The sequence below is a fragment of the Triticum urartu genome, chromosome 2A (genome assembly GCF_056163025.1).
Source record: "Triticum urartu cultivar PI428250 chromosome 2A, HENAU_Tu73, whole genome shotgun sequence".
NCBI classification, from domain to species: domain Eukaryota; kingdom Viridiplantae; phylum Streptophyta; class Magnoliopsida; order Poales; family Poaceae; genus Triticum; species Triticum urartu.
In genome coordinates, this window is record NC_141874.1 from 121,428,726 (window position 1) to 121,500,814 (window position 72,089).

Consider the following 72,089-nt stretch of genomic DNA (forward strand, 5'->3'; position numbering starts at 1 on the left):
GTTAATTCTTTTTTCAGATGATTAATAGATAAATTCCTCACATCCAACAATTTATTTTAGAATTTTTGGCGTTCGAGATCTTGCGCTAGGTACAGATTACTACAGACTGTTCTGTTTTTGACAGATTCTGTTTTTTTGTGTGTTGTTTACTTATTTTGATGAATCTATGGCTAGTAGTTTATAATCCATAGAGAAGTTGGAATACAGTAGGTATAATACCAATATAAATAAAGAATAAGTTCATTACAGTACCTTTAAGTGGTCTTTTGTTTTCTTTCTCTAACGGAGCTCACGAGTTTTCTACTTTAGGTTTTGTGATGTGAAGTTTTCAAGTTTTGGGTAAAGATTTGATGGATTATGGAACATGGAGTGGCAAGAGCCTAAGATTGGGGATTCCCATGGCACCTCCAAGATAATATAAGGACACCTAAAAGCCAAAGCTTGGGGATGCCCCGAAAGGCATCCCCTTTTTCGTCCACTTCTATCGGTAACTTTACTTGGAGCTATATTTTTATTCACCACATGATATGTGTTATGCTTGGAGCGTCTTTTATGATCTGAGTCTTTGCTTATTAGTTTACCACAATCATCCTTGCTGTACACACCTTTTGAGAGAGCCATACATGATTTGGAATTTGATAGAATACTCTATGTGCTTCACTTATATCTTTTGAGCTTTATAATTTTGCTCTAGTGCTTCACTTATATCTTTTAGAGCACGGTGGTGGATTTGTTTTATAGAAACTATTGTTCTCTCATGCTTCACTTAGATTATTTTAAGAGTATTAATAGTATGGTAATTTGCTTAAAATTGTAATATGCTTGGTATGCAAGATTAATAATAAAACTTTCTTATGAGTGTGTTGAATACTAAGAAAAGTTTGATGCTTGATGATTGTTTTGAGATATGGAGGTAATAATATCAAAGTCATGCTAGTTGAGTAGTTGTGAAATTGAGAAATACTTGTGTTGAGGTTTTCAAGTCCCGTAGCATGCATGTATGGTAAACATTATGCAACAAATTTGAAACATGAGGTGTTATTTGATTGTCTTCCTTATGAGTGGCGGTCGGGGACGAGCGATGGTCTTTTCCTACCGATCTATCCCCCTAGGAGCATGCGCGTAGTGCCAAGGTTTTTGATGACTTGTAGATTTTTGCAATAAGTATGTGAGTTCTTTATGACTAATGTTGAGTCCATGGATTATACGCACTCTCACCCTTCTACCCTTGCTAGCCTCTTCGGTACCGTGCATTGCCCTTTCTCACATTGAGAGTTGGCGCAAACTTCGCCAGTGCATCCAAACCCCGTGATATGATACGCTCTTTCACACATAAACCTCCTTATATCTTACTCAAAACAGCCACCATACCTACCTAATATGGCATTTACATAGCCATTCCGAGATATATTGCCATGCAACTTTCCATCATTCCGTTCATCATGACACATTCATCATTGTCATATTTCTTAGCATGATCATGTAGTTGACATAGTATTTGTGGAAAAGCCACCGTTCATAATTCTTTCATACATGTCACTCTTGGTTCATTGCATATCCCGGTACACCACCAAAGGCATTCACATAGAGTCATCTTTGTTCTAGTATCGAGTTGTAATCATTGAGTTGTAAATAAATAGAAGTGTGATGATCATCATTATTAGAGCATTGTCCCAAGTGAGGAATAAATAAATAAAAAAGGCCATAAAAAAGAGAAGGCCCAAAAAAGGCCATAAAAAAGAGAGAAGGCCCAAAAAATGAGAGAAAAAGAGAGAAGGGACAATGTTACTATCCTTCTACCACATTTATGCTTCAAAGTAGCACCATGATCTTCATAGTAGAGAGTCTCTCATGTTATCACTTCCATATACTAGTGGGAATTTTTCATTATAGAACTTGGCTTGTATATTCCAACAATGGGCCTCCTCAAGTGTCCTAGGTCTTCGTGAGCAAGCAAGTTGGATGCACACCCACTAGTTTTTTTGACTATGTACTGCAAGGCAATAGCCTCACAGTCTTTTATTAAACCACAAAGCCAAAGTGTACAAAGTTACAATGTTAAGAGAGAGGAGGAGAGAGTAATACTTACAAAAGAAATGATTAGGGTAAGGAAGCTATCCAAGAGATTAGACAATTCCTATATTTACATTTGATTCTATGAGCTAAAATAGAAATGTCATGTAAAAAATGCCCTGAAAGAAGGTGATTCATTCCGGAAGATCTTCCCATTTCTTTGTGTCCAAATATTCCAAGTGGCAGTGAACACTATCTCAGAGAAAAAAGGATGTCCAAAATCCCTCCTAGCATCAGAAGCCATGTCATAAGTGGTCTGGTTTGGTTGAGGATTCCATGAAATTCCCAGGTAGTTCCAGATGCGCTGGCTAAAATTGCAAGCGAAGAAGAGAAGGGTTCTGTCCTCATGTGATGCCAAGTGGCATAGAACACAAGTGTCATCCTGGATAATCCAATGTCGCCGTTGCATCATGTCTCTAGTGTTTAGGCGATCCATCAAAAGGAGCCACCCAAAAACCTTAAACTTCAGAGTGCAAGAACATTTCCAAATCCACCTGAATATGGGATCAACCACTGTGTCCGAAAAGCATGACAAGTAATTGATCCTGGACTGGTAGTCCCCAAACTTGGAAGGCCATTTCCAGACATCATTTTGCCCATATTGAAGATTAACCATAGTAAGCAGCGCCTGAAGTTGATTAAACTCCTCAAAGGCCTGTGTAGATAGTGGCAGATGGAGATTGTTAGTTGGGTCCGATAGCTCTAGAATATCCTTGACTGTTAGAGTGTCGTCAATCACAAAGGAGTGGAGCCTCGGAAAATGATGTTGCATGCTAACTGTATTGTTGCCAAGTTGCCAACGGTCAAGCCAGAAGATCATCGTATCCCCCGATTGAACTAGTGGAACTGCCAACTTGCAATACTTATCATACAGCTTGAAAACATCTCTCCACCAGAAAGAACCGCAGCTTTGCGTGACTTGGGGGGGGGGGCGCAGAGGCATAATAAGTGTCCCAAATAAGAGATACCCATGGTACGTCCATCTTATTGAAGAACTTAAAAAGGTGTTTGATGAGCAATGCATCATTTTGAACGCTCAAGTCCATAACTCCCAAACCACCAAAAGATTTTGGACGACATACCAAGTCCCAAGCCGCCAAAGATTGCCGGGGCGTATCCGTGTTCCCTCTCCACAAGCATTGCCGCATGATCCGTTCAATTTGCTTCAAGATACCCTGTGGTAGCAAAAGGGTGCACAAGAAATATATCGGCATGGAACTAAGGACAGACTGTAATAGTTGGAGACGGCTTCCTTGATTCAAGAGACAAGAGGATGCAGATAATCGTCTCTCAATGCGATCCACCAAAGGCAACAGATCATAAATTGTTGGCCGGGAAGTACCCATTGGTAGGCCCAGGTAAGTGAATGGCATGGAACCAACATCACATCCAAGCAAGGCAGCAACACGCGTGCCCTCGTCATCAGTCATATTGATTGGTATCAAAGAGGACTTATTGAAATTCACCTTTAGTCCGGTTGATTTGGCAAAGACTTCAAGCATTTCTTTGAATGCAATAAGCTGGCTATCAATAGCAGGAAGAACGATTAGAGTATCCTCAGCATACTGTACAATCGGATAGTCCATCGATGTAGTTGGGATTGGCAAGGTGAGAATATTCCTGGAGCACATCTCACTTACGACCGACTGAAGTAAGCCCACCGCAATCACAAAGAGTAAGGGAGATAGCAGGTCACCTTGTCGAACACCTGATCGACAAACAAAGTGATTACTAGGCACTCCATTCAGAAGGACCGAAGAGGAGCCTGCGGATAGAATGTTGTCAATCCAACTTGTCCAACGATCGTCAAATCCCTTACATTTCAAAATCCTAAGAATCAGCTCATGCTCAATGGTGTCAAACGCCTTTATGAAGTCAAGTTTAAGAAGAATGATAGGCCTCTTGGAAGCTTTGCATTGGTGAATGTATTCAAAACACCACGCCAGACAGTCATGTATTGATCGACATCGTAGAAACCCATATTGGTTACGGTGGATACATTTCAGAATCACACCGTGGAGACGATTTGCCAAAAGCTTGGTTAAGAACTTTAAACAAGTATTAGTCAAAGATATGGGCCTAAAATCGCCAACATATTCAGGGCTTAGCTTCTTCGGAATGAGGGTGATAAGAGATGTATTGAGACACTCCAAATTACATTTTCCCTCGTAGAAATCTTGCACAAGTTTCATAAAGTCCTCCTTCAAAATCGGCCAACATTTCTTTAAGAAAAGCCCAGTAAATCCGTCTGGTCCGGGAGCACGATCAGTAGGCATATTCTTAATTACCGTATCCACCTCAGAATCAGTGAATGGTAAAGACAACTCCTCTAGCCCATCAATTCGGGTAATTAATGTGTCTAGATCAAAACCCATCTGAATGCCTTTTGATTGGCCCATTCGCTGATTAAAGTTAGCCCAGAACATTCCCGCCAACTGCTGATGGTCCGTGACCACATCCCCCTCCACAGACTTGATCGAAGAGATAGTGTTCCTACGGAATCTTTCCGTGGCCATTGCATGAAATTTTTTTGAATTCTCTTCTCCAACTTTTATGTTTCTGATCGTGCAACGCTGCTTCCAATATATGAATTGCCAATGTAAGATATCCTCAAGATGTAATTTAACAATTCTACGAAAGTTGAACTCCGGCCAACTCAAAGGCCTAATTTCCTCTAGATTGTCCAGGAAAATAATCACTTTATTACAATCAGCAATTAAAACTTTGACTGTGGACAGGTTTAAATGCCATTTCTTTAGAGCATATCGTAGGGACTTAAACTTAGCTGAAATTGTTAATGCAATCGATGATTTTACCACTGGCCTATTCCAAACTTCAGCAACACAGTTAGCAAACCGGGGAAAATCCACCCAATAATTCTCAAAGCGGAAAACCATTGCCTTGGGGATACAATTAGCAATCGAGACCACGCACGGCACATGGTCAGAGGCAGTGCGTGCTAGTGGAAATACCATTGTGTTGGGGTGGTCTGATGTCCAAGTAACCGAAGTGAAAAACCAATCTATCTGTTCTAGAAGAGGTGAGGTTTGCATATTCGATCATGTATATTGACGCCCCTTGATTGGCAACTCAACAAGTCCCAAATGACCAATTATCTCATTAAACAAAAAGATATCATTAACATCACCTCCCGGAAGATTGCGGTTATCCAACGATCTCATGAAGTTGAAATCACCCAAAAGCCGCTAGTTTTGACCAAACCGAATATCCAGGTTATATAACCATTGAACAAATTCATCACGGGCAGGGCCTTGACACGGGCCATAAACAGAGACAAGAGACCAAGTTTCTGAGGTGTGTTTGGATTTAAACTCCACAATTATCCCATAGGATTTGGCCTCAATTAAAGTACCTATGAAAAAGGACGAATTCCAAACGACCACCATCCTAGCCGACGCACCAGCCGAAGGTACGTAAACAAAATTATCAAAACGCCTCGGGCAAAACTTCCTAATGAATCGCTGATCCATTTGCATGCATTTAGTTTCCTGAAGACAGACAACAGAGCAACCACTTTCACCAATCTTCTGCCTAACTGCAAGCTGACGTGCTTCAGCATTGAGGCCACGAACATTCCAACATAGCACCTTCCACTCCTTAAATCTTGTCTGATTCATTACAAACCAAAAGTAAAAGCATAGTAAATAGGCCACGCAATGACCTATACCAACCCACACAGCAGACAAGCATAACATAGTTCTTAACAAGAAAAGAAAGATAAATAGCGACGGTTCGCCATAGACCAGAACCCTGCATGAAGTAACTAATCATCAGAACCCCGGCTGTTGCTGGACTTGGCCGGATCAGCAACAAGCTTATCCGTAGAGATCTTCTCAGGTGCAATGCGGAGACGGGCGCCAATGCGTTGGAGATCTGCAATAGCAGTTGGTGGTGGCACAGAAGCACTGTTTTCAGATTGGGAGTTGCTGGCCTTACGCTTCTTCAAAGTGTGAGACTTCTTGGGAGAAACTTTGCGGTAGCCATCACGGAGGGCGCTCAGACGTGCACTGCGCCGAACCTCAGTATCAACAATAATTTTTGAGGCTTGAGACTTCCTTGCTTGCTTCAGAGTCACCTCAGGCACAGCAGAAAATTCAAAGGTTTCAGAAACTGGGTCATCCAGATCACCAAAGCAGAGAGCTCGAGCAACTGGTCTTTTAACAGTAGTATTTGACACATCCGGAGCAAACTTGATCGAGGAGTCAGTTGCAGGCAGGAGATTAAGAATGGAAACAGGGCCACTGCAGAGAGCTTCACAGGATTGCTTGTTGAGCATAGCACCTATGTCAGACTTGAAAACAAACTGGGGAATGTTTGAAGACCATATAAACGGCAACATCTTCTCGAAAGAACGCTGCCACTGCATCACTGGTGGGAGAACTGGTCCATAGATGGTGAGAACTTGCCCAATCATAAGAGGAGGTTGCTGTGGTCCCATTGGGGGCTGGAAGAGAGCCACCTCAGCAGCATTGTCAACATTGTTAACTGAATCCTCTGAAGGTTGCAGAACAATGGACTCCTGTGACTGGATTTCCTGAACTTCCTGATGTTGCACATCTGCATGAACCACATCATTGTTTTGCTGCTCATTGACTGGCTGTGGCACATCGTTCCAACCCAGCTTAGGGAATTCTGGCATAACCCAATTGTGGTTCTCAAAGTGTAAATTGCCAGGCAGGGGGTGTGGATTGCCATTGAAGGGCATGGGGTCTTCATCTGCTGGTAGAACGTCTGCAAAATCCGCTGACAAGATGTACACAGGTGCAGACCAAGAGATCCTAGCACCGCCAAAGTCTGCATATTCTCTGTAAGTCACCGAGCGAGGAACCAGAGTCGGTGCAGGGAAAGACACATAAGCGAGCGAGCGGACAAGCATGGGATCATCTTGATGCCAATGATGAAATCTACCAAAGGTGCTAATTACATCCGCAAGGTGCTGTGTGTGCCTATAATCCAGTGGAACTCCGAGCAACATAACCCATCCACGGCGAAAACCCCGTGTTGCTCTGTAATTAACTCCCTCATCATGCGGGATGAACCTAACAAATCTATCATTTCCCAGATTGAAAGGTGGATGATCCACAAGAGCTTGACGAGCCAAAGCACTACGGAAACGAAAAAGCCCAACTCCTTGTATCCAAGGTTGGGCCTCCAGAACCGCTCTTCCCAGATCATTGACAACAAAATTACTGACCATGTTGCGAAAGATGGCAATTTCTTCGGCGTAGTCCTCATGCTGCCGATCTGGAGCCACCGCAGGTGCGAAGAAAGTACGGGGAAGGCGCAGCTCACCACCGTCGATGATGTCGAAGCCTTGCGGGACAAACTCCATGGGGTCCAACGCAAAGGTCGCCATTGCCGGTGCCGAAGAGGAGAAGCGCCGATCAGTGGCGAAATATGGAGGCGATGCAGTGTGCGATGGATGAGGCGGAGGAGGCGATGCAGACGGTGAGGAGGGAGGTTGAGGCGTTATGGGCGGTGGCTCTGCAGGTAGAGGTGGGATAGATGGGGTGGCAGGATCGACAGGACTGGGCAGAGACCTAGCGGGACTAGCTATGAAGGGAATCGAGGCGTTCAGCGTAGAAAACCCTGCTGACCGGCTGGAATCGCCCGATTTGATCCGCGGGACCCACTTGTAAGTTGGTGAGGGAGTAGAATCTGAACAGCCCATTGCCCTGTGCCCCAACCGAAAGCATCTACGCAACGGACCCTGCTAGTGCACGCTCTGGTTAAATGATCCATGGATAAGCAATTCTGACATTTCCACACATTGAGAACCATGTCATCAATAAACTCATTTAAATCAGCAGAATCTCCAGATAAATCTGTTGGTTGGAAATCAATATTCGCCTTGTTGCCAGAACCATATGGAGATATATCAGACAGATACATGTTTGATAGGGCTGGGGAAACAACCTGGGCCATGGGAATCACCGGGTCTGTTGATTGGGTCGGGGAAGCATCTTGGGCCAGAATCGGAGCTGGTTCAACCAGCTCATCCCCATGCACATGCAGATTGACATCGAGAGTGTTTAGCGCTGCCACAGAAAACCCTACCGAAGAAGTCTCAGGAACGTTAACTGTTCCGAAGGTGATGGGTGGCTCGGCCAGCATCCATCGGAGGTCAGTCACCGGCGGCGGAGGCAAAATTACCCGCTCACGAGGAAGAATAGTATACCCAGCATGAATAACATCATCAACCATACCAGGCGAGGCAGGATAACTATACCCCTTGCAAACATTGTATTGTTGAAAGTTGCAAACGAAATTTTCTTTTGAGATCGAGAACCCGAACGTAAAGCGGACTTAGATGGTGGTTTGTGCATCGCGATCAAACCAAGAGAAGCACGCCTCTTAGAGGGACTGATTAAGATCCACTCCGCATCACATTCCTTCTTCCAAATGAGGAACTCATGTTTCCAATTAGGGCCACCATTGCCCCAAAGATGGAAGAAAAATTTGAATTGCGGGCACGCAAAAGATCTCAAATGAAGAATAAGAAGGCCAACACGTTTACATGAGACAATAAATGAGAATACCTTGTCTTTAATGAGCCGAACAGACAAATCAATTGCAGATCCTCCAATTGCTGATTCCAAAGCCGCCTCCACTGAATCCTCATCAAGACGAAAACTGTGCCTGCTAAAAGACACGACCATAATAAAATGGCCCGTGTCATCCACGGGATGAATGCATTTCCCACAAGATCTGAAAACGTCCTCCGCAAAAGCCCTTCCTTTAGAAAAATCCAGATCCAAAGTTGATCCTCCATGATGACCCATGGGAGATGGGTATAGGGAGAGAGACCAGAGGACACCGGAGATGATGCGTGGAGAAGGACCAAGATTTACTGGTTGGAAAGGGAGATCACCGGAGAACCTAGGGCGCCAGTGGGAGGAGGGGTGGGAGGGGCCATAGGGGATGCTTAATGTATTTACCTTACTAGTTTCTTTTGTTGAGCTTTCATACATTTATATCTCTAGTGCATCCGTTGCATGGCAATCCCTACTCCTTGCATTAACATCAATCGGTGGGCATCTCCATAGCCCATTGATTAGCCTCATTGATGTGAGACTTTCTCCTTTTTTTGTCTTGTCCACATAACCCCCTTCTTTATATTCTATTCCAACCATAGTGCTATGTCCATGGCTCGCGCTCATATATTGCGTGAAAGTTTATAGGTTTGAGATTACTAAAGTATGAAATAATTGCTTGGCTTTGTCATCGGGGTTGTGCATGATGATAGCGTTCTTGTGTGACAAAAATGAAACATGACTAAACTATATGATTTTATAGGGATGAACTTTCTTTGGCCATGTTATTTTGAGAAGACATAATTGCTTAGTTAGTATGCTTGAAGTATTATCATTTTTATGTCAATATGAACTTTTGTCTTGAATCTTTCGGATCTGAATATTCATACCACAATTAAGAAGAATTACATTAAAATTATGCCAAGTAGCACTCCGCATCAAAAATTCTGTTTTTATCATTTACCTACTCGAGGACGAGTAGGAATTAAGCTTGGGGATGCTTGATACGTCTCCAACGTATCTATAATTTTTGATTGCTCCATGCTATATTATCTACTATTTTAGACATTATTGGGCTTTATTTTCCACTTTTATATTATATTTGGGACTACCCTATTAACCGGAGGCCCAGCCCAGAATTGTTGTTTTTGCCTGTTTTAGGGTTTTGAAGAAAAGGAATATCAAACGGAGTCCAAACAGAATGAAACCTTCGGAAACGTGATTTTCTCATCAGATAAGATCCAGGAGTCTTGGACCCTCCGTCAAGAAATCCACGAGGTGCTCACGAGGGTGGGCCCCTTGAAGCTCCATCGACGTATGTCTTCCTCCTATATATATCCACATACCCCCAAACGATCGGGGACGGAGCCAAAAACCTAATTCCACCGCCGCAACTTTCTGTATCCACGAGATCCCATCTTGGGGCCTGTTCTGGAGCTCCGCCGGAGGGCGCATCGATCACGGAGGGCTTCTACCTCATCATCCAAGCCCTCCGATGAAGTGTGAGTAGTTTACTTCAGACCTACGGGTCCATAGCTAGTAGCTAGATGGCTTCTTCTCTCTTTTTGGCTCTCAATACAATGTTCTCCCCCTCTCTCGTGGAGATCTATTCGATGTAATCTTCTTTTTGTGGTGTGTTTGTTGAGATCGATGAATTGTGGGTTTATGATCAAGTCTATCTATGAATAATATTTGAATCATCTCTGAATTCTTTTATGTATGATTGGTTATCTTTGCAAGTCTCTTCAAATTATTAGTTTGGTTTGGCCTACTAGATTGGTTGTGCTTGCCATGGGAGAAGTGCTTAGCTTTGGGTTCAATCTTGCGGTGTCCTTTCCCAGTGACAGAAGGGGCAGCAAGGCACGTATTGTATTGTTGCCATCAAGGATAACAAGATGGGGTTTTTATCATATTGCATGAAATTATCCCTCTACATCATGTCATCTTGCTTAAGGCGTTACTCTGTTTTTAACTTAATACTCTAGATGCATGCTGGATAGCTGTCGATGAGTGGAGTAATAGTTGTAGATGCAGAATCGTTTCGGTCTACTTGTCTCGGACGTGATGCCTATATACATGATCATACCTAGATATTCTCATAACTATACTAAATTCTGTCAGTTGCTCAACAGTAATTTGTTCACCCACCGTAGAATACTTATGCTCTTGAGAGAAGCCACTAGTGAAACCTATGGCCCCCGGGTCTCTTTCTCACCATATCAATCTCATCACTTTATTATTGCTTTGCTTTTACTGTGCTTTTACTTTATTTACTTTGCATCTTTATACCAAAAATACCAAAAAAATATTATTTATTATCTCTATCAGATCTCACTTTCGTAAGTGACCGTGAAGGGATTGACAACCCCTAAGTGCATTGGTTGCGTTGAGCTATTGTTTTTCTGTAGGTACGAGGGACTCGAGTGTAGCCTCCTACTGGACTGATACCTTGGTTCTCAAAAACTGAGGGAAATACTTATGCTACTTTTCTGCATCATCCCTTCCTCTTCGGGTAAATCCAACGCAGTGCTCAAGAGGTAGCAGTTCCTAGAGAAAACCAAGCTGAAAGACGATGTTAGAAACTATACGGACTGGGTCCGTAGCTTGAGGATCATCCTCATAGTTGCCAAGAAAAGCGTATGTCCTTGAAGCACCGCTAGGTGAAGCACCTGTTTTCCCAGCAACTCAAGACGTTATGAACGCCTGGCAGTCGTGTAGTGATGATTACTCCCTGGTTCAGTGCGGCATGCTTTACAGCTTAGAACCGGGGCTCGAAAAGCGTTTTGAGCAACACAGAGCATATGAGATGTTCCAAGAGCTGAAAATGGTTTTCCAAGCTCATGCCCGAGTCGAGAGATATGAAGTCTCCAACAAGTTCTACAATTGTAAGATGGAGGAGAATAGTTCTATCAGCGAGCACATACTCAAAATGTCTGGGCTGCACAACCGCTTGTCTTAGCTGGGAGTTAACTCCCGGATGACGCGGTCGTTGACAGAATCCTTCAGTAGCTCCCACCTAGCTACAAGAGCTTTGTGAATTTCAATATGCAGGGGATGGAGAAAACCATTCCTGAGGTATATTCAATGCTGAAATCAGTGGAGGTGGAGATCAAAAAGGAACATCAAGTGTTGATGGTCAATAAAACCACTAGTTTCAAGAAAGGCAAGGGTAAGAAGAACTTCAAGAAGGACGGCAAGGATGTTGTCGCGCCCGGTAAGCCAGTTGCCGGGAAGAAGCCAAAGCATGGACCCAAGCCTAAGATTGAGTGCTTTTATTGCAAGGGAAACGGTCACTGGAAGCAGAACTGCCCCCAGTACTTAGCGGATAAGAAGGCCGACAATACAAAAGGTATATATGATATATATGTCATTGTTGTGTACCTTACCAGAACTCGTAGTAGCTCCTGGGTATTTAATACCAGTGCAGTTGCTCATATTTGTAACGCAAAACAGGAATTGCGGAATAAGCGGAGACTGGCGAAGGACGAGGTGACGATGCGCGTCGGGAATGGTTCCAAGGTCGATGTGATCGCCGTCGGCATGCTACCTCTATATCTACCTTCGGGATTAGTTTTAAACCTCAATAATTGTTATTTAGTGCCATCTTTGAGCATGAACATTTTATCTGGATCTCGTTTAATGCGAGATGGCTACTCATTTAAATATGAGAATAATGGTTATATGAGAGATATGTTTTATGGTCATGCCCCGCTGGTCAATGGTTTATTCTTATTGAATCTCGAACGTGATGTTACACATATTCATAGTGTGAATGCCAAAATATGTAAGGTTGATAATGATAGTCCCACATACTTTTGGCACTGCCACCTTGGTCACATTGGTGTCAAACAGATGAAGAAACTCCATGCAGATGAACTTTTGGAGTCTCTTGATTATGAATCATTTGACACGTGCGAACCATGCCTCATGGGAAAAATGACCAAGACTCTGTTCTATGGAACAATGGAGCGACCAACCAACTTATTGGAAATCATACATACTGATGTGTGCGGTCCAATGAGTGTTGAGTCTCGCGGTGGTTATCATTATGTTCTCACCCTCACTGATAACTTAAGTAGATATGGGTATGTCTACTTAATGAAACACAAGTCCGAGACCTTTGAAAAGTTCAAGGAATTTCAGAGTGAGGTAGAGAATCAACATGACAGGAAAATAAAGTTCTTACGGTCAGGTCGTGGGGGAGAATATTTGAGTCACGAATTTGGCACACACTTAAGGAAATGTGGAATTGTTTCACAACTCACACCGCCTGGAACACCTCAGCGTAATGGTGTGTCCGAACGTCGTAATCGCACTCTATTGGATATGGTGCGATCTATGATGTCTCTTACCGATCTACCACTATCATTTTGGGGTTATTCTTTAGAGACTGCCGCATTCACTTTAAATAGGGCCCCGTCGAAATCCGTTGAGACGACACCGTATGAATTATGGTTTGGGAAGAAACCTAAGCTGTCATTTCTGAAAGTTTGGGGATGCGATGCTTATGTCAAGAAACTTCAACCTAAAAAGCTCGAACCCAAGTCGGAAAAATGCGTCTTCGTAGGATACCCTAAGGTAACTATTGGGTATACCTTCTACCTCAGATCCGAAGGCAGGATCTTTGTTGCCAAGAATGGATCCTTTCTGGAGAAAGAGTTTCTCTCAAAAGAAGTAAGTGGGCGGAAAGTAGAATTGATGAGGTACTGCATCTCGAACCAGAGAGTAGCGCAACTCAGGAAGATGTTTCTATGGTGCTTGCACCGACTAGAGAGGAAGTTAATGATGATGATCATGGAACTTCGGATCAAGTTGCTACTGAACTTCGTAGGTCCACAAGGAAACGTTCCGCACCAGAGTGGTACGGCAACCCTTTCCTGGATATCATGTTGTTAGACAACGGTGAACCTTCGAACTATGAAGAAGCGATGGCGGGCCCGGATTCCAACAAATGGCTTGAGGCCATGAAATCCGAGATAGGATCCATGTATGAAAACGAAGTATGGACTTCGATAGACTTGCCTGATGATCGGCAAGCCATAGAGAATAAATGGATCTTTAAGAAGAAGACTGACGCGGATGGTAATGTGACCATCTATAAGGCTCGACTTGTCACTAAGGGTTATTGACAAGTTCAAGGGGTTGACTACGATGAGACCTTCTCACCCGTAGCGAAGCTGAAGTCCGTCCGAATCATGTTAGCAATTGCCGCATTCTATGATTATGAGATATGGCAAATGGACGTCAAAACGGCATTCCTTAATGGGTTCCTTAAGGAAGAATTGTATATGATGCAGCCGGAAGGTTTTGTCGATCCTAAGAATGCTGACAAGGTATGCAAGCTCCAGCGCTCCACCTATGGGCTGGTGCAAGCATCTCGGAGTTGGAACATTCGCTTTGATGAAATGATCAAAGCGTTTGGGTTTATGCAGACTTATGGAGAAGCTTGTGTTTACAAGAAAGTGAGTGGGAGCTTTGTAGCATTTCTCATATTATATGTGGATGACATACTATTGACGGGAAATGATATAGAACTTTTTGAAAGCATAAAGGCCTACTTGAATAAGTGTTTTTCAATGAAGGACCTTGGAGAAGCTGCTTACATATTAGGCATCAAGATCTATAGAGATAGATCGAGACGCCTCATTGGTCTTTCGCAAAGCATGTACCTTGACAAGATATTGAAGAAGTTCAATATTGATCAGTCCAAGAAGGGGTTCTTGCCTGTATTGCAAGGTGTGAGATTGAGCACGGCTCAATTCCCGACCTCGGCAAAAGATAGTGAAAAGATGAGTGTCATCCCCTATGCCTCAGCCATAGGCTCTATTATGTATGCCATGTTGTGTACCAGACCTGATGTGAACCTTGCCATAAGTTTGGTAGGGAGGTACCAAAGTGATCCCGGTATGGAACACTGGACGGCAGTCAAGAATATCCTAAAGTACCTGAAAAGGACTAAGGATGTGTTTCTCGTTTATGGAGGTGACGAAGAGCTCGTCGTGCAGGGTTACGTCGATGCTAGCTTCGACACAGATCTAGATGACTCCAAGTCACAAACCGGATACGTGTACATTTTGAATGGTCACTACAAAAAAATACACTTCCGTGATGATACGTGTTTGTCACAGTAGGTCGCTTTTTTGTCATGCATGTACATCCATGACAAATTTATGACAGAATCAAGATAGTCATACCTGTGCTGTCGTAGAAGTGTTCCATGACATTACCAAAATTATCATCACGGAAGTGTCCAATTCCATGACGATAAATCGTGCGTCACAGAAGTGCTTTCGTCAAGGGTGACTGACACGTGGCATCCACCGTAACGGAATGCCGTTAAGCTATCGGGTCAGGTTTTGGATCCGATAACCCGTTAACAGCCCCGACCAATGGGGATTTTCCACGTGTAAAATCATCATTGGCTGGAGGAAACACGTGTCGGCTCATCGTTGGGACAGATGTCAACCACTCATTGGACAGAAGGCGCCTATGATACGTCGACATGTGGCATGGCCCAACAGAGGCCCATTCCTGTGAAAAGGCCGGCCCATTTGACTTGGTTAAAAGCTGGCAGGCCGGCCCATGGAAAGCCTGTTAACGGCCTGTTCGAATATAGCCCATTTATAGCCCGCTAACCCAAGGCCCGTTACGCCCTATCCGAATTAGGCCCAGTAGCGTCATCTGGGCCATCCAATATGATTCCAGCCCGTTTTCACTTCTGGCCCATGTATGGCCCATGACGTCTTTCGGCCCATATGAGGCCCTATGTAACTCTTGGCCTACTAATGGCCCGTGGTGAAACTGGCCCGTAATGAACAGTGTATCACTTTACACCCATTAACGGCCCGTGGTGAAACTGGCCCGTAATGAACAGTGTATCACTTTATACCCATTAACGGCATGTTATTCCGTTGGGCCGTTTCCAGCCCATGTTATCTTTCGGCCTTCTCAGAGCCCATTTATTCTTGGGTTAATTTCCAGCATTCGTTTACTTACGTCCCGTTACTGTCATTTTCTGCTTGTGGGCCAAATTCAGCCCGTGGTTACAGTCGGCCCGTTTGTGGTCCGTTAACTCGTTGGGCCATTTTCATAGCGTCATCAAATACGGCCTATTAACGATGGCCCGTTATGGTCGGCCCATGAACGGACGATTCCAACTCTAGCCCGTTTATGGCCATAATGAGGCATGTTATAGGCCCATGTTTGGCCAATCGATCATACGGCCCGTATAAGGCCCATTGATGATACGGCCCGTAGAAGGCCCATTGTTTCTACGGCCCGTAGAAGGCCCATTGTTTCTACAGCCCGTAGAAGGCCTACTGTTTCTACAGCCCGTAGAAGGCCCAATGTTTCTACGGCCCGTAGGAGGCCCAGTGTCACTACAGTAAATATTAGCCCATGGTTATTGTGGCCTAGTTTTAAAAAATAGGTTATTGCAGCCACTAGCAAACCGAGAAAAAAGAACTGCAGTGACTACAAGAAAACAAATAAACAAAACAAGGAAATAAATAAGCGAGCAACTTATGCTAGGCTATCACGGCTGAGGGAGTCCTGGATTAGGGGGTGTTCGGATAGCCGAACTATACCTTTAGCCGGACTCCTGGACTATGAAGATACAATATTGAAGACTCCGTCCCGTGTCCGGAAGGGACTTTCCTTGGCGTGGAAGGCAAGCTTGGCGATACGGATGTTCAGATCTCCTACCATTGTAACTGACTTTATGTAACCCTAACCCTCTCCGATGTCTATATAAACCGGAGGGTTTTAGTCCGTAGGACAAGATACACATCAACAATCATACCATAGGCTAGCTTCTAGGGTTTAGCCTCTCTGATCTCGTGGTAGATCAACTCTTGTGATACCCATATCATCAATATTAATCAAGCAGGACGTAGGGTTTTACCTCCATCAAGAGGGCCCGAACCTAGGTAAAACTTCGTGTCCCCTGCCTCCTGTTACCATCCGGCCTAGACGCACAGTTCGGGACCCCCTACCCGAGATCCGCCGGTTTTGACACCGACATTGGTGCTTTAATTGAGAGTTCCTCTGTGTCGTCGCCATCAGGCCCGATGGCTCCTATGATCATCAATGGCGATGCAGTCCAGGGTGAGACCTTCCTCCCTGGACAGATCTTCGTCTTTGGCGGCTTCGCACTGCGGGCCAATTCACTTGGCCATCTAGAGCAGATCGAAAGCTACGCCCCTGGCCGTCAGGTCAGATTCGGAAGTTTAAACTACACGGCCGACACCCGCGGGGACTTGATCCCTGACGGATTCGAACCACTGCCGAGCGCGCCGCACTGTCACGACGAGCATGATCTAGCTCTGCCACCGAATAGTGCCCTGGAGGCCGCACCCGCATCGTCTCCGACCCCTAGTTCGGAGCCGACCGCGCCGATCGAGGATAGGCGGTTGGACGCCACCTCAGGGGCTGCGATCCCAACGGCGGTTGAGCCGAACACCAGCCCCGTACTCTGCAAGACTCGTGACTCCATGGAGCCGGATTCTTCTCCGGGCTCCGAACCCTCCGCACCCCTGCCGAGCGAACCCGATTGGGCGCCGATCATGGAGTTCATGGCCGCGGACGTCTTTCAGCACTCGCCTTTCGGCGATATCCTGAAGTCACTGAAGTCTCTCTCTTTATCGGGAGAGCCCTGGCTGGACTACGGTCAGTAAGGTTTGGGTTCGGACGATGAAGAAATTCAAAGCCCACCCACCACCCACTTGGTAGCCACTGTCGACGATCTAACCGACATGCTCGACTTCAACTCCGATGACATTGACGGTATGGACGCCGATGAAGGAGACGATGAAGAACCAGCGCCTATCGAGCCCTGGAACGCCACCTCGTCATATGACGTATACATGGTGGACGCACCCAAAGATGACGACGAGGAGCGGAAGGAAACACTGAAGGATTATTCCCTCGAAAAGCAGTCAAAGCGGCGACGCAAGCGCCGCCCCAAATCCCGCCTCGACAGAAATAGCGATCACACTGATCCAGCGCTGGAGCAGGGCGAACCGCTGCCAGACAATGGCAATCCGGATAATCAAACCAAACAAACAAATCCTATCAATGATAATGGTCCGGACGACATAACGCCGGACAGGCACTCAGAGCAGCAGAATGCCCGTAAAAGGCTCGTTGCCACCGCAAGGAGCCTCAAAAAGCAGAAGCGGAGGCTCAAGGCCGCGCAAAACACGCTCCAATTCAGATGGAGCAAAATACTCAACACTGTAGCAAGGTACGGCGACAATCGCCCCTCCAAGAGCTACCCAAAGCGGAAGCTGCTACTCGAATTCGGTGAGGAGGCCTGAGACCCCCCACAACCAAATATCAAAGCAGCCACCTGGTTAGATAGACGACCCCTCTACCAGCACAGAACGGCATTCAACGCCGCTCACAATACAACACGCGACCCATGCGAGGGCTCGCACCCAAAGGACGGTGCAACAAGATCCATCTATGGACCACGCAAGCGCGCCCCAGCATACAATGCAACACAACAAACATCCAAACAATGCGGCACACCCAACTACAGGGGTGCCGCACACCCCCTATGTTTCACCGATGAGGTGCTGGACCATGAATTTCCAGAGGGATTCAAGCCCGTAAACATAGAGGCATACGACAGAACAACAGACCCTGGGGTCTGGATTGAGGACTATATCCTTCATATCCATATGGCTCGAGGGGATGATCTCCATGCCATCAAGTACTTACCTCTAAAACTCAAAGGGCCAGCTCATCACTGGCTCAAAGGCCTCCCCGAAAGCTCCATTGGAAGTTGGGAAGAGCTCGAAGATGCCTTTCGGGAAAACTTTCATGGGACTTATGTCCGACCTCCGGATGCGGACGACTTGAGTCACATAACTCAACAACCCGGAGAGTCAGCCCGAAAGCTTTGGAATAGGTTTCTTACTAAAAAGAACCAAATTGTCGACTGTCCGGACGCCGAAGCCTTAGCGGCTTTCAAGCATAGCATCCGCGACGAATGGCTCGCCAGACACCTCGGCCAAAATAAGCCGAGAACTATGGCCGCATTAACAAACCTCATGACCCGCTTTTGCGCGGGTGAGGACAGCTGGCTAGCCAGATGCAGCACCAGCGACCCCAGTACATCTGAAGTTAGAGATGGAAACAGGAAATCACGGCGCAAGAGCAATAACAAACGTCGGAATAAAGAAGACAACACGAAGGATATGGCTGTAAACGCCAGATTCAAAGTCCCTCGGCCAAATCAAAAGCCACCCCCCAAAGGCACCAGGGATGAACTGTCCAGCCTCAGCAAAATTCTGCACCAAGTATGTCAGATCCATAGTACCCCTGGCAAACCTGCTAATCATACCCACAGAGAATGTTGGGTCTTCAAGCAGTCCGGCAAGCTTAACGCCGTACACAAGGGGGAGGATACACCAAGTGAATACGAGGACGAACCTCCCACGCAAGACAAGGGGGAACAAAAGAAATTTCCACCCGAAGTCAAAACAGTAAACGTGTTACACATGATCAAGAGAAAGAAAAACACGGCACTCCCAGAAAAATATACCAAAATACCTGTCCCCACGAAGTCCCGCCACTGGTCGTCTCAACCAATCACCTTCGACCATCGCGATTACTCCTCAAGTATCCGGCACGCAGGATGGGCTACCCTGGTATTAGACCCAGTAATTGGCGGATATCACTTCACACGAGTCTTGATGGATGGCGGCAGTAGCCTAAACCTAATATATCAGGATACAATCCGCGGGATGGGGTTAGACCCAACACAATTTCTCCATAGCAATACTACCTTTAAAGGAGTAACGCCAGGCCCAGGGGCTCGTTGTACGGGCTCCCTCCTACTACAAGTTATATTCGGCTCGCTCGATAACTTCCGTCGAGAGCTTTTAACTTTCCACATCGCTCCATTTCAAAGTGGCTATCAAGCACTATTCGGACGCGAAGCTTTCACTCGCTTTAATGCAATACCACACTACGCCTCCCTACCACTCAAGATGCCCGGTCCACGTGGCATCATTTCAGTGCACGGAAGTATCAAGCGATCTCTGCGCATCGAAGAGAGTGAGGCTGCCTTGGCAACCGCACACTAAAGGCGCCTGGACCATCAAGAGCATCCAATAGGTCGTCAAGACCTCAGACACAACTAATCAAGTCCGGCACCACTACTCACATCGAATAAACGGTCACACCCCTATCTTTCAAAAGTACAAGGGGCTCAACGCGCGCAGACGAGTGGCGATTTCTTCTTATCTTGAATTATACGTGGTTTCTTTAGAAAACTATCCTTTTGCACGACAACCTTTTTACCTAAATTCCTCTCTTTTACAGATGATCATCGTGCTACACCCGTCCAGGATACGACACAACGGAGACACAGGCGCAGACGTGCAGCGGGGACCCGCCCCAAGGATTCTTTTTAGATTAAGACCCTGCGTAAACCTTTTTTACTGTCTCTTGTTGATACATATCCACCGTTGAGAAGGATGCTGATGTCTTGGCATGTGGCCACGCCAGAACAATGCACGTACCTGGACACAAGGGGCTTCTTACAAAGGCCATTCTTCAGGCCCGGTTTATACCACAAAGACCGAATACCTTAGGGAGTGTTCGACGTCGCGAGTTTGGCCCTATATGCATCAGCTCCGAATCATTGTCTTTGGTCAAATGTTGGGTTTGCCCGGCTCCTGTGTTTTGGTGCCTTATGTTCTGCTTTACCGGCTAAGGTAGCACTAGGAGAACTACTGCAATTGTGCCCTGGTTCATCCGGACGAGCACCTCAGTAGAGAAAGCCGAAAACTGGCTGTCATGATCTAGCGTGAGACTGGTCAACCACTCGATGACCCATGGGAATGTTAGAATTCCTCCGCCTTAACGAAGGGCCGCTTTCCGGCTAGGCATATACGCACCCCGGGATCAGGAGAGTGCGGAGCCACCAGGGGCTATCTAGTAGCCCCACTGTCAAACTCCTATGGCTAAGTGAAAGTGTTAAAGCATTATAGTCCGGTTGCCTCGCTTGCTCCACTATCACCTCCTTAATAGGACCAAGACGTTGGGTTAAGTGTGAACACGTGTTTCTGCGAACACCTCCGCATTATATGCGTGGGGGTTGAAGCCGACGACTGCAATCTTTCAGGTTATACACATGTATACATAAACGGCCGCCCAGGAGGCATCACATTACTTTCAGGCGAAAGTATAAAAGTAGCCTTATAAAAATTTATAAAAGCATTTCGCTTACAATAAGATTACATGTCACTCAAACATAATATTTTTTGAGCACTGGGTCTCTATCAAACGAGCACCCTCAATTACTTCCTCAAAGTAGTGCTCAGCAGCCTTTCGACCTATGGCCGAATCCTGCGCTGCAACAGTGGTAGCATCCATCTCTGCCCAGTATGCTTTAGCACGGGCAAAGGCCATCCATGCGCCTTCTATGCACGCCGACCTCTTCATCGCATTTATGCGCGGCACCACATCAAGGACCTGCTGCACCAAGCTGAAATAGCTGCTCGGTTTTGACCTACCCGGCCATAGCTGATCCACAACAGACCTCATGGAGAGTCCGGACAACCTATTTAGTTCGACCCATTCGGCTAATTGGTCCGTCAACAAAAGAGGACGCTCGGGAGAAAGGAACTGCTTCCAAAATAGCTGGTCTACTTCATGGTCCTTCTAACTCTGGAAGTACTTGGCCGCATCGGCAACGCTCGCCGCCAAATCCATATACGCATCCTCCGAACTCCACACCCGATCCAGAGGGGCATACCGTGGATCTCCGTACTTCCTCTGCAGCATAAAGGACTTCCCGGCTACAATATCCCCGGCTTCCCGCAGCTCCTCCTTCTTTGCCCTCATAGCAGAGCGGAGGTCTTTTCCCGTTGCAGCAGCCTTCTCAAGGTCCGATGCCTTCTCCTGGTTTTCCTTTTCAAGAGCCCGGCAACGGTCTACGACGGCTTTTAATTCTACGGCCATATTGGCCATCTTATCCCGGCTCTCGCCATGTGCGGCCTTCTCGGCTCGCAACTCTTCGGCTGCCTTCAAAGCAGCCGCATTACCCAATCTTGCTTGTTCCTTGGCTCGGGCAAGTTCCGCCCGCAAGGCTTCAACAGTGGCAGCTCCATCTGCAGTCATAACATGTTAAAAACACTGGCATCATACTCCTCCTATGAGGCGTTTACCACACAAGGATACTTACCCCGCGCCTCGTCAAGCCTTTTGTTAACACGCTCGATGTCGGCATCTGCCGCATCCAACTGCTGTTCTAAACGGGCAAACTGGCTAGTCCGGCTGGACACCGGAGCTTCCATCTCCTGCACATAGAGGCAGTATGGTTATTACCTGGGAATATGATCCTCCATTCGTCATCGTTTCCGACGACAAGCAGAGTCTCAGGGGCTACTATCTACACAGGGCACACCTAGCATGTGCAGGACTATTACACATTCCTTTTATGTACCTCAAAGCCTGTCAGTAGACTCATAAAAGCTTCATGCAATCCGCTTTCGGCGGACGATATCCTCTCCATCACCATATTCATCAGCACACGGTGATCATCTGAGGTGGCCGCTCGCCCCACCAACTCCCTCAGAACGTCCGATCGCACACTAGACGGTGCCGGACTCTTTTGTCTGCTCTCTTCGGGAGCCGGACACTGGGAGCCTCGGGGGTCAATAGGATTACCTTCTGGCCTCACCGGACTCGGAGAGGCCCTCCGCGACAACACTTCAGGGTCGCCCGCTTCCGGAGCGGAGGAGTCCGAAGGAGGCGTCTCGCTCTCCATCATCTCTAGAAGAAGATCCCCCGAAGATGAGCTCATTTGAGAGGGGCTAAGGCCCGAACTGCACAAATGTATGCGGTGGTTATTTTCTCAGAAGAAAAGGATGGCATATCTGTACTGTTAAAGGTTTTAGGGCACTTACGACTCCCGGGAGAATTGATCCCCCCGCGGACTTTGTGCGGCAGCAACGCCCCCCAAGGTAGGGCCCCCGGTGGAAGATTTCTTCTGCCGTTTGGGAGCTTCGGCTTATGAATTCCCGGGCGCAGTCCTTTTCCTCTTCCGGTCGTCTTACTTCACGGAGATGCTCGCTCCCTCGGTTAGAATAGGCAGCGTTGGGGGCCGTGTCTGCCCGCATTATCCTCCACAGTATCTTCCTTCAAGGGATCTGGGCAAGGTGTGGTCTGGAGCATCTTTTCCAATACCGGATTCTCCAAACCCTCAGGGAGGGGGGCCAAACACCGAATCAACTTCGCCTTTGTTAGTCAGTCCTGGTCAAAAAAACAAACTCTCAAAAATAACTTTGTAATGAAGGAAAGATAATATGTTCGGCCAGAAGATCCCTTACCTGTTCAGCGGCGTGGTTACTACTCAGGCCCACGTCCTCGGTGATTTCCGGACACTCTACTTGAGGTCCGAAGAATGACTTATACATATTCTCGTGCGTCAGGCCGAGAAAATTTTGAATGACACGCGGACCCTCGGGATTGAACTCCCACAAGCGAAGGGGCCGACGTTTGCAAGGCTGGATTTGGCGAACCAGCATAACTTGTATTACCGCGACCAAACTAAGACCTTCGTTGAAGAGATCTCGAATGCGGCTTTGCAGTAAAGGCACGTCCTTGGCTGGACCCCAGCTCAGTCCTCTGCTGATCCATGACATCAGTCGTGGTGGAGGGCCCGAGCGAAAAACGGGGGCGGCCGCCCACTAGGCACTTCTAGGAGTCGTGATGTAGAACCACTCCTGTTGCCACAATGCAGACACCTCTGGGATGGAACCTTTGGGCCACGGAGCTCCCGTCATCTTGTGTATTGAGGCGCCTCCACACTCTGCATGTTGCCCTTCGATCATCTTCGGCTTTACTTCAAAGGTCTTGAGCTATAAGCCAAAGTGGGGGGTAACCTGGAGGAAGGCCTCGCATACGACAACAAAAGTCATGATATGTAGGAAGGAGTCCAGAGCTAGATCATGGAAATCTAGCCCGTAATAAAACATCAAGCCCCTGACGAAAGGATCTAGAGCAAAACCTAGACCTCAGAGGAAGTGGGAGACAAACTCGACGCTCTCGTTGGGTTTGGGAGAGGGGACGGCCTGCCCCGGGGAGGCAGCCGATGTGACATCTCGGCGGTCAGATACCTGGCCTCCCTCAACTTTTTAATGTCTTCTTCCGTGACGGAGGAGGGCATCCATCGGCCTTGAAGGCTGGATCCGGACATGACTAAAGGTTCGGAGCACTTGACCTGAGCTTTGGGCGTTCGAGCTTGAGGCGGGGGGAGGATTCGATTGAGCACGGGAGGGAAAATTAAAAGCTTTGTCCCTTTATAAAGAGGGTGGATATCAAGCGTCCTGCCCATGTCCGTTTGAACTTTCCTATGATCTAGGAGTCCTAGAAGCGGTTGGGTTACCACACCCGTATTGATGAGGATCCCGTAATAAGGGGACACGATCTCTGCTTTAACAGGACGTGCCAAGGAAACCACCTCGCATAACACGCTGAGGTGGGTAATTAAACGACTCGAATAAACGCTTGGCCGCGGTGTGTCGCACCACAGAATACGTCAGCAGATTAGATTGATGTAAATATTATTCTCTCTATGGCAATATGTGGAAACTTATTTTGCAGAGCCGGACACTATCTTTGTGTTCACGATCTTCTATGAAGTACTTGGAGGTGGAACCCGCCTTGCAATGCCGAAGACAATTTGCGCGCCGGACCCGTCGTCATTGAAGCCTGGTTCAGGGGCTACTGAGGAAGTCCTGGATTAGGGGGTGTTCGGATAGCCAAACTATACCTTCACCCGGACTCCTGGACTATGAAGATACAAGATTGAAGACTCCGTCCTATGTCCGGAAGGGACTTTCCTTGGCGTGGAAGGCAAGCTTGGTGATACGGATGTTCAGATCTCCTACCATTGTAACCGACTTTATGTAACCCTAACCCTCTCCGGTGCCTATATAAACCGGAGGGTTTTAGTCCATAGGACAAGATACACATCAACAATCATACCATAGGCTAGCTTCTAGGGTTTAGCCTCTCTGATCTCGTGGTAGATCAACTCTTGTGATACCCATATCATCAATATTAATCAAGCAGGACGTAGGGTTTTACCTCCATCGAGAGGGCCCGAACCTAGGTAAAACTTCGTGTCCCCTGCCTCCTGTTACCATCCGGCCTAGACGCACAGTTCGGGACCCCCTACACGAGATCCACCGGTTTTGACACCGACAACGGCTATTACACATATTACATCCATTGGGCATCAAAGTTCGCCACCAGTGCAAATATAGGGAACACACCAGCATATAAACGCCGCAGCAAAACAAGTCCAGAACTGAAACCACTTCAGAAGAGCTCAAGAAACAATATCCTGGGTACCCATAATGCTGGCAAGATGCTTAGCAAGCTTATTAACTTTCTCTTGTTTGGCGCTTAAATCCTCCAGCGCTTGCTATTGCACAAGAAAGTACGCATCTGAATTCTGCAGGGACTTCCTCAGTCCTTCGGCTTCTTGCCACAGTATAGCTGACTGATGCCTTTCAGCTTGTAGCTGAGACTGAAGAAGCCGAAGTGATTCAGGCAGCGAGTTGGAAGAGCTTGTGCCAGCGGTACTGGCCAGTAACTCGAACACTACATCAACGCAGGACTGTGGGGTTTTCTCACTGTCTACAAGATCGTTTTTATCACCTTTCTTGGAGACTAACAGGGTTGTCTCACTATCTTGAACCTTATCTGCATTACTTTCTCTACATTGCATAGCGGGGTGCTCTTCTCCAATATTCTGTTTGCATACTACAAGAGAAACAAGCAGACACATCACAGGTTTAGCTTGTAGTATACGAAACTCATTTTGGTAAACCAGTTCAGTAGTAAGGTGGACAGGATAACAGCATGAAACAAACATATATCTATGTACTATGGTCACTGTATTGTCCATATCATTCTAGTTTATGTTCCGTAATCAAGATAGAGACACAGTTCAACTAATATATTTTTAAGACACAGCAGCATAGACAGAATATAAGTGTGAGAAACTACATAGCATTGGCAGCACTTGTAATGTGCATCACATGAGAACATAACTGTTTATGCAACTTAAACTGAAATCAACATAGAGCAAGAAGTTAGAACAACAATCCAGTTAAAGAAATAGGTTTAAAACATACCTGTTGCGCCATTGGAGATTCAATTGGATCCTTCAAATTTGAAAGTAGTTGGTATGAGTAAATACAGTGATGCAACAGCAAAGGAGTATGGACCATAGCTACGGAATCTGACCTGAGAACAGTTGCTCTTCTGCTTTAAACGTGGAGTTTGGGTTAGCTGTGGTGGTCTTCGTGCTTTGGGCACTGCAGTAGCTTTACAAACTGCTCGTGTGGGGGTACTCTGTGGTGTACATGGTGCTTTGTCAACTATAAGTGGGTTACTATCTGCTGGGGTTGCGGTTAGATGGGTTGTAGCTGGTTCTCTGCCCAACGGTGTAAGTGTGCAATCTGGAAGAGCCTCGATTATGTGTGGTGGGGCTAGTTTGTGGGCCAGTAAAACCATGGTTCTATCTGCATCAACGGGTAGCACTGTCTTTTGTGAAGAATGGGTTTTTGCTCCCTTAGATACTGCCATCACCCCCTCCAATTCAAATGGCTGATAAATAAGAAAAGAAATTGAACGTACAGACATTGTATGATAGACAGATGTGGTAATTCACATGTATGTTGTCTAACCAAACAGGACAGCCTGACACAATTTCACATATATGATGCCTAACTAAACAGGATAGCATGACACAGTTTCAGATATATGATGGATAACTTAACAGGATATAATGGCATAATTCAACATATGATGAGTACCTAAACAGGATGACATGACAAAACTATATGATGTGTTTCTAAAATAGGTTGGGATGAAATAATTCACATACATGTTGTCTAAGTATACAGGATGGCATGATATAATTGACATAATTGATTCATATACTAAGCAACTGGCACTCGCATGTATGATCTCTAAACTAAGCAGATAGAATTCAATAGTGTGCATATGATGTCTAAACTAAGCAATGCAAGACACCATATGCATCATATGAGAAATATAAATATTGCAACTTAGAGCATACACCTCAGGTGGGATATAGGACTGGTCATCTGTCTGTGAATCCTCCTCTGAGGAGCTCCGTGTAACCATCGAGATATATCCTTCAACAGGTACCATTGCCTACTCTGAAGACCTTGTTTTCACACCAGATTTTTTCATAACCGTCTCAAATGGCTAATACACATGAAGAGTAGTTCAATATACACAGATTGTCGATAAATGGAATACGTAATGAAAAAAAAGATGGCATGAGATAATTCACATATATGATGCCTGACTCCATGGCGGTGCATAATTCACATATATGATAACTGGCTGAAAAACATGGCATTGCATAATTCACATATCTGATATAGAAAGCAAACAGGAGGCATTCACACAAAGCATGTCTAATCTAAGCAGATGGCATGGCAATGCAAGATATGCAAGATATGAGCAATATAACCCACCCAAGTTAGAGCATGCACCTCGGGGGGGAATACGACTGGTCATCTCTCTCTGAATCCTCCTCCGAGGAGCTATCTGTAACCAGCAAGAAATCTGCATCGACAGGTAGCACTGACTACTCAGAAGACCTTGTTTTCACTCCAGATTTTCCAATGACCGACTCAAATGGCTGATGCACAGGAAGAGTAGATGAATGTATAAACATTGTTGACAAATGGAATACATTATGGAAAAAATATGGCACGATACAATTCAGATATACGATGACTGGCTAAACAGGATGGCATTGCATGATTCACGTATATGATGCCTGGCTAAAGAAGATGGCATTGCATAATTCCCATATACTCCCTCCGTTCCTAAATAATTGTCTTTTTAGAGATTTCAAATGGACTACCACATACGGATGTATAAAGACATATTTTAGAGTGTAGATTCACTCATTTTGTTCCGTATGTAGTCACTTGTTGAAATCTCTAAAAAGACAAATATTTAGGAATGGTGGGAATATGATATAGAAACCAAACAGGTGGCATTCACACAAAGCAAATCTAAACTAAGCTGATGACATATAAGATGTATAATGTAAGCAATGCAAGGCGCCATATGCATGATATGACCAACATCAGCATGCCAGGTTAGAGCAAACACCTCAGGTGGTAAACAGGCGTGGTCGGCTCCTTCTGAATCTCCATCTGAACAGTTATCTTCCTCTAGAATACAATCTGGAAATGCAGGAGGAGGGGGGCACTTCGCCCACCATGGAGCGGCGTCTGCATGACATTATATTCGCACGCAACAGTCTTCTGTTTTTCTCTACATGTTCAGTACGATTGTGTTCAATATCTGACATGCATAATAAAAAAGAGTTAGATTTTGTAAGGCCTAAGGGGTGCATGGAAAAATCAAGACTGATGGTAGCAAACAAGTGGAGGGATCCAAAAATAATGATACCAGGTAGATTATAGCTTCAGTTTAAAAAGATAGACAATGGATCATCTATTGTTTGTTGCCCACCCAACATGAACCACATAGAAGACCCCAGATGAACCAGATAGTAGAAAGATACTATTCGTTGCTGGCTCGATATGAGACCCATGGGCAATTCAAAACTCAAGATTGAACGATAAAGTAGCAGGTAATAATAACCGATGTATAACGTAAGCAAACACGAAAGACTGGGACCTCTCTTCTGGAACTGTGTAGTCCTCAGGTTCATCTGCTCACTCGGTGATGGTAATGCGGTTGGCATGGCTGCCGGCAACAGGGAATATGATCTGAGGCAGCGAAAGGAAGTCTGCAGGGGGATCTCTGCTGCAGTGAACGCTTCTGTCAATGGTGCACCTCAGGTGGGGTGGATGACGGCACGGCAGGAGCAGGACATAACACACAGAGTTTTCTTTGACACCTATCTGAAAATGAAGTAAATCTGTAAGGGCTCCTTAGAATTGGATGATTCTATAAACGCAGGGACAGGAAAAACACAGGAATAGGATAGGAATGCACGTGCAAAACAGAGCATTTGGAAACATAGGATTTCAGTCAACCTGTGTGTTTGGCTCACATGAATTGGAAGAACAGAGGAATGGAGAAACAAAGTGATGCGACGAGTGTACAACCTCTTTGGCATAGCCTTGTGGACCTCAGCATCATTGGGTTGGACATGGAGGATGGTGATGATGCTGGTGTGACTGTCGGAGGCGGGGAAGAAGATCCGAGGCCTCTGGAAATGGCGCCGAGGGTACTGCTCCGCTGTGATGGATGGTTCCGTCGTTGGAGCAGCTCCGCTAAGGTGTACGACGACGAGGCTGAAGCATGACAAGACAGACAACGTTAATCTAAAGTGGGACCCTAATATCATCTACAATAGATGATGTAAAACACATCACGAAAAAGTGCTAGATGTAAAACGCATCAGTCGCGCCACGGCCGCTCTGACAGATGGTGTAAGTACTGTTCAGTCTGAACTTAACTGAAGAAAATGAACTTCACAGTCAAAACTGAATTTTACTGTCGAAACTGATTGAACTAGTAACAGAGCATTGCAATAGATGTTTAGGGCGTTCGAGAACTAGTAGTAGAGAAGCAGTGATCTAAATCAGCAGACACTCGAGCAGGGAACGCACTAGCAGAGAGCAAGTCGTGCAGTAGCACCGCGAGCGAGTGCTAAAGCAGCAACTCCTGTAGCTGCCGGAGGTCGTGCAGCAGCAGCACAAGCGAGAGCAAGAGCAGAGAAGTGGCACGAACGAAAGTAGGAGCAGTGCAGCAGCGTGATCGACAGTAAGAACAGAGCCGCAGGGCGAGCGAGAGCCAGAGCAGCTGCAGCTAGTGCTCTTGTGGAAGTCGCCACCGAGGAAGCTACAACATGGGGGAGAGACACCGTGGATGATGTGGCCGGCGACGGCGCCGTCGATGGAGACACGCCATGTCTGCTCGGTATCGAGCACCGGTGGCCCCGTGAGATCGAATAAAAGATAAAATGCAGCGGTGAGTGCAGAACCTCCTTGGTTGTGCCGAGTTGGCCTCGGCTTCATCGGAGGAATTGGTGAGGGTGTTGCGGTTCCAGTGGGGCAGGTCAAAACGGCGCTGTGGGGATTGAGGTGGCGTGATAGACGAGGCGAACGTCGGGGCAGCTCCTTGGAGGTGGAGGACGGGGCAACTGATCCAGCGGGACGACGAGATCGACAACGGATCATCGTCCGGTGCGGTGGATGAGGGACAGCGAGCTGTTGCGGTGGACGACATAGTCGGGGAAGAGTCTCCGGCTGGGCGGCGGTCGGGAGGCCGACGGAGGAGCGTGGGGTTTCGCGGGTTTTGGCGGCCTCGGTGTATGAATGGGGGGCGAAGGGGGAGGGGGAGCCAAGCTTAGGGACGCGCTTGTCCGAAATGTAGGGTAAGTTACCAGCGTACCCCCACTGGTTTTGACACCGTGACGTGGAGCTTCATTTCCGGCTAAGGGGTAGAAGGGGGATTTTGTGTGTCTAGGCTGTGGGAGCGATTTCGGATGAGGAGGGAGTTCTCGCGTGCGTCCAAATTTCGGGATAACAAGGCGCAGCGCGGGTTGAAGATGCGGGAGTTTCAAAGCAGGTGAGACAAAAGATACTCTAGCTTGAAAATTTTGGGATAACAAGGTGCGGATTCCTTGTTCGGCAGAACAAACTTAACGTGTAAAAAACAATTCATACAAGACACAAGAGAGTCATGTCCCCTTTTACTATATTGCTATAGATGCCATTGAAAAAACTACAAGAAAAATGTAAGAAAAATCGGGAGAACAAGATTACCCTGCACAGTACCAAATCGATTCGCACTTTCCTCAACAAGAACAAAAAACAAATCAATTTCCACCAAAGAAAGAGTAATGTCCCTTTTTATATGATTACAGATGCCATGATCTCAAATTTCAATTTTTAAATCCACGTTATGTTGAATTCGAATATATCGTTAGGTGACCTTGTGGTTTATAATTGATGTAGTCGTACATTTTGATCTTCCAACATATATATTGTCGTATAACATATGGACTAAATTTGAATCAATTTTCCTTATTTGAATACGATTGTTGTCAAGTTATACAATAATTTAAATATTATCTTGATAACAAAAAACATACATATAGCAGTAATCATATTTCACTATGAACTACATGTACCATACGCTCTCCAATTCAAATAGTTGTATCCATTTTATGTTGAATTCAAATCATAGTACATTATTGGTCTAGGTAGCGAGATGTTTGGGATAATCTAAACCCTGTTTTCATACATATAATTTTTGGCTGAATTGGGACAAGTTTTCGTATAAGCCTCTTGGAAAACCGGAGATTCTCTCAACAAGCCTCGTGGTTCCGAGAGGGAACGTGTCACCTTTGTGTGCGAAACGATATACGCTGCCTCCCCCTGATTTTATTTACAGAGGCAACATAGAACTATATGAGCGGCCTATTAAATTTTGGAATTATTTCGGGTTCATTTGGCATTTTTATACATTAATTGAGTTTCTGGACTTTTAATGTGCATAATCTAAATATGAATTGCATGCACATGCTCCCGTGCAACAAAGTGGGTTGAAAAATCACATGTGTGTCCTTGGTTGAATTTCTAGGTCCCATGGAAGAAATGAGAATGAAATTCAAACATCTGGGCGTCATGACTCGGCTGAGAACATCGAGAAACTTTGATTTTAAATTCATGTAAATCCAAAACTCGCCTGGAAATCATGAAACTTGGCATGGTGTCATGTCATGGAACTAACATGTTGTGGTAAACAATTGGGCCGATTTGGAAGCTCGTGGTTCTAAGAGGGAACGTGCCACCTTTGAGTGTGAAACAATATACGCTGCCCCCCCCTTTGAGTTTAACAAAGGCAACATAGAACTACATTAGTGCCCTGTTAAATTTTGGAATTATTCCGGGTTCGTTTGTCATTTTTTATACATTAATTGAGTTTCTGGTCATTTAATGTGCATAGGTCAAATTTGAACTTTGAGCACATGCTCTCATGCACCAAAGTTGGTTGAAAAATCACATTTGTGTCCTCGAGTGAATTTCTAGGTCCCATGCAAGAAATGAGTGTTGGAAATATGCCCTAGAGGCAATAATAAATTGGTTATTATTATATTTCCTTGTTCATGATAATCGTTTATTATCCATGCTAGAATTGTATTGATAGGAAACTCAGATACATGTGTGGATACATAGACAACACCATGTCCCTAGTAAGCCTCTAGTTGACTAGCTCGTTGATCAATAGATGGTTACGGTTTCCTGACCATGGACATTGGATGTCGTTGATAACGGGATCACATCATTAGGAGAATGATGTGATGGACAAGACCCAATCCTAAGCCTAGCACAAAGATCGTGTAGTTCGTATGCTAAAGCTTTTGTAATGTCAAGTATCATTTCCTTAGACCATGAGATTGTGCAACTCTCGGATACCGTAGGAGTGCTTTGGGTGTGCCAAATGTCACAACGTAACTGGGTGGCTATAAAGGTACACTACAGGTATCTCCGAAAGTGTCTGTTGGGTTGGCACGAATCGAGACTGGGATTTGTCACTCCGTGTAAACGGAGAGGTATCTCTGGGCCCACTTGGTAGGACATCATCATAATGTGCACAATGTGACCAAGGAGTTGATCACGGGATGATGTGTTACGGAACGAGTAAAGAGACTTGCCGGTAACGAGATAGAACAAGGTATCGGGATACCGACGATCAAATCTCGGGCAAGTATCGTACCGATGGACAAAGGGAATTGCATACGGGATTGATTGAATCCTTGACATCGTGGTTCATATGATGAGATCATCGTGGAACATGTGGGAGCCAACATGGGTATCCAGATCCCACTGTTGGTTATTGACCGGAGAGTTATCTCGGTCATGTCTGCATGGTTCCCAAACCCGTTGGGTCTACACACTTAAGGTTCGATGACGCTAGGGTTATAGGGAATAGATATACGTGGTTACCGAATGTTGTTCGGAGTCCCGGATGAGATCCCGGACGTCACGAGGAGTTCCGAAATGGTCCAGAGGTAAAAATTTATATATGGGAAGTCATGTTTTGGTCGTCGGAAAAGTTTCGGGTTTTATCGGTAATGTACCGGGACCACCGGGAGGGTCCCGGTGGTCCACCAAGTGGGGCCACCAGCCCCGGAGGGCTGCATGGGCCAAGTGTGGGAGGGGACCAGCCCCAGGTGGGCTGGTGCGTCCCCCCACCAAGGCCCAAGGCGCAAGGGAGAGTGGAAGGGAGCAAACCCTAGGCTCAGATGGGCCTAAGGCCCACCTAGTGGTGCGCCCCCCTCTCTCCCCCCTTGGCCGCCCCCCTAGATGGGATCTAGGGCTGGCCGCCACCCCTAGGGGTGGAAACCTAGGTGGGGGTGCAGCCCCTCCCCTCCCCCTATATATACTTGAGGTTTTGGGAAGCCCAACACACGGTTCAATCTCCCTGTTGGCGCAGCCCTACCCCTCTCCCTCCTCGTCTCTTGTAGTGCTTGGCGAAGCCCTGCTGGAGTCCCGCGCTCCTCCACCACCACCACGCCGTCGTGCTGCTGCTGGATGGAGTCTTCCCCAACCTCTCCTTCTCCCCTTGCTGGATCAAGGCGTAGGAGACGTCACCGGGCTGTACGTGTGTTGAACACGGAGGTGCCGTCCGTTCGGCACTAGGATCATCGGTGATTTGGATCACGACGAGTACGACTCCATCATCCCGTTCACTTGAACGCTTCCACTTAGCGATCTACAAGGGTATGTAGATGCACTATCCTTCCCCTCGTTGCTAGATTACTCCATAGATTGATCTTGGTGATGCGTAGAAAATTTTGAATTTCTGCTACGTTCCCCAACAGTGGCATCATGAGCTAGGTCTATGCGTAGTTACTATGCACGAGTAGAACACAAAGTAGTTGTGGGCGTTGATTTTATCAATTTACTTGCCGTTACTAGTCTTATCTTGATTCGGCGGCATCGTGGGATGAAGCGGCCCGGACCGACCTTACACGTACTCTTATGTGAGACTGGTTCCACCGACTAACATGCACTAGTTGCATAAGGTGGCTAGCGGGTGTCTGTCTCTCCCACTTTAGTCGGATCGGATTCGATGAACAGGGTCCTTATGAAGGGTAAATAGAAATTGGAAATTCAGGTTGTGGTTTTCGCGTAGGTAAGAAACGTTCTTGCTAGAAACCTATAGCAGCCACGTAAAAAACTTGCAAAAAAAATTAGAGGACGTCTAACTTGTTTTTGTAGCAAGTGTTTTGTGATGTGATATGGCCAAAGGATGTGATGAATGATGTATGAGATGATCATGTTCTTGTAATAGGAATCACGACTTGCATGTCGATGAGTATGACAACCAGCAGGAGCCATAGGAGTTGTCTTTATTTATTTATCACCTGCGTGTCAACATAAATGTCTTGTAATTACTTTACTTTATTGCTAAAGCGTTAGCCATAGTAGTAGAAGTAATAGATGACGTGACAACTTCAAGAAGACACGATGATGGAGATCATGATGATGGAGATCATGGTGTCATGCCGGTGACAACGATGATCATGGAGCCCCGAAGATGGAGATCAAAAGGAGCAAAATGATATTGGCCATATCATGTCACTATTTGATTGCATGTGATGTTTATCATGTTTTACATGTTATTTGCTTAGAACGACGGTAGCTTAAATAAGATGATCCCTCGTAATAATTTCAAGAAATGTTCCCCCTAACTGTGCACCGTTGCGAAGGTTCGTTGTTTCGAAGCACCATGTGATGATCGGGTGTGATAGACTCTAATGTTCGAATACAATGGGTGTAAGCCAGATTTACACAGCAAAAACACTTAGGTTGACTTGACGAGCCTAGCATGTATAGACATGGCCTCGGAACACGGAAGACCGAAAGGTCGAGCATGAGTCGTATAGAAGATACGATCAACATGAAGATGTTCACCGATGTTGACTAGTCCGTCTCACGTGATGATCGGACACGGCCTAGTTGACTCGGATCATGTTTCACTTAGATGACTAGAGGGATGTCTATCTGAGTTGGAGTTCATTAAATATTTTGATTAAATGAACTTAATTATCATGAACATAGTCTAAATTGTCTTCGCAAATATGTTGTAGATAAATAGCTCACATTGTAGCTCCCTGTTTCAATACGTTCCTAGAGAAAGATTAAGTTGAAAGATATTTTAAGCAATGATGCGGACTAGGTCCGTAGTCCGAGGAGTGTCCTCACTGCTACACATAAGGCTTACGTCTTTGATGCACCGCTCGATGTACAAACCCCTACAACGTCGTCTGTGGATGTTGTGAACACCTGCAGACACATCCTGATGACTACATGATAGTTTAGTGCACCATACTTTACGGCTTAGAATCGGGATTCCAATGACGTTTTGAACGCCATAGAACATATGTGATGTTCCAAGAGCTGAAATTGGGATTTCAGGCTCATGCCCGTGTTGAGAGGTATGAGACCTCTGACAAGTTCTTTTGCCAACAAGATGGAGGAGAATAGCTCAGCTAGTCAGCATGTGCTCAGAATGTCTGGGTGCTACAATCACTTAAATCAAGTGGGAGTTAAACTTCCAGATAAGATAGTGATTGATGGAGTTCTCTAGCCACTATCAATAAGCTACTAGATCTTCGTGATGAACTATGACATGCAAGGGATGGAGTTGATCTCGGAGCTGTTCGCGGTGTTTAAGACTACAAAAGGTAGAAACCAAAGAAGGAGCATCAAATGTTGATGGTTTAACAAGACCACTGGTTTCAAGAAGGGCAAGGGCTAGAAGGGAAACTTCATGGATGGCAAACCAGTTGCCGCTCCAGTGAAGGAACCCAAGGTTGAACCCAAACCCGAGACTGAGTGCTTCTATTGTAAGGGGAATGGTCACTGGTAGCGGAATTACCCCAAATACATGGTAGATAAGAAGGCTGGCAACTTCAACAAAGTATATATGTGTTATTAATGTGTACCTCACTAGTAATCCTGGTAGCACCTGGGTATTGGATACCGGTTCAGTTGCTATTATTGGTGACTTGAAGCAAAGCTACGGACTAAATGGAGACTGGCTAAGGGCGAGGTGACGATGTGTGTTGGAAGTGTTTCCAAAGTTGATGAGATCACCATCGCGCGCTCCATCTGCCTTCGGGATTAGTATTGAACCTAGATAAATGTTATCAGGTGTCTGCGTTGAGCATGAATATGATTAGATCATGTTCATTGCAATACGGTCATTCATTTAAGTTAGAGAATAATGGTTATTCTGTTTACATGAATGATACCTTTCATGGTCATGCACCCTATGTGAATGGTTCATTGAATCTCGGTCGTGGTAATACACATGTTCACGCCAAAAGATGTAGAGTTAATAATGATAGTACCACTTTCTTGTGGCACTGCCGCTTAGGTCATATTGGCGTAAGATGCATGAAGAAACTCCATATCGATGGATTTTTGGAGTCACTTGATTTTGAATCGCTTGAAACATGCGAGCCATGCCTCATGGGCAGGATGACTAAGACCCCGTTTTCAGGTACAATGAAATGGGCAAGTGACTTGTTGGAAATCATGCATGCTGATGTGTGTGATCCAATGAGAATTGAAGCGTGCTGTGGATATCGCTATTTTCTCATCTTCACTGATGATTTGAGTAGATGTAGGTATATTTACTTAATGAAGCACAAGTCTGAAACGTTTGAAAAGTTCAAGCGATTTCAGAGTGAAGTTAAGAATCATCATAACAATAAGATCATGTTCCTACGATCTGATCAAAAGGGGATTTTCTAAGTTATGAGTTTGGCAATCACTTAAGACATTGTGAAATTGTTTCACAGTTGAAGCCACCTGGAACACCACAAGGTAATGGTGTGTCCGGACGTCGTAATCGAACCCTATGAGATATGGTGCGATCTATGATGTCTCGTACCAATCTAGCGTTTTCATTTTGAGGTTATGCGTTAGAGACAGCTGCATTCACTTTAGATAGGACACCATCTAAGTCCATTGAGACAACGTCATATGAACATTGGTTTGGCAAGAAACCAAAGTTGTCGTTTCTTAATGTTTGGGGCTGCGATGCTTAAGGCTTCAGCCGGAGAAGCTCGAACCCAAAGCGGACAAACACATCTTCATAGGATACCCAAAGGTGACAGTAGGGTATACCTTCTATCTCAGATCCGAGGGCAAATTGTTTGTCGCTAAGAACGGGTCCTTTCTCGAGAAGGAGTTTCTCTCGAAAGAATTGAGTGGGAGGAAGATAGAACTTGATGAGGTTGTCGAACCTTTACTTCAACCAGAGAGTGATGCAACACAGAAAGATGTTTTCTATGGAGCCTACGTCTGTTGAATAGGAAGTTAATGATAGTGATCATGAAACTTCGGATCAAGTTGCTATCGGACCTCGTAGGTCGACAAGGATATGTACTACTCCTAAGTGGTACAGTAATCATGTCTTAGATATCATGTTGTTAGACAACAATGAACCTACGAGCTATGGAGAAGCGATGGTGGGCCTGTATTCCGACAAATGGTTAGAAGCCATGAAATCCGAGATAGGATCCATATATTAGAACAAAGTATGGACTTTGGTGGACTTTCCCGATGATCGGCAAGCCATTGAGATAAATGGATCTTTAAAGAAGAAGACGGACGTGGGCGGTAATGTTACCGTCTATGAAGCTCGACTTGTGGGAAAGAGTCTTTTCACAAGTTCAAGGAGTTGACTACGATGAGAATTTCTCACCCGTAGCGATGCTTAAGTCCGTCGGAATCATGTTAGCACTAGCTGTACTTTTCGATTATGAAATCTTACAGATGGATGTCAAAACAAGTTTTCGTAAGAAAAAGTTGTATGTGATACAATAAAAGGTTTTGTCGATCCTAAGGATGCTAAAAGGTATGCTGGCTCCAGCAATCCTTCTATGGACTAGAGCAAGCATCTCGGAATCGGAATATATGTTTTGATGGAGTGATCAAAGCTTTTAGGTTTATACAATGTTTGCTAGAAACTTGTATTTATAAGAAAGTGAGTGCGAGCACTACAACATTTCTGATAAGTATATGTGGATGACATATTGTTGATCCGAAATGATGTAGAATTTCTGGAAAGCATAAACGCTTGTTTGAAGAGTGTTTTTCAAAGGAAGACCTGGATAAAGCCGCTTACATATTGGGCATCAAGATCTATATAGATAGATCAAGACGCCTGATGATACTTTCAAAGAACGCACACCTTGACATGTTTTTGAAGGAGTTCAAAATAGATCAGTCAAAGAAGGGGTTCTTACCTGAATTGTAAGGTGTGAAGTTGAGTAATACTCGAAGATTGACCACGGCAGAAGAAAGAGGAAGGACGAAGGTCATCCCCTATGCTTTTGTCATAGGCTCTATACGGTATGCCATGCTGAGTACCGCACCAGATGTGTGCCTTGCCACATGTCTGGCTAGAGGGTACAAAGGTGATCTAGGAGTAGATCACCAGATAGTGGTCAAAATTATCCTTAAGAGGAATAAGGAAATGTTTCTCGGTTATGGAGGTGATAAAGAATTCGACATAAAGAGTTACGTCGATGCAAGCTTAACACCTATCCGGATAGCTCTGAGTAGAGATACCGGATACGTATAATGGAGCAATAATTTGGAATAGCTCCAAGTGGAACGTGGTAGCAGCATCTACGATATAAAGTTTTGCGAAATACATAGGGATCTGAATATGGCAAGACCCGTTGACTATGACCTCTCTCACAAGCATAACATGATCAAACCTAGAACTCTTTGAGTGTTTATCACATAGTGATGTGAACTAGATCACTGAGTCTAGTAGACTCTTGGATGTTGGTCACATGGCGATGTGACCTGTGAGTGTTAATCACATGGAGATGTGAACTAGATTATTGACTCTAGTGCAAGTGGGAGACTGTTGGAAATATGCCCTAGAGGCAATAATAAATTGGTTATTATTATATTTCCTTGTTCATGATAATCGTTTATTATCCATGCTAGAATTGTATTTGATAGGAAACTCAGATACATGTGTGGATACATAGACAACACCATGTCCCTAGTAAGCCTCTAGTTGACTAGCTCGTTGATCAATAGATGGTTACGGTTTCCTGACCATGGACATTGGATGTCGTTGATAACGGGATCACATCATTAGGAGAATGATGTGATGGACAAGACCCAATCCTAAGCCTAGCACAAAGATCGTGTAGTTCGTATGCTAAAGCTTTTGTAATGTCAAGTATCATTTCCTTAGACCATGAGATTGTGCAACTCCCGGATACCGTAGGAGTGCTTTGGGTGTGCCAAATGTCACAACGTAACTGGGTGGCTATAAAGGTACACTACAGGTATCTCCGAAAGTGTCTGTTGGGTTGGCACGAATCGAGACTGGGATTTGTCACTCCGTGTAAACGGAGAGGTATCTCTGGGCCCACTCGGTAGGACATCATCATAATGTGCACAATGTGACAAAGCAGTTGATCATGGGACGATGTGTTACGGAAAAATTAAAGAGACTTGCCGGTAACGAGATAGAACAAGGTATCGGGATACCGACGATCGAATCTCGGGCAAGTATCGTACCGATGGACAAAGGGAATTGCATACGGGATTGATTGAATCCTTGACATCGTGGTTCATCTGATGAGATCATCGTGGAACATGTGGGAGCCAACATGGGTATCCAGATCCCGCTGTTGGTTATTGACCGGAGAGTTATCTCGGTCATGTCTGCATGGTTCCCGAACCCGTAGGGTCTACACACTTAAGGTTCGATGACGCTAGGGTTATAGGGAATAGATATACGTGGTTACCGAATGTTGTTCGGAGTCCCGGATGAGATCCCGGACGTCACGAGGAGTTCCGGAATGGTCCGGAGGTAAAAATTTATATATGGGAAGTCCTGTTTTGGTCGCCGGAAAAGTTTCGGGTTTTATCGGTAATGTACCGGGACCACTGGGAGGGTCCCGGTGGTCCACCAAGTGGGGCCACCAGCCCCGGAGGGCTGCATGGGCCAAGTGTGGGAGGGGACCGGCCCCAGGTGGGCTCGTGCGCACCCCCACCAAGGCCCAAGGCGCAAGGGAGAGTGGAAGGGGGCAAACCCTAGGCTCAGATGGGCCTAAGGCCCACCTAGTGGTGCGCCCCCCTCTCTCCCCCCTTGGCCGCCCCCCTAGATGGGATCTAGGGCTGGCCGCCACCCCTAGGGGTGGAAACCTAGGTGGGGGCGCAGCCCCTCCCCTCCCCCTATATATACTTGAGGTTTTGGGCAGCCCAACACATGATTCAATCTCCCTGTTGGCGCAGCCCTACCCCTCTCCCTCCTCGTCTCTTGTAGTGCTTGGCGAAGCCCTGCTGGAGTCCCGCGCTCCTCCACCACCACCACGCCGTCGTGCTGCTGCTGGATGGAGTCTTCCCCAACCTCTCCTTCTCCCCTTGCTGGATCAAGGCGTAGGAGACGTCACCGGGCTGTACGTGTGTTGAACACGGAGGTGCCGTCCGTTCGGCACTAGGATCATCGGTGATTTGGATCACGACGAGTACGACTCCATCATCCCGTTCACTTGAACGCTTCCACTTAGCGATCTACAAGGGTATGTAGATGCACTCTCCTTCCCCTCGTTGCTAGATTACTCCATAGATTGATCTTGGTGATGCGTAGAAAATTTTGAATTTCTGCTACGTTCCCCAACAGTGGCATCATGAGCTAGGTCTATGCGTAGTTACTATGCATGAGTAGAACACAAAGTAGTTATGGGCGTTGATTTTGTCAATTTACTTGCCGTTACTAGTCTTATCTTGATTCGGCGGCATCGTGGGATGAAGCGGCCCGGACCGACCTTACACGTACTCTTATGTGAGACTGGTTCCACCGACTGACATGCACTAGTTGCATAAGGTGGCTAGCGGGTGTCTGTCTCTCCCACTTTAGTCGGATCGGATTCGATGAACAGGGTCCTTATGAAGGGTAAATAGAAATTGGAAATTCACGTTGTGGTTTTCGCGTAGGTAAGAAACGTTCTTGCTAGAAACCTATAGCAGCCACGTAAAAAACTTGCAACAAAAATTAGAGGACGTCTAACTTGTTTTTGCAGCAAGTGTTTTGTGATGTGATATGGCCAAAGGATGTGATGAATGATATATGTGATGTATGAGATGATCAAGTTCTTGTAATAGGAATCACGACTTGCATGTCGATGAGTATGACAACCGGCAGGAGCCATAGGAGTTGTCTTTATTTATTTATCACCTGCGTGTCAACATAAATGTCTTGTAATTACTTTACTTTATTGCTAAAGCGTTAGCCATAGTAGTAGAAGTAATAGATGACGTGACAACTTCAAGAAGACACGATGATGGAGATCATGATGATGGAGATCATGGTGTCATGCCGGTGACAACGATGATCATGGAGCCCCGAAGATGGAGATCAAAAGGAGCAAAATGATATTGGCCATATCATGTCACTATTTGATTGCATGTGATGTTTATCATGTTTTACATGTTATTTGCTTAGAACGACGGTAGCTTAAATAAGATGATCCCTCGTAATAATTTCAAGAAAGTGTTCCCCTTAACTGTGCACCGTTGCGAAGGTTCGTTGTTTCGAAGCACCACGTGATGATCGGGTGTGATAGACTCTAATGTTCGAATACAATGGGTGTAAGCCCAACACACGATTGAATCTCCCTGTTGGCGCAGCCCTACCCCTCTCCCTCCTCGTCTCTTGTAGTGCTTGGGGAAGCCCTGCTGGAGTCCCGCGCTCCTCCACCACCACCACGCCGTCGTGCTGCTGCTGGATGGAGTCTTCCCCAACCTCTCCTTCTCCCCTTGCTGGATCAAGGCGTAGGAGACGTCACCGGGCTGTACGTGTGTTGAACACGGTAGTGCCGTCCGTTCGGCACTAGGATCATCGGTGATTTGGATCACGATGAGTACGACTCCATCATCCCGTTCACTTGAACGCTTCCGCTTAGCGATCTACAAGGGTATGTAGATGCACTCTCCTTCCCCTCGTTGCTAGATTACTCCATAGATTGATCTTGGTGTTGCGTAGAAAATTTTGAATTTCTGCTACGTTCCCCAACAATGAGAATTGAATTCAAACATCTGGGCATCGTTGCTCGACCGAGAACATTGAGAAACTTGGTTTTAAAATTCTTGTAAATCCAAAACACGTCTGAAAATCATGAAACTTGGCGTGGATGTCATGTCATGGTACTACCATGTTGTGGTAAAACAATTGGCCGAATAGGAACATATTTTGGTATAAGCTTCTTGCAAACCCAAGCTTCTCTCAAGAAGGCTCGTGGTTCTGAGAGGGAACATGCCACCTTTGAGTGCGAAATGATATACGTTGTCCCGCTTGAGTTTATTTACAAAGGCAACATAGAACTACATGAGTGCCCTGTTAAATTTTGGAATTATTCCGGCTTCGTTTGGCCTTATTTACACATTAATTGAGTTTTTGGTCATTTAATGTGCATAATTCAAATTTGAACTACAAGCACATGCTCCCGTGCACCAAAGTTTGTTGAAAAATCACATTTGTGTCCTCGGGTGAATTTCTAGGTCGCATGCAAAAAATGAGAATCAAATTCAAACATCTGGGCATCGTGGCTCGGTCGAGAACATTGAGAAACTTGGTTTTAAAATCATGAAACTTGGCATGGTGTCATGTGATGGTAGTACCATGCCGTGGTAAAAAAATTGGCCGAATAGGAACAAATTTTGGTATAAGCTTCTTGCAAATCGGAGCTTCTCTCAAGAAGGCTCGTGGTTCTGGGAGGGAACGTGTCACCTTTGTGTGCATAATTCAAATTTGAAATACAAGCACATGTTCCAGTGCACCAAAGTTGGTTGAAAAATCACATGTGTGTCCTCGGGTAAATTTCTAGGTTACATGCAAGAAATGGGAATGAAATTCAAAATTCTGGGCGTCGTGGCTAGGTTGGAAACATTGAGAAACTAGTTTTTTAATTCCTGTAAATCCAAAACACGCATGAAAATAATGAAACTTGGCTTGGTGCCATGACATGGCACCAACATGCTGTGGTAAATTTGCAGTCCGATTTGCGAAGGCGCACACATTAATAATCAACAAAGTCATTTTGGAACAAGTGCTGTCACGTTACAATCGGAAACACAAGTATTGTTGAAACCGTGGGCGTTCTACTTACTAGTACCATTTACGTGCCGCCACGCGTCCCCATTTTTTATTAGCTAGGAGGCGCCGTGCAGGGTAGCTATTTGAGTAGTACGAGAGGCGTGCGATCAGACCCCTGCGCGTGCTTATTGGGAGGAGAGCCCTTTGACCTTCATCCGCCGTCCACCTCTCTCCCAAGGTCTCCATTAATGGCGCCCGAGCCTCTGTTTAATGGCGTGGCTATGTCTCACTCGACTGAGATTTAAGAGAGAAAAAAGAAAATCTGAAAGCACGGATCTTGATGTAAGATCTGACGGACCTATATAGCATCTACTGCGACTTATAGCAAGACTGATGAATATATAAGGATGATTAATTTTTTTATCAAAGAAGGGCTTGTCCCTTCCGATTTTCATTACTGAAAACCACCACAATTCACAAGAAGTTCAGCACAACTCCAGCCTAACACGAAGGACTAAAAGCTACCAGATTGAAATCGCAACATCCCAAGAGGCCAACAAAGGCCAAACATCCGCGCTAGAACCCAACATTACAACCGATGACACAATCCACATCCTAAACCGATTATTACATCAAAAGAAACCAGGAAACTGAAGGAAGCCCAGCAGCAACTAGAAGAACAGCAACGCCAGGGTCGCCACAGCAAGAGTTTTCTTCATCCCAGCCTCGCAACATTGATCTTCCATAGAAAGATAAGGATGATTAATTGTCTTATATAATTAGAAAGATAATTAAAAAAGCCACATGCGGCTATGCCCGAAATACACAAGGGAAAAAGAAGAAGGAAGACAAGGATCTGGCTCGCTGATCTCTACTTTCTTGATGCATTGCTGCAGGCCGCGGGAACTAGTCTCCGCGGCGAGCAGCGATGAGCTCTTTCATGTCCTCAAGACACTGCTTGAGAACATCCACGGATTCCTCCACCAGCCTTTGGCGCTCGTTGTGGAGCATGTCATTCTCGTCCATAAGTTTCTTGACGATGACGCTGGTCCTCTTCAACAAGGCACTGGTCTCCTCCTGCTGGTCTGTACTTCGGACGATCTTCTCCCTCAGTAGGTCACGCTCGGCCCGGAGCCTCTCATTGCCCTCCCTTAGTGCGCCGATAGCCTATTCAAACGAGGCTTTCATGTCATCCTGCAACTTCGCAAAACGGGAGATCTGATCCATCTGGCCATGGACGATCGCATGCATGCGCCTGTAACAGTCGTCGCCTGCACGCGAGAAATTTTCCCAGGCCGCCGCGGCGCGGCAGGACATCTCTGCCGCATTCGTGGGGCGGCAGGACATCTTTGCTGCTTCCGCGGCACGGCCAGACCAGTCTGCTGCATCGACGGCGCGGCGGGACCTCCGTGCTGCTTCAGCGGCGCGGCGGGACCTCTGTGCTGCTACTTCCGTGCGGCGGGACATGTCGGCTGCTCTCACAGCGAGGAGGGACATCTCTCGTGCTTCCACTTCCATGCTCGCCTCTCCCAGGTGGCAATCTCTCGACCCAAAACTCACGCTGGCCATGGCAGACGCAAGGGAAGGATGTTGAATGGCTTGTTTGTTTTTGTGGATGAGGAGTTGAGGAGGAATGCGCAGTCATCTTGGCATACTAGTATTTATAACTGAGTACTAATACGCTCCTAAGTGGGAAACCGTTTAGGTTGTGATCGGTGTGAACAGGTTTGCAATTCAATATAGCATGGAGTAATTTCGAATGTGACGAGACGCAAGCTCAAAATTTATTGACGGTTCAAGTTTCGAAGTGCGGCACTATTCCCGGATGGAGTACTTCTTTTTCTACTCTCTCCTTTCCAGTTTTATAGGGCTTATCTCAAAATTTTAGTTTTTTCATTTTATAAGGCTCAATTTGGTTGTTCCCTAACACATGTTCAGATTCCAAGGTGCATTAAATCATTGCATGCAAGTATTAAGAGGAAATTGACCAATGCATGTACTTTATGCATGCATGCATTGCAATTAATGCATTGATAAACATATTTTTTTATCGCCACCAAAACCCACCATTTCTTAAGCTAAAGTAGACCAAGGTAATCCTTATATTAGCATATTACTAAGATAAACAGAAGGCACTGTAGAAACATTTTAGGACGTGAGCTTGTCAATCTGAATGTGGAGGAACACAAGCTTAGCCCCAGCCAGCAGCTTGGGCGGAACTGTCAAGAAGGTCAGCTCCTGCACGTCGATGTCGTCGGGATCCTTGTTGCTTGTCACCTCCATTTCCACCTTGACGGCGTCGGTCGTGCCTTTGGGCTCCCCCGGCGGGCCGTTCGCCCATAGCTTGGCCACATAGTGCGGCAGTGGGGACGCCCCCGCTCTGATGCAGACGACCGACACAACGATAGGCACGCCGATGTCGAGCACGCCGCCGACCAAGAAAAACGTGTGGCGGTCCTCCTCCGCGAACAGCAAGAGTCGTGGCTCCAACAGTGGGACTTGCAGCTGGAGCACCTTGTCGTACTGGATCCTGTGCATGGGCATGGGATGCGCGGTGCTGATGTGGTGGTAGAGCGCCGGCGGCGGGCCTTCGTAGCCGCAGACGGGCACGGGGCATTTGCAGGGCGCGAGCGGACACACGCTCTGGTGATCGGCGAGCTTGTCGTAAGTGACGTATCGGTGATCTCGCCCTCCTCGTGCACAACCATCTCTCGACTTGGGTCGGGGTATTACAAAGTTTTACCGTCACATATTTTATACTACTTCAAGGTGCATTAAATCAACACATGCAAGTATCAAAAGGAGAGTCATGGCATGCATGCGTTGTAATTACTGCATCGGTAAACGCAAATTATTGAAATATATCGAGTGCGGTGCTTTGATGTGTCGCGGCAACTCGTACATCAACGAGAAGTTTGATTATCCTCTCCCTCCCCGACTTAACTACACCTGCCTTTGGCTATATGACAGGTTGGCCACACACCTGTCGGGCCCACCTATCATACACGCAAAAGCAGGAGCGTCCCTCCCTCGCCGATGAGCGTGGTGGCTGGCAAGACTAGGAGAAGCTTTCGCTACATGCTGTCCCTCCCGCACGCGGTGGACATGCAGCAGTTCAATCGGTGTCAGATGGCCAGAAGCGTACTGTAGTACTCCTCCAGTGTAGTAGTACTCCATCATTGTTCGACTTCCTGAAGAGGCGAAGAGCCAAGCGCAGCCCGGACGCTCGTGTATATACCGCATCATTCTTTGCTCCTTCTTACTACTCCGACATGTGGGAGAGCCAGCATCCGGGTCAACGTCTCATGCACCAGATTAGAGCGCGGAACGGAAGGGGGGCATCACGCCGGTCGGAGCGCCAGTAATTCATGACTATAGTGAGTGGTCATATCACAAGTCTTTCCAGCAGTAACGCGCCGTCAAATCGCACAGCCCCACTCGCTCAACCTCCTCGCCTCTCTGTCAAACCGCCTACCCGAAAACTGCCACGCGTACTGCCCGGGAAAAGCCCCGCCCTCAACTTTTAACTACGCGAAAATAGTTCGAGCTTGTTCGTTCTATATAAATACAGTAAGTACCGTATGTTTATTCACCCGTGGGGTTGTTCAATGAATGGAGGGACGGCGAGCACAAGTGAACAATACTGTAGTACTACGAGTAGTAGTAAGTAGGAGTCGTACAGTAGTCACCTTAAATAGAGAGTTTCTTTTCTTTAATGCCACGTACACAAATTGAAACGCTTGTTGTGGAGAGAAAAAAGATAATCACTCCACTATATATGGACGCAGGGGCCTCAACGCTTGCTTTACTAGGGTTGCTCTCTTCATTCTCTCATCCTCTCTAGATATAAACAAGACAGCGGTAGCGACATTTTCTCTCTGCTCACCGCTGGTCACAGATCCGGCCGGATCCCTTCGGCCGGTGTGTGTAGAGGACTAAAAGGTGCATTGTTCACGCGGTCATCACCGCCGAGGGAGGAAACCCACAGCTGCCGGAGGGTCCCGATCCTCTGCCTGTGCCGTTCTCTCCGACACAGCGCCGGCTCGGGAGGTCCTCTGACCCTTCTTCCTCCCTGTCGTATTCTCCGCAGATCCGACCTGCCGCCGCCGACATCCCGGCGAACCTCAGGTATAAGTTCTTCGAAAGCGGCCTTGCTATATTGCCCCAGCTCCCCACGTGTCTGCATGTGCATCTTTTTCTACTCCCATCAGCTCTTCCAAAGCCACCTAAATTTTAAGTATTATTAGAGGTAAAGCTACTTCATGCATTCGAATCTAGGGCTTTGTTCAAACAACAAAGAAAGGGGGAAAGTTGTAGCATGAATCTAGGACTTGATTCAAAGAGGAAATAATATGGTGAAAGTAGTAGAGACCGGATACCCAACCGGTCTCTTGGCTGAAAAGGGAAATAATGGGAAAGCGCAGTACAAACTGGATAAGGAACATATCTATTATTGGTTGAAAAAAGGATTGGAAATGGCGGCTGGTGGACAAGTCAACAGAGTATGTCCATGATTAGATTTGCTGCCATCACATAGTAAAAGGTCTCCAGGATTAGATTTGCTGCCCTCACATAGTAAAAGGTCTCAGGATTAGATTTGCTGCCCTCACATAGTAAAAGGTCTCCAGGATTAGATTTGCTGCCCTCACATAGTAAAAGGTCTCCAGGATTAGATTTGCTGCCCTGACATAGTACAAGGTCTCCAGGATTAGGTTTGCTGCCCTCACATAGCATGAACACACTCGGCATCACCACTTTATGCCTCCTTGTAGGTACATTGTGCTGATGCGTCCACTGTCACATGTCCTTATACCAACCTTTTACTGTTGTTAATGTAAGGGCTTCATGTAAAATGAAGTGATCACACTGTTACCTTAGGGACATGTCTAACCAGTGTTATTGTTAATCTAATGCCTCTAGTGATAAGATGCAATTAAACTGTGTTACAAATGGCACTCCTGCTATTTTCCCCAGTATGATAAGTAAGTTGCTCCTTTACGCTGCTGAGTGTCCTGGTGTCCCCATGGTCCCATGCCCTTAAACCAACTCTTTAGCTGTTGTTGATTTACTGTTTCTGGTAAACAAGCAATGCCATCATTAAAGTAATCCCATATTTGAGGAATCTCGTTGTTGATCGTAATGCTTCTGGTAACATGAAGCATTGCTGACGTTTTAAAATTTCTACTGTCCTTGCGTGATTGCCATGAACATAATTAAGATGCTTCTTTTCATTTTGTATATGTTTCGTATATTCTTATTGAGTAGCAACTGTTTACCTTCTATCTTTTTGTGCAGATAGGGATATCCATTTCACCTTGTTGCTATTGTGACCTTTTGGTGAACTGCACAAAACACTTTTTTGGAATGAGTGTCTTGTGCAGTTCAACTAAAATGTCACGTGGGCAACATCTCTCAATTTTGGTGGAACTGCACAAAATGGTGATTGGAGTTTCCAAAATCTCCATCTAGTTCTACTGGTAATCTCGTGCAACATTTTATTAGCCTTTGCAAGATGAGCCGTCACTGTCACCACAATGGCGCTTTATTTTAGTGGAACTGCACAAAAGGATAACAAAATTATAGTTGCACCTTACATGAGCCGGACAGCCAACCTTAATGTTCCTCAATTTTAGTGCAACTACTAAAGAAGAACCTGCCAGCTCACAAGAGCAAGTACTTCTTGCTAGCTGAATGATGCAATCTTTGCTTCATTTCAGGTGAACTGCAGAAAAAGGCGCATGAATTGAATCATGGAAGTTCAGGCAGGCTTCATCCGAGTGGAGCTGCAGGTTGAGTAAAGGAGGCCACTATTAAAGTGAAATCATGCTCTCCTGGTTTGTGCTATGCAAACAGGAATACTCAACTACAGATGTTGTGACGGTCAAGAGCATTCGCCAAGTTCTTCGATTGTATGACATGGCTAGTGAAGATGGATTTAATCCCGATATTCACCTTATCAAAAGGCTCTAATGGGTTGGTTCTGAATCTTGCAAGCTGGGAATCAGTGAGACGTGTAGGCATCTTTGTTGTACTTATTATTTGAATCTTATTTGTTGGTTCTGAATCTTGCAAGCTGGGAATCAATGAGATGTGTAGGCATCTTTGTTGTACTTATTATTTGGATCTTATTTGTTGGTTCTAAATCTTGCAAGCTAGAAATCAATGAGATGTGTAGGCATCTTTGTTGTACTTATTATTTGGATCTTATTTGTTGGTTCCGAATCTTGCAAGCTGGGAAACACGGCATGATGATGCAGAGGACAACAACCATAACAAACAGTTCAAACTTGGTAGTATTATCTTTGTGAAAGTGCGACAAATGTGCTGATCGTGTGCGTCCTGAGAATAATAATTCTAATTGTTGTGCATGTTGATCCTGTGGCACTGATAGAACGAGCGAATGCATTGCTTGTTTTAAGTATAAATTTCTATTAGAGCTAATTAAATTTAAGTAAAGTGACCACTAACTCCTGTTATTACAGTACCAATACAGACCCGCTCGTGAACCGACGTGTGGCCGAGGTGCATCTTCTGCCGGGTGTGCAGCGGACGAGGGAGGGGTAGTAACTGTTGTCGCCTGTACACACTCAGCTTACTGTTGAATCCAGTTCCCCAGGAGCTGAAAAACGAACTGCTGCCGCCGCCTACACACTCGTTCACTCGAAGAGACTCCAATGGCGATCCGAAGGGTGAGCCTGCTGGATATGGACTTCAGCAAGGAGTTCCCCTTTGAGTTCGCCGTTCAGTCCCATGGCTGCACCAAGTTGAATGTGATGTACACCAACGATACGGACTCGGTGAAGCTCTGCCTCGCCTCAGTCCTATGGCTGCACCAGGTTCTGGAGCATTCGCCCATTTCATCGGCAGCACCGACTGCACCTTCGCTACGGTGGAGAGAAGGAAGAACGTGATGATTCAGCCATCTGGTGCAACAAGCTTGTCGAGATCCAGAAGCAATACAAGATCATCAGCAATGGGCAGGAGAAGGACTCCATGGTTGACCTCGCTGAGACCATCATCGACCCCTGATACGCCAACATGAAAGAAGATGACCTGAACACGTGGGAGGTAACTCTGAATCTAGCCTACATAACCTACGCGGCCAAGGACGCATACGCATGCTACGACATGTACAGGCAGATCTTGGACATGATGGCGTGTCTGCTTCCCGTAACCGATGAGTACACGGACAGCCACAACGTCATGATCAAGCGTGCCAGGAAGGTCTAGATGTTGTACTTTATCTGTTTATAAGCACCTTTATCATCTGAGTGTTTCATGCATTAGCATATGTGTCGTAATTATCTATTTTGTCCGAAATATTTCTTTTAAGAACCCATTAACCTGATTGCTTTTTTAGTGACTATTTGCTTATGTATGTAAACTAGTCCACTTGTCCGTAAAAAAACTAGTTCACTCGGCTGCCGTGCTTTGAATCTCCTTCCTCCCAACATATTCCCCTCCTCAGGTGGACCCAGCAGGTCTCTGAAGTTTCTCCCACTTTCTTTTTCGATGTAAACTAAGTTTTCTCCCAGTACTTTCCCCTAGAACCAACTCAACTGTCCCACGTCTAGCCTAAAAAATAATAATACCCCACGTACTATTAACTCATCAAATTAAAATGATATTTTATTTCGTAAGTTGAAAGTTCTTGCAAAATAATAATAATAATTGTTTATATATAACTTGGCAAGTTAACTCCTAGTGATTGCGTACATAAGCTTGCAAAGATTTTATTGACGTGCAATCATGTGTTTACGTTTTTATAACATTTCTCCGTCTAGCCCAACATGATATTTTCACCTAGCCCAGCAAGTCCCTGGATTTCGAGAAAAATGCAAATGGGATTTAAACGGGCTGCATAGATGCTACATCATTGTTTCACCCAGCCCACCAAATGGACTAAAAAACGTTCCCCCCGCTGACAGGTCGGACCCACCAGCTATATCTTCGCACTCAAGGAAGGGCCTCCTTATTACGCGCAAAATAACGATGTCCATCCAACGGCTGTAGTGCTTCTTCAACCTCTGGTCTTCTTGCTCCAGCCGCCCAAAGCAGCGCCGGTCGTGCCGCATGCTCCTGCCTCCTGTGGCCGGCTGTGCTGCCGCGGAGGCCTCACCGCCCCCTACTATTCCCACCGCTAGCCAGGCCCTGCGGCGACGGCCGCCTCACACCGCAGCCGAACCAGTGAACCCTCGTACTCCTCTCCGTGCGGGCTTCCACTGTCGCGTCGTCCCCTTCCTAGGCCTTGTCGTCGTCCACCACCGTGGTGCTCTCCGCGCGGCGTGGTCAATATGGTCAAGGAACGACTTCCATCGGTAGAGTACTGTACGTGGAGAGGCTGACAGCTGGGTCCACGGCCACACCCCAGTTTTTTTTGTGATTTGCCAAGCAAGTCGCTCTGTCAGGCCTGTTGGGATGCAAATCTTTCAAGACGAGGAGAGCTTTCATTCGGCTGGCCGAGAAAATGGCCCATCAGTAATGAGAAATGGGTTGTACATTTTTAAAACACATCAAACCGGCAATTAGTTTCAAATATCTTTTTTTGCATTTCAAGATTTTAAATTACATTAATTTTTATGCGTGGAGAATTTGTTGGATTTTATATTGATATACATTTATTTTTAAAATCAGTTTGAATGTGAGTCGAAATTTTCGGGATCAAAAAGAGTTCGGACCGCACCGAAATATGAAAATTTTCGTATAATTTTTAACCGTGGCCATAATTTGGGCTGTAATGCTAACAAAAAGAATATGGGCTCCAAAAAAACCTTAAGAATTAGCAAATGGGCTGAAAATTATTAGAAATAATGGCAGATGGGTTGTATGCTGTTTTCCATAGATTTGAGGCTTTCCTAAAAAGAGGTTGACGCACAAGCAGTGACTGTTGGATGTCCATCCACCGGCCGTCGTGTTTCTTCAGTCTCTGCTCTTCCTGCTCCAGCCGCTCAAACAAGCACCGGCGGGACTGCCTGCTCCCTCCTTCCCACGGCCGGCTGTGCTGCCGCGCAGGTCTCACTGCCCCACCGTACTCCCATCGCTGGCCTAGCCATCCCTCTACTCACCCACACATGCTGTTATTCTCAGGCGACGGCAGATGAACCAGTAAACCCTCGTACAGTCGTGCTCCCCTCCGCGTGGGAAACAAAAACAACGGCCGAGTCTTCCCTGCCTCCGTGTCGTTCCCTTCCTAGGCCTCGCCGTCATCCACCGCCCTGGTGCTCTCGGCGTGGCGTGGCCAGCATGGTCAACGACCGACATGCATCTGAAGTGGACTGTACGTGGAGAGGCTGACAGCTGGGTCCACGGACGCACGCAAGGAAATGCCTCCTTATTACGCGCAAAATAATGATTTCCTCCACCTGACATCTGGGACCCACCGAAACGGCCTCTGTATTTCGCGAAAAAAATGTTACCGCCGCTGACAGCTCTGACCCACCAGCTATATCTTCACACGCAAGGAAGTGCCTCCTTATTACGCACAAAAAATGAATACTCCCCCTGCTAGCTGGGACCCAGTATAGTGGGCCTACTAAGTTGATGGGGACGAAGGGCTTTGTCAACTTAGTCAATATGCACGATTCTAGCTCGACTGACCGTATGATGTCCATCCAACGGCCGTAGTGCTTCTTCAACCTCTGGTCTTCTTGCTCCAGCCGCCCAAAGCAGCGCCGATTGTGCCGCCTGCTCCTGCCTCCCGTGGTCGGCTGTGCTGCCGCGGAGGCCTCACCGCCCCCATACTACTCCCACCGTTGGCCAAGCCATCCCTCCACTCCACTCACCCACACCCCCTATTATTCTGCGGCGACGGCAGCGCAGCCGAACCAGTGAACCCTCGTACTCCTCTCCGCGTGGGCATCTACTGCCGCATCTTCCCCGGCTCCGCGTCATCCCCTTCCTAGGCCTCGCCGTCGTCCACCATCGTGGTGTTGTCGGCGCGGCGTGGTCAATGTGGTCAACGACCGAATTCCATCGGAAGAATACTGTACGTGGAGAGGCTGACAGTTGGGTCCACGGCAGCCGCAAGGAAGTGCCTCCTTATTATGTGGAAAATAATTATTCCTCCACTTGACAGCAGGGACTCACCGGACGCCCACCAGTATATCACGAAAAACACATTTGCCCCTGATTGCTGGGACCTACCCGACGGGCCACCGTATTTCACGAAAAAAACGTTCCCCCTGCTGTCAGCTCGGACCCACCGGAAGTGCCTCCTTATTACGCACAAAAAAATGAATACCCCCTACTAGCTGGGACCCACCTTGGTGGGAGGCTGACTTGTGGGCCTACTAAGTTGACGGGGACGGAAGGCTTTGTCAACTTAGTCAATATGCACGATTCTAGCTCCAGTGACCGTACGATGTCCATCCAACGGCCGTAGTGCTTCTTCAACCTCTGGTCTTCTTGCTCCAGCCGCCCAAAGCAGCGCCGGTTGTGCCGCCTGCTCCTGCCTCCCGTGGCCGGCTGTGCTGCCGCGGAGGCCTCACCGCCCCCATACTACTCCCACTGTTGGCCAGGCCATCCCTCCACTCCACTTACCCACACCCCCTGTTATTCTGCGGCGACGGCGGCGCAGCCGAACCAGTGAACCCTCGTACTCCTCTCCGCGTGGGCATCCACTGCCGCGTCTTCCCCGGCTCCGTGTTGTCCCCTTTCTAGGCCTCGCCGTCGTCCACCACCGTGGTGTTGTCGGCGCGGCGTGGTCAATGTGGTCAATGACCGAATTCCATCGGAAGAATACTATACGTGGAGAGGCTGACAGCTGGGTCTACGGTAGCTGCAAGGAAGTGCCTCCTTATTACGCGGAAAATAATTATTCCTCCACCTAACAGCAGGGACCCACCGGACGCCCACCAGTATATCGTGAAAAAAACGTTTTCCCCTGACTGCTGGGACCTACCCGACGGGCCACCGTATTTCATGAAAAAAACATTCCCCCTGCTGTCAGCTCGGACCCACCGGAAGTGCCTCCTTATTACACACAAAAAAGTGAATACCCCCCTGCTAGCTGGGACCCACCTTGGTGGGAGGCTGACTTGTGGGCCTACTAAGTTGACGGGGACGGAGGGCTTTGTCAACTTAGTCAATATGCACAATTCTAGCTCCAGTGACCGTACATGTCCATCCAACGGCCGTAGTGCTTCTTCAACCTCTGGTCTTCTTGCTCCAGCTGCCCAAAGCAGCGCCGGTCGTGCCGCCTGCTCCTGCCTCCCGTGGTCGGCTGTGCTGCCGTGAAGGCCTCACCGCCCCCTACTATTCCCATCGCTAGCCAGGCCCTGCGACGACGACAGCCTCACACCGCAGTCGAACGAGTGAACCCTCATACTCCTCTCCGTGTGGGCATCCACTGTCGCATCTTCACCGGCTCCGCGATGTCCCCTTCCTAGGCCTCGCCGTCGTCCACCGCCCTGGTGCTCTCGGCGCGGCGTGGTCAACGTGGTCAAGGAACGACTTCCATCGGACGTGGACTATACGTGGAGAGGCTGACAGCTGGGTCCATGGCGGTAGCAAGGAAGTGCCTCCTTATTACGCGGAAAATAATGATTCCTCCACCTGACAGTAGGGACCCATCGGACGGGCCACCGTATTTCGCGAAAAAAACGTTCCCCCCTGACTGCTGGGACCCACCAGGTACACCTTCGCACGCAAGGAAGTGCCGGACAGTCGGGACCCACCTGGTCGAAGCATACGTGGCGTTGTCATTCTGGTCACGAACGTGTACGTACATATATACTGGTGGATGTAGAGGCGCGCACGTGTCGTAGTAGAGGCGGCCAGGGTTCAAGAAAGAAAATACGGCCACGTGTGTGTGCATACGGGCGGGGTCTCGAACGCCTACTCGCGCATACGTACGGCGAGGGCTCGTGTACATTGCTGGGTCGGAACGGAGAAACAACATCGTCATCGTGTTCATGGGTCGGAACGGAATGCGTGTTCGTGTTCATCGGGAGGGCTTGGACGGAAGAGGCGATGGAAACGAGGCCTGGCGTACTGCACAACGGAGGAAACGAACCTCCTACGGTTGAAACGGGGGTCCTGTTGATCGGGAGGGGTGGGGCGTACCGCAAAACGGAGGAAACAGACCTCCTACAGTCGAAACAGGGGTCCTGTTGATCGGGAGGGGTGTGGCATACCGCAAAACAGAGGAAACGGACGTCCTACGGTCGAAACGGGGGTCCTGTTGATCGGGAGGGGTGTGGCGTACCACAAAACGGAGGAAACGGACTTGTGTTGGAGCGCTACGGTCGAAACGGGGGTCATGTTCATCGGGAGGGGTGTGGCGTATCGCAAAACGGGACTCCACGGGATACTGTTCATCTCCACCGTCGACCCCCTCCAGCCTCCACGAGCTACTGTTCATCCACCGTCGACCTCCTCCAGCCTCCACGGGTTCCTGTTCATCCAGCCTCCACCGCGCGCTACTCCATCGGCTACTGTTCAACCACCCCTCCACCGTCTACTGTTCATCCATCCCTCCACACCACGGGGTCTTGTTCAACCACCCCTCCACGGGTACCCCCCACCATCTACTATTCATCATGCCCTCCACACCATGGGGTCCTGTTCATCCACCCCTCCACGGGCACCCCTCCACCGTCTACTGTTCATCCAGCCCTCCACCACACCACAGGGTCCTGTTCATCCAGAGGCAATGCCACCGCTCACTGTTCATCCAAACCCCCCCCCCCCCCCCCCCGCAACGCTCACTGTTCATCCCATCGATCAACTTCAGTTAGCAGCAGTAGCCAAGGAATCGCTCGATCGGGTTGACTTAACAGCCATCGATCGATCGCTCGGGTTCAGTAACGCGTAGCTTGCAGTGCAATCGCTCGGGTTCAGTTAGAGCCCAACGCCTCGCTCGGGTTCAGTTAGAGCCAACGCCTCGCACACACGCGCGTACCTGTACGAGAGAAACGCGCATCGCTTGGCCCCCGACCTCCCACCGTAACCGGGAACTCCCTGAAATTTTCCTCCCCCTCGCTTCTACCACGGTTTTTTCCGTCATGGACGGCCCAAAGAATGTCATGCAGCTACGTCTCCGGCCCGCCCAGGACGAAAAGCCCATTTTCTATCATGTTTTTTGTCATAAAAGTAGGAGCCCACCACATCTATGATGATACCGGGTTTTGTCACAATTATCGTCATAGAAGTGTCATATGTATGACAGAAATTTTTTCGTTCGGCCCAAAATGTCACAGATGTGTATTTTTTTGTAGTGGGTGGGGCAGTCAGCTAATGCAGTTGCAAGCAAAGCATCGTGGCTGGATCTACATGTGAAGCGGAGTACATAGCTGCCTCGGAGGCAGCACAGGAAGCAGTCTGGATGAAGGAGTTCATCACCGACCTAGGAGTCATTCCCAATGCATCGGGCCTGATGACTCTCTTCTGTGACAACATTGAAGCTATTACCCTTGCCAAGGAGCCCAGGTTTCACAAGAAGACCAAGCATATCAAGCGTCGCTTCAACTCCATTCATGAATATATTCAAGATGGAGACAAGGATATTTGTAAAGTGCACACGGATCTGAATGTCGCAGATCCTTTGACTAAACCTCTTCCACGAGCAAAATATGATTGACACCAGAACTCTATGGGTGTTCGATTCATCACAACGTAACTAGATTATTGACTCTAGTGCAAGTGGGAGACTGTTGGAAATATGCCCTAGAGGCAATAATAAAGTGGTTATTATTATATTTCCTTGTTCATGATAATTGTCTATTGTTCATGCTATAATTGTATTAACCTGAAACCGTAATGCATGTGTGAATATATAGACCAGAATATGTCCCTAGTAAGCCTCTAGTTGACTAGCTCATTGATCAATAGATGGTTGTGGTTTCCTGGCCATGGACATTGGATGTCATTGATAAGGGGATCACATCATTAGGAGAATGATGTGATGGACAAGACCCAATCCTAAGCATAGCACAAGATCGTGTAGTTCGTTTGCTAGAGCTTTTCTAATGTCAAGTATTGTTTCCTTAGACCATGAGATTGTGCGACTCCCGGATACCGTAGGAGTGCTTTGGGTGTATCAAACGTCACAACATAACTGGGTGACTATAAAGGTGTACTACAGGTATATCTGAAAGTGTTTGTTGGGTTGGCACGAATCGAGATTGAGATTTGTCACTCCATGTGACGGAGAGGTATCTCTGGGCCCACTCGGTAATGCATCATCATAACGAGCTCAATGTAACTAAGGAGTTGATCACGGGATCATGCGTTACGGAACAAGTAAAGAGACTTGCTCGTAACGAGATTGAACGAGGTATGGGGATACCGACGATCGAATCTCGGGCAAGTAGCATACTGATGGACAAAGGGAATTGTATACGGCATTGATTAAATCCCCGACATCGTGGTTCATCCGATGAGATCATCGTGGAACATGCGGGAACGAACATGGGTATCTAGATCCCGTTGTTAGTTATTAGCCTAAGAGATGTCTCGGTCATGTCTACATGGTTCCTGAACCAGCAGGGTCTACACACTTAAGGTTCAGTGACGCTAGAGTTGTTATGCGAAATTGTATGTGGTTACCGAAGGATATTCAGAGTCCTGGATGAGATCCCAGAGGTCACGAGGAGTTCCGGAATGGTCCAGAGATGAAGATTTATATATGGGAAGTCCAGTTTCAGTTGCCGGAATAGTTTCGGGGGTTATCGGTATTGTACCGGGACCACCGAAAGGTGTCCGGGGGTCCACAGGGTGTGGCCACCTGCCCCGGGGGACTTAATGGGCTGAATATGGGAGGGAACCAGCCCCTGGTGGGCTAGTGCGCCCACCTCAAGGGCCCAAGGCGCCTAGGGTTGGAAACCCTAAGGGGAGGGGGCGCCTCCCACCTTGCTTGGGGGGCAAGCCTCCCCCCTTGCCCCCCTCTAGATGCATCTAGGAGGCCGGCCCCTCCCCCTTCACCCTATAAATAGAGGGGGGTGGGAGGGCAGCCGCGCCCCTTCCCTGGCGCAGCCCCTCCCTCCTCTAACACCTCCTCCTCCTCCTCCTTCGTAGCGCTTAGCGAAGCTCTGCCGGAGAACCACAAGCTCCATCACCACCACATCGTCGTGTTGCCGGAGTTCTCCCTCAACTTATCCTTTCCCCTTGCTAGATCAAGAAGGAGGAGACATCCCCGGGCTGTACGTGTGTTGAACGCGGGGGCGCCATCCTTTTGGCGCTTGATCAAAGCGTTTGGGTTTATGCAGACTTATGGAGAAGCTTGTGTTTACAAGAAAGTGAGTGGGAGCTTTGTAGCATTTCTCATATTATATGTGGATGACATACTATTGAGGGGAAATGATATAGAACTTTTTGAAAGCATAAAGGCCTACTTGAATAAGTGTTTCAATGAAGGACCTTGGAGAAGCTGCTTACATATTAGGCATCAAAATCTATAGAGATAGATCGAGACGCGTCATTGGTCTTTCACAAAGCACGTACCTTGACAAGATATTGAAGAAGTTCATTATGGATCAGTCCAAGAAGGGGTTCTTGCCTGTATTGCAAGGTGTGAGATTGAGCACGGCTCAATGCCCGACCTCGACAAAAGATAGATAAAAGATGAGTGTCATCCCATATGCCTCAGCCATAGGTTCTATTATGTATGCCATGCTGTGTACTAGACCTGATGTGAACCTTGTCGTAAGTCTGGTAGGGAGGTACCAAAGTGATCCCAGTATGGAACACTGGAGGGCAGTCAAGAATATCCTGAAGTACCTGAAAAGGAATAAGGATATGTTTCTCTTTTATGGAGGTGACTGATACGTCCATTTTGCATCATGCTTTTATATCGATATTTATTGCATTATGGGCTGTTATTTCACATTATGTCACAATACTTATGGCTATTCTCTCTTATTTTACAAGGTTTACATAAGGAGGGAGAATGCCGGCGGTTGGAATTCTGGGCTGGAAAAAGATAAAATATTAGAGACCTATTCTGCACAACTCCAAAAGTCCTGAAACTCCACGGAACACCTTATAATATATAATGAAAAAACCTCGCCAAAGATGAAGACCAGGGGGCCCACACCCTTCTCACGAGGGTGGGGCGCGCCCCCCTGCCTCGTGGGCCCCCTGGTGGCTCTCCGATGACCATCTTCTCCTATATGAAGTCTTTCGTCGAGAAAAAAATAGTAAGCAACCTTTCGGGATGAAACTCCGCCGCCACGAGGCGGAACCTTGGCGGATCCAATCTAGAGCTCCGGCAGAGCTATTCTGCCGGGGAAACTTTCCTCCCGAAGGGGGAAATCATCGCCATTGTCATCACCAACACTCCTCTCATCGGGAGAGGGCAATCTCCATCAACATCTTCATCAACACCATCTCATCTCAAAACCCTAGTTCATCTCTTGTATCCGATTCTTGTCTTCAAGTCCGGGATTGGTGCTAGTAGGTTGCTAGTAGTGTTAATTACTCCTTGTAGTTGATGCTAGTTGGTTTAATTGGTGGAAGATCGTATGTTCAGATCCTTTATGCATATTAATACCCCTCTGATTATGAACATGAATATGCTTTGTGAGTAGTTACGTTTGTTCCTGAGGACAATGGAGAAGTCTTGCTATTAGTAGTATGTGAATTTGGTATTCGTTCGATATTTTGATGAGATGTATGTTGTCTAGCCTCTAGTGCTGTTATGTGAACGTCGACTACATAACACTTCACCATTATTTGGGCCTAGAGGAAGGCATTGGGAAGTAATAAGTAGATGATGGGTTGCTAGAGTGACAGAAGCTTAAACCCTAGTTTATGTGTTGCTTCATAAGGGGCTGATTTGGATCCATATGTTTCATGCTATGGTTAGGTTTACCTTAATACTTTTGTTGTAGTTGCGGATGCTTGGAATAGAGGTTAATCATAAGTGGGATGCTTGTTCAAGTAAGAACAGCACCCAAGCACCGGTCCACCCACATATCAAATTATCAATGTACCGAACGCGAATCATATGAACGTGATGAAAACTAGCTTGACGATATTCCCATGTGTCCTCGGGAGCGCTTTTCCTTATATAAGAGTTTGTCCAGGCTTTCCCTTTGCTACAAAAAGGATTGGGCCACCTTGCTGCACTTTATTTACTTTTGTTACTTGTTGCTCGTTGCAAATTATCTCATTACAAAACTATCTGTTACCACTTATTTCAGGAGATGGAACCTATTGAAAATGATGCCCTTTGCTACAAAATTCCTTATGAAGTTCCTTCGGGTATAATAGAAAAATTGCTAGCTAATCCTTTTTTAGGAGATGGAACAAAACATCCTGATGAACATCTAATATATGTGGATGAAGTTTGTGGATTATTTAAGCTTGCAGGTATATCCGGAGATGTTGTTAAGAAGAAGGTCTTCCCCTTATCTTTGAGGGGAGATGCATTGACATGGTATAGGCCATGTGATGATATGAGGTCTTGGAATTACAAACGATTGAAACTGGAACTTCATCAGAAGTTTTATCCTATGCATCTTGTTCATCGTGATCGCAATTATATATATAATTTTTGCCCTCGCGAAGGAGAAAGCATTGCTCAAGCTTGGGAGAGGCTTAAATCAATGTTATATTCATGCCCCAATCATGAGCTTCCAAGAGAAACAATTCTTCAAAAAAATTATACTCGGCTTTCTGATAACAATCGCACCATGCTTGATACTTCTTGTGCTGGCTCTTTTATGATGAAGACTATTGGATTTAGATGGGATTTATTGGATAGAATTAAACGCAACTCTGAAGATTGGGACCTCGACAATGGTAAGGAGTCAGGTATGACACCTAAGTTTGATTGTGTTAAATCTTTTATGGATACTGATATTTTCCGTAAGTTTAGCACTAAATATGGACTTGATTCTGAGATAGTAGCTTCTTTCTGTGAATCTTTTGCTACTTATGTTGATCTCCCTAAGGAGAAGTGGTTTAAATATCATCCTCCCATAGAAGTAAAAGTAGCTGCACCTATTAAAGTTGAAGAAAAGACTGTCACTTATAATGATCCTACTGTTCCTACTTCTTATGTTGAGAAACCACCTTTCCCTGTTAGGATAAAGGATCATGCTAAAGCTTCAACTGTAGTTCGTAAAAGCAATATTAAAACATATACACCTCCTGAGCAAGTTAAAGTTGAACCTAATATTGCTATTGTTAAAGAGCTCTTGTCTGATAATATCGATGGGCATGTTATTTAGTTCTGCGGTGAAACTGCTAGAATTGCTAAACCTTGTGCTAAAGATAAACATAGACCTGTGGTAGGCGTGCCTGTAATTTCTGTTAAAATAGGAGTTCATTGTTATCATGGCTTATGTGATATGGGTGCTAGTGATAGTGATATACCTTATGACTTGTATAAAGAAATCAAGCATGAAATTGCACATGCTGAGTTAGAAGATATTGATGTCACAATTAAACTTTCTAATAGAGATACTATTTCAGCAATGGGAATTGTTAGAGATGTTGAAGTCTTGTGCGGGAAAACTAAATATCCTGCTGATTTTCTTGTTCTTAGTTCTCCACAAGATAGCTTTTGTCCCATTATATTTGGTAGACCCTTCTTGAATACAGTTAATGCTAGGATAGACTGCAAAAAGAATGTTGTTACTATTGGCTTGGATGATATGACTCATGAGTTTAATTTCTCTAAATTTAGTAAACAACACCGTGAAGAAGAATTGCCTAGTAAGGATGAAATTATTGGTCTTGCTTCTATTGCCGTACCTCCTAATGATCCTTTAGAACAATATGTGCTAGACCATGAGAATGATATGTTTATGAATGAAAGAAGGGAAATAGATGAAGTATTCTTTAAACAGGAACCTATGCTAAAACACAATTTGCCTGTTGAAATCCTAGGGGATCCTTGTCGGTGTCAAAACTGGCGGATCTCGGGTAGGGGGTCCCGAACTGTGCGTCTAGGCCGGATGGTAACAGGAGGCAGGGGACACGATGTTTTACCCAGGTTCGGGCCCTCTTGATGGAGGTAAAACCCTACGTCCTGCTTGATTGATATTGATGATATGGGTAGTACAAGAGTAGATCTACCACGAGATCAGAGAGGCTAAACCCTAGAAGCTAGCCTATGGTATGATTGTATGTTATGATTGTTGTCCTACGGACTAAAACCCTTTAGTTTATATAGACACCGGAGAGGGTTAGGGTTACACAAGGTCGGTTACAAAGGAGGAAATATCCATATTCGTATTGCCTAGCTTGCCTTCCACGCCAAGTAGAGTCCCATCCGGACACGAGACGAAGTCTTCAATCTTGTATCTTCATAGTCTAACAGTCCGGCCAATGGAGATAGTCTGGCTGTCTGGAGACCCCCTGTGACGCCCCAAGACTGGAGCTTCAGATACCTTCCGTGGTTTCCGGGTTTCGTCATGTGATTTGTTTGGTTCTTTGCATTCATCATTGCATCATGTGCATTGCATCATGTCATCATGCCATCATGTCATTTCTTTTCTTAACTCAACTAAATAAATGCCATGGATCTTTCATCCATTTAAATCGAGGGAATTCACTTGTGATTTCTATTTATAACATATTAAAGCCTCTCAATACTATTAGGGAGATATAATAAAAATTATTCCATTTATTTGGAATTAACCATAACACACTTGCAAATATCCCATGCCTTTGTTATCTCAATTCTTGGTCTCCAAACTTTGCCCATATATCCTTTCGTCATTTTCCGGAGCTCCACCTAAATTCTCAACATTATTGGACACTTCCAAAACCTAGTCCTAGTTCAAACCCATTTGAATTAAATTCAAATGAGTTTGAATTTACATCTTCCAATCTTGTCCTTTTCCATTTTCTCGAAACAAGCGTATTTTTGTGAGTTCGGGAAAATTATCCCCATGTCCAAAAATCTTTTCCTAAACATCTCTTTCTTTTCCTCTATTTATTGTCTTTTCTACTAAAAATATAAGAGGGGAAGGGAGAGCCCAGCTCCAGCGGCAGCAATGCAGCCCAGCTCCAGCAGCAACTGGGCTGGCCTCTAAGGCCGAGTCGCCCCAGGCCCATCCTGCCCTATTAACCCTAGCCCAGACCCCTCCTCTCGATCTCTCCTCCTTTCCTCCACCTCGCGCCGACAGGAGACCCTCGCTCGACCTCCTTCTTCTCTCGATCTCGCTCTGCTGCCCGACCCCATCTCTCCCTCGCAGGCGTGACCCCCTTCTTCTCCCGAATCTCCCTCTCGGCCCCTCCCTCGCTCGAGCCCTCCAGGCTCCTCCGTCTGGCCGCGCCACGACCAAGCTGGGTCATGCTCCCACGCGGTTGCGCCTCAGCGCCGCCGTCCTCCATGGCTGCTGGCGAGCCTCTGCTCTGCTGCACCTACCTCGACCTCCTCTGCTAGGGCAAGCAGCGCTGCCCCAACGACCCGCCTCGTCCTCGCGTCTCCGGCCTCATCCCCGACCCCAGCCGCCAGATCCGGCCGGATCAAGTCGGCCCGTGTCGAGCACCTCCACCACCTTGCTCCATCGAGCTCTGTCCCGCTGCACCTCGCCTTGGGCCACCTGCACCACCTAGGGAACCCCTGCCAGGAGTGCCGCCGCTGCTTCCACTTCGCCTGAACCGCGCCCTGCTTCACCTCGGAAAGCAGCAGCTCGCCCGCTTGTCCCCGTGGTCTCGATTCAGCCAAACGCCAGGTCCACGGGTCGAGGCCGCCTTCCCTTCCCTTCGCCAGATCTGGCCTTCGGTTCATGTTGACCAGAGGATCGCAAGAGATCTCTCTGTCTCCTGTACACGTTGTTCGTCAACAGACTGATGCACGCCAAGACCATCTCGGAAAACCCCAAGTACCCCTACGCGCAAAGACGCCAAGACCATTTCGGGATTCACCAAGTACCACTATGGCAACATGAACATCTACGGACGTGTACGACTACCGTTGCCCAAAATACCGTGGGTCACAAGCGCCGTGAACGACTACCATCACTTGGGTTCGACAAGATGACGAGTACCACTACCTTTGCCATGTACATCTACACCAAGACCGACGACCGAATGACTTAATACTGAAACATCAAGTTCCTCGATGAACCGTGTACGACTACCGTCGCCTCGGAGATGTTGGGTTCATCAAGTTCCTCTTCGGGAAAGTACCACTACTTCCACGACGATACGAGAACAACTACCCTTGTTAAATGTCGTCAAGTGAACAACTACCCTCGACGTGTACGACTACCTCGTGAACGTGTACCCGACAATCTTGGAGACCTATGTTGCGCCAAGTACCCCCTCGTTAACCCGAACATCTACAGGAAACCGTGTACCACTACCGTCGAGGATCGATAGTACCACTACTTCTACTACCGTCCCGAGAAAGTCTACTTCCCCTACACCGCATCGAACTCGAACCCCTCCGATAACTCACGCATCGAAGGTATAACCCCGAGACGACGCTCGTGGATGAATGCTTGCGATGTATGAGTTGTACCGTGTGTTGCTCTGTGCCCGAGTTGTTCTTTGCGAGTTCCTCGCTGCCATGCCGTCCACCGGTGGGGAACCCGGAAACCGGGATCACCCCATCATCTTGCATGACACGCCCCCGTCGCCTTTTCTTTTGCATCGGCATCTCAATCGAGTTACCGGAATCGGAACGCTGCCGTGGCACCGTTTTCCTTATCATTGCCGTGGCACCCCTTTCTTTCCACCACGGTGACAAATGCTTCATAATGCTCTTGTCAACTTTTAATAAAAATTGCATAAACTTGGCCATGTCATCCGCGTCATGATAACAACAATTAAAATGCTTAAATTGTTGTTTGCATTTAAATTGCTAATGCATATGGGGATTTACCGGATTTGTTGTTTGTTATATCCGGCCCCATTTAAATTGCTTAGTTAGATAGTTTCTTTTATGCTTCACCCCATCCCATGCTAACCAACATTTAATATTGTTGGGTACATAAACAAGAGCGAACTAAATAATTATTGTGGTGTTCGTCAATATGCAACTCGTTGCATATTGAGCTCCACTTAACTTGTAGTTTTGTTTGTGCCCTTTGCCATGCCATGCATATTTAAACCGGACATGCATCATGCTTGGTTGTGCATCATGCCATTTTATGTGATGGTTGTTTACTATGTTGTTTGCTTCTTTCCGGTTGTTTCCCTTGTTAGCTTCGGTTCCATTCTGGAGTTGTGAGGATTCGTTCGACTACGTCCGTTTGTCTTCTTCATGGACTCGTTCTTCTTCCTTTCGAGATCTCTGGCAAGATGACCATACCCTCGAAATCACTTCTATCTTTGCTTGCTAGTTTGCTCGCTCTTTTGCTATGCCTATGCTGCGATACCTACCACTTGCTTATCATGCCTCCCATATTGTTAAGCCAAGCCTCTAACCCACCTTGTCCTAGCAAACCGTTGTTTGGCTATGTTACCGCTTTGCTCAGCCCCTCTTATAGCGTTGTTAGTTGCAGGTGAAGATTGGAGTTTGTTCCATGTGGGAACATGGATATTTGTTGGGATATCACAATATCTCTTATTTATATTAATGCATCTATATACTTGGTAAAGGGTGGAAGGCTCGGCCTTATGCCTGGTGTTTTGTTCCACTCTTGCCACCCTAGTTTCCGTCATATCGGCATTATGTTCCCGGATTTTGCGTTCCCTACGCGGTTGGGTTATAATGGGAACCCCTTGACAGTTCGCTTTGAATAAAACTCCTCCAGCAAGGCCCAACCTTGGTTTTACCATTCGCCACCTAGCCTTTTTCCCTTGGGAGTCGCGCATCCCGAGGGTCATCTTTATTTTAAACCCCCAGGCCAGTGCTTGTCTAAGTGCTTGTCGCGCATCCCGAGAGCACCGTGCGGGGCCGTCCCTTGGCAACTTGGGTTACGTTGGCTCCCGTACGCTTAGCTTATCCGGTGTGCCCTGAGAACGAGATATGTGCAGCTCCTATCGGGATTTGTCGACAGAGCGGGTGGTCTTGCTGGACTTGTTTTACCATTGTCGAGGATGTCTTGTGACCGGGATTCCGAGCCTGATCGGGTCTTCCTGGGAGAAGGAATATCCTTCGTTGACCGTGAGAGCTTGTGATGGGCTAAGTTGGGACACCCCTGTAGGGATTTGAACTTTCGAAAGTCGTTCCCGCGGTTATGGCCAGATGGGAATTTGTTAATGTCCGGTTGTAGAAAACCTGAAGTTGATCTTAATTAAAATACATCAACCGCGTGTGTAACCGTGATGGTCTCTTCTCGGCAGAGTCCGGGAAGTGAACACGGTGTTGGAGTAATGCTTGACGTAGGTTGTTCCAGGATCACTTCTTGATCATTAGTTGTTTGACCGTGCTTTTGCCTTCTCTTCTCGCTCTCTTTTGCAAATATGTTTAGCCACCATATATGCTAGTCGCTTGCTGCATCTCCACCTCATACCTTTTACCCTTCCTATAAGCTTAAATAGTCTTGATCGCAAGGGTGTGAGATTACTGAGTCCCCATGACTCACAGATACTTCCAAAACCAGTTTGCAGGTGCTGATGTTACCGAGCAAGTGATGCAACCAAGCTCAAGGAGGAGCTCGATGAAGATCTTATCCTTTGTCTTGTTTCGTTTTCAGTTGATCAGTAGTGGAGCCCAGTTGGGGTCGATCGCGGGACCTTGTCGCATTTGGGGTTGTTCTTTATTTTGGTTCCGTAGTCGGACCTTGATTGTATTTGGATGTTGTAATGCTTTATTCATGTAATTGTGTGAAGTGGCGATTGTAATCCAACTATGTTTCTCTTTCCCTTTATGTATTACATGGGTTGTGTGAAGATTACCTCACTTGTGACATTGCTTTCAATGCGGTTATGCCTCTAAGTCATGCTTCGACACATGGGAGATATAGCCGCATCGAGGGCGTTACAAGTTGGTAATCAGAGCCTTGCCCGACCTTAGGAGCCCCCTGCTTGATCGAATCGTTGGCGCTGTTGAGTCTAGAAAAAAAATGTTTTGAGTCATTTAGGATTATATATATCGGAGAGTTAGGAATTCTTTTTACTCCTGAGTCCCTTCGTCGCTCTGGTGAGGCATCCTGACGTAGAGTTTTGACTCTTCTCTTCTCAAATTTCACTAAAAAAAATTTAGGATCACGTGGGTATCTTGGAATCGTTCCGATGGTTTTGTAACGAGAACATTGTTCTTGGTGCCTCCTGTCATTTAGGGGTTGTGGCAGTGTCCCGGGGAGTTGAGCTCCGAGGTGTTGTCGTCACAATTTTATCGTTGCAGTTCTGGAATACCTGAGTTTAGTTTCGCCGACATCGAAAATCTCTTTTATGTAGTTGTTGGTGAGATAACCTCGACGCCACCCAGTACTGGGGCGGGAGTTCGGGAGTATTGCCATAACTCGTATAACGGATGCTTTTCGAAGGTTGAGGTAAACGATTTCCGAAGGTTTCTTAGTTATGTGTTGAAGGATGGATACAGCTGGATGTAGGATTTGCTAGTTTTGGGTGAGATATTATGCTTCCCATGTATCCCCAACACATGATTGCATAACCGGAAAATTTTGGGAGTTTATAAGTGGGAATTCAAGTAGCTCTTAGGATATCTTTCCGATAGATGTATGATATGAAATTGGGGTTCGACGTCTAGTGGTCCACCTATTCACGGTTGGTTTTACAGTGGTCTCGTTGTGTCTTAAAGAGTCCTTGGCTATGCCGACTCGGGGACGCTTCATATGTCATGTGCACTGCCTTATACATGATGGAGCTGTACGATCGAGCCCGTGTAGGCCCCACCACAAAAACTTCGGACGAAATCTCTATCATATGTTTGTTCCGGCTTATTCTGCTAGCCAATCCTTTGTTTTGTTTTTTGAGTTGTGGTATTCGAGTTGCTTCGAAGTCAAATGTTGATTCCATCCCTTGTCTAAGTGGTGTTCTCATATTCCTATGTGAATATTAATCCTTCTTGATCATCGAGATTGTCTTTCCAATCCTTTTCAACCGGCATGTTTTCTCTTCAAGTGGATCCGATCATTTCAACATCTGCTAGATCAAGTATCAGTTCTTCTCAACGGTGTTTGTTTCATCCGTCTCCAAGTTGCCTTTGTTTTTCCCGCCCACCCACCCTTTTTCTTCAAGGACTCAGATTTCTTATTCAAGTATCCTTCTATTGATGGGAAGCCTCTTCATTCTTTTCAATCAATGTTCTTACCCGGTGGTTCTCATGAAGATGCTCTACTAGTTCAATATTCTCCATTCTTTTTCTTCTCCGGTGGAACCAAGTCAAGCTTTGTTAATCATAACCTTTTCCTCGTTCCAAATGCTTTCTCATTCCGGTGCTCCTCATATTCATTCATTTCTCGTTATTCAATTGTTCCAGAGTGCTGAAGATATCTCAGAAGGCTTGTCTGGTCATTCAAGATCTGTTCAACCTATTTCGAGGTTGTTATCTCATTCTAGCCATTTAATTCAACCGGTGCAATCTCAGTTTCTAGCAATCGTTCTACATTGTATCTTTCAGTGGGCCCTAACCCACAGGTCTTTTCCCAGGATCTTACCTGACTCTTCTTATTTTACCAGAGCTATTCTCAAATCTTTCAAAGTTTGATGTAACAATGAATCTTCATCAGTCGGGTGTGTTTCTCCAAGATCTCTCAATTTCATTTCATCGTTGGCTCAAACTCTTCGCTTTTGATTCTTCCGGAGTGTCTAAATAATTCATGGTGGTGTTCTCGTCGTCATTCTCGGATTTTGAAGACCGAAGAAGAATTTTTCTCTCAGTCTTGCTCTTTTCTCTTCAAGATTCGTGATTCTAGCTTTATGCCATTCTCTCATAATTATTTTCGGTTGTGAGAATTCTTTCCACCTATCCGGAGCAATTCAAGAGACTTTTTAGTTTGATTCTCCGAAGCCCATCATTTCAGAAGACTTATTCATTCTCATCTTTCAGCTATCATTCCCCAAATCTTACCGGTGCATCATTCAAGTGATCTCTAATCAGCTCATGTTCTCTTCGTTCTCTGGTATCTAAATTCTGTTGAGTATCTTCTTTCATTTTCCAATTCTTCCCGGTGTTTCTTTATATTTTCTTTGTTCATTTCCAATTCTTACGGTGGTTCTTCCAAGATTTTTCTTCCTTCGTTTATCATATCAATTTATTCGTTGTTTCTACCCGACCGGTGATTTGTTGAAGACCTTCCCAAGTTTGTGGTATATCTCTCTTAATCTTTTCTATGAGAATAAGTAATATGCCAAACCCGTTGGTTGTCATCAATTTAAGTGGTGAAGGAGAAGCATAATGTAATTCTTATTCTTGTTTCTTCGAGTAAATTCAATTCTTGCTTTCCGGAGGTTCATCGAGTAAATCCATCTATTCATTCCAAGTCTTCGCCGTGTGTTTTTCAATTTCTCTTTCATTTCGACTGATCATTCTTTTGTTACCGGAGTTCTTCATGGAGGTTCTACATGATGGTTCATCTAAGATTTAATTCCTTTTCGAAGTGTTCATTGAGACTCTTTTCAGAGGAGCTCAATCATTCTTCATCTTGCAATCCGGAGTGCAATTCTTTCTACCGTATCATCGCAGGAGGTATTATGTCACTCTTGACAATTTGAGTTCGTGTTTCATGATACAACAATTGTCAAGAATGAGATAGTTAAACCCACCAATTTCTTTGAGCATGAGCTCTTCTCAATCCATCAATCGCTGTGTTGGAGTTATCTTGGGTTATATTTCACCTAAAGCTTTCCCTAATGATTGTTGCTAGTTATGGTGCTTATAAATGACCCAAGTTCTTTTACCCTCCCGGTGAATAAGTTTCTCGTCTCCTCGTTGATATCAATCCAATCTTTTTCTTTGAGTGGCATAATTTCACCTCATAGTTTTGAGATGTTTTTACATAAGCCCACAACAACCTTATTCTTTTGTTGTTTAACTTTCAACAACTCCATTCAATCCTTCTTTCTAAGGACGCTTTCAAATTCATTCGACGTAGAAGATGTTGTTTTCTTCTTTGTTACTTTCAGTCCATTCTATCTTTTGTTCTGGAGGCATTGCGATGTTGCTCTCTTCAACCCATCATCTTGTTTGTCAAGATCTTGTTCAATTCCTTCCATTTACAGTCGAAGTGCTGTCCAAATTATATCAGTCTTATTTCGTTCTCTATCTTGTTTTAACCAGAGTGTTGTGTCTATCATTCCTCTTCTAACCAGAGTCTCATCCAAGTGCTTTCATATTGAAAAGCTCATATTCTCTACCTTCCATTTCCAACCGGAGTGTTGCCGTAATTGACATTTATCATTCCTTGTACATCTCATTTCAACCGGAGTACTTGCATGTACTTCTTGTCCATTGCAACCCTTTTCTTATGTCTGTCAACCTACAAGGTTCTCGTAATGTTCCTTGTTACTTTTCTAAACAGAGTGTTTTCAGCTTCGTTCATCTTCGTTGTATTTTTTCTTTCAATTTGTTCAACCTCGCAAGGTCCTTTGGTTTCACTCGTTTGTCAAAGAAGCAACTTAGTTTTACCTCTTGTCTTCCTCTTCCGTTTTCCCTCCGGTGCCATCCTAGATCTCGGGACGAGATCCTCTCGTAGTAGTGGAGTGTTGTGACACCCCAAGACCGGAGCTTCAGATGCCTTCCGTGGTTTCCGGGTTTCATCGTGTGATTTGTTTGGTTCTTTGCATTCATCATTGCATCATGTGCATTGCATCATGTCATCATGCCATCATGTCATTTCTTTTCTTAACTCAACTAAATAAATGCCATGGATCTTGATCCATTTAAATCGAGGGAATTCACTTGTGATTTCTCTTTATAACATATTAAAGCCTCTCAATACTATTAGGGAGCTATAATAAAAATTATTCCATTTATTTGGAATTAACCATAACACACTTGCAAATATCCCATGCATTTGTTATCTCAATTCTTGGTGTCCAAACTTTGCCCATATATCCTTTCATCATTTTCTGGAGCTCCACCTAAATTCTCAACATTTTTGGACACTTCCAAAACCTAGTCCTAGTTCAAACCCATTTGAATTAAATTCAAATGAGTTTGAATTTACATCTTCCAATCTTGGCCTTTTCCATTTTCTTGAAACAAGCGTATTTTTGTGAGTTCGGGAAAATTATCCCCATGTCCAAAAATCTTTTCCTAAACATCTCTTTCTTTTCCTCTCTTTATTGTCTTTTCTGCTAAAAAATATAAGAGGGGAAGGGAGAGCCCAGCTCCAGCGGCAGCAATGCAGCCCAGCTCCAGCAGCAACTGGGCTGGCCTCTAAGGCCGAGTCGCCCCGGGCCCATCCTGCCCTGTTAACCCTAGCCCAGTCCCCTCCTCTCGATCTCTCCTCCTTTCCTCCACCTCGCACCGACAGGAGACCCTCGCTCGACCTCCTTCTTCTCTCGATCTCGCTCTGCTGCCCGACCCCATCTCTCACTCGCAGGCGCGACCCCCTTCTTCTCCCGAATCTCCCTCTCGGTCCCTCCCTCGCTCGAGCCCTCCAGGCTCCTCCGTTCGGCCGCGCCACGACCAAGCTGGGTCCTGCTCCGACGCGGTTGCGCCTCAGCACCGCCGTCCTCCATGGCTGTCGGCGAGCCTCTGCTCTGCTGCACCTGCCTCGACCTCCTCTGCTAGGGCAAGCAGCGCCACCCCGTCGACCTGCCTCGTCCTCGCGTCTCCGGCCTCATCCCCGACCCCAGCCGCCGGATCCGGCCGGATCGAGTCGGCCCGCGTCGAGCACCTCCACCACCTTGCTCCGTCGAGCTCTGTCCCGCTGCACCTCGCCTTGGGCCACCTGCACCACCTCGGGAACCCCTGCCAGGAGCGCCGCCGCTGCATCCACTTTGCCTGAACCGCGCCCTGCTTCACCTCGGACAGCATCAGCTCGCCCGCTTGTCCCCGTGGTCTCGATTCAGCCAAACGCTAGGCCCACGGGTCGAGGCCGCCTTCCCTTCCCTTCGCCAGATCTGGCCTTCGGTTCATGTTGACCGGAGGATCGCAGGAGATCTCTCTGTCTCCTGTACATGTTGTTCGTCAACAGACTGATGCGCGCCAAGACCATCTCGGAAAACCCCAAGTACCCCTACGCGCGAAGACGCCAAGACTGTTTCAGGATTCACCAAGTACCACTACGGCGACATGAACATCTATGGACGTGTACGACAACCATTGCCCGATATACCATGGGTCACAAGCGCCGTGAACGACTACGTCACTTGGGTTCGACAAGATGCCGAGTACCACTATGTTTGCCATGTACATCTACACCAAGACCGACGACCGAACAACCTAATACCGAAACGTCAAGTTCCTTGATGAGCCGTGTACGACTACCGTCGCCTCGGAGATGTTGGGTTCATCAAGTTCCTCTTCGGGAAACTACCACTACTTCCACGACG

At 46.4% G+C, this 72,089-nt stretch overlaps 1 protein-coding gene across 1 annotated transcript; it reads right to left on the bottom strand.

The window, feature by feature from the left end:
• Positions 1 to 7,478: 7,478 nt before the first annotated feature.
• On the bottom strand, positions 7,479 to 45,320 carry LOC147984217 (uncharacterized). The gene is made up of 2 exons (XM_087541011.1): positions 44,962 to 45,320; positions 7,479 to 7,578 (listed from the first exon to the last, which is right to left on the bottom strand). Exons 1-2 carry the CDS (start codon positions 45,318 to 45,320, stop codon positions 7,479 to 7,481), a joined length of 459 nt encoding a protein of 152 aa, XP_087397137.1.
• Between the last annotated feature and the right edge of the window lie 26,769 nt (positions 45,321 to 72,089).

Bases quoted from the DNA above. Each gene is read 5' to 3' on its own strand.
- LOC147984217 (XM_087541011.1), bottom strand. From the start codon at position 45,320: ATGCCCATGCACAGGATCCAGTACGACAAGGTGCTCCAGCTGCAAGTC. The intron at 7,579-44,961 runs GTTCCTCCACAT...CTCTACCTGCAG, and splicing joins CTGGCTGGGGCTAAGCTTGT to AGCCACCGCCCATAACGCCT.